Source organism: Myiozetetes cayanensis, unplaced genomic scaffold (genome assembly GCF_022539395.1).
Source record: "Myiozetetes cayanensis isolate MyiCay16 unplaced genomic scaffold, myiCay2020 scf20-37, whole genome shotgun sequence".
NCBI classification, from domain to species: Eukaryota; Metazoa; Chordata; class Aves; order Passeriformes; family Tyrannidae; genus Myiozetetes; species Myiozetetes cayanensis.
This window is the reverse complement of record NW_026087412.1, coordinates 6,150,956-6,222,894: the sequence shown is the minus strand read 5'-3', so window position 1 is coordinate 6,222,894 and position 71,939 is coordinate 6,150,956. Positions and strand designations below refer to the sequence as shown.

Below are 71,939 nucleotides of genomic sequence, written 5' to 3'. Positions count from 1 at the left end.
CAGCTCAGGGTGCATCAGATACCTCGAGTGTAAAGAACACACATCGAGAAAAGCCTCCAACAATAACGAGCTACTGAAGTATCTGCCAACATGGATCTCAGCCAGTAAGCCAAGCAAATTAAAAGCTGCAATCACTTCTCTGACAATTCTCCAGCAAAACTTGTCCTGAGTTTTTCTTCCCTGGTGAAAAAGAGAAAATGATCAGCATGCACCAAAGGTCAATAGGTTCAGAATATCTGAGACCAGCAAAGGGAGGAAATTAAAATACTGTGAGGGCACCACAGAGTGCCTTGCCAGGAGCCCTTTACAAGCTCACTCCAAAGCCTGCTGAAGTCAACCGGACTCTTTTTATAAAGCCACCAGCTTTAGGTCGCATCTCATTGCAGGGCTCCAGTGCCATTCCCTCTACTGATTTCAAAGGCAGCAATGCAGCATTAGAGAAAAGAGGGGCTCTTTCAAATAAGCATTGAGTTAGGGCTACAGAGGTCACATCACAGCCCTGTTCTTATGGAAACTTTGAGCCGAGTGGAGAAAATATAAAGATATTCACTTGAATTCGAAAATTAATTCCAAGGTCACTGTCTGGGCAACCTCTCAGCATTTGTTTCCCATGCTTGTATGTGCAGAGACCCACTTCTAGTCAGGATCCTGATGGAATCAGCAGGCCTAAAACGTGAACAGCCAGATGTTCAGAAAAAGGTGAAATCCAAATTGTATATTTGATTTCTGATGTGATTACATAACCTATCCTGGAGGAGAGGAGCCGATACCCTGAAGCTTACACAAGTGGCCCAGATGGAGCCTTGCTCATAGGGCAATTCCTGTTATTATTAGCAAAGGCACATCTGGCTGGCCAGGCCATCCCAGGCACAGCCAGGCCCTAGCACGTGTAGGGCCCAGACCATCACCAGTGTGGAAATGGGTGAGCTACAGGGTTTGTCTGCCTTTTGTGGCAGATCATGACAGAGATGCCATTGGGCTCCCTCACCACGAGCAGGGCAAGCACTCACCATGTGCCCACTCAGCCATCAGGCAAATGAGAAAGTACAGTTATTTCAGATGTGCACAAAGTTCTCATCTTTAAGGAAAAAGTGATCTCCTCTCACTATGATTTATTCCCCTGGCCTTTATATGCTGGCTGCATATGGTACTAATTTCACAGACATTTTCAGATGATGCAATGAGATTAAATGACATGGTCAAAGTCACACAGGAATGGCAACACTAATGACGACTCCGGGAAAAGCTCCTTGTTTTTGCTCTGAAGATGGGTGTACCATTTCTTTCACATTGTGTTACTTCTCCACGGCTGTCAGACTTGCCAGACTGACAATAGCATCTTATGTTACAAACCCCACTGTTCAATTAAACTTCAGTGTCCTGCAGAGGTTAAACTTCTATGGGAAATTACTGTTGGAGAAATATGGCTTGCATATGTTTGTGCCAAAAAGCCTCTTCTGCTGCTTTTCTTCACTATTGATTCCTGCATATTTTGGGGTTTTTTTGTGAATCATGACTCAGACTAAATAAAAAGTTCAGCTTGGGCTTCAAGAATGCAAATGTGAATATTCAGCACCCAGGGTAAGTTTTCCCACTACTGGCATTAGCCTGACCAAGTTGAAAGAATGGCACTTCTGGAGGACCTGGCTGGCAGCAATCGGAGTCGCTGCCTGCCCTTTGAACGCTGGGGTCTGGAGAGCAAAGAAAAGGGGAAAATAATTTTCCACAGACCTTTCTCTTAAAAGACTTCAAAAGCTATTGCCACTGCTGTGTCTCTCAGCTCTCTAAGGCTCAGTCCTTTTTTCCTCCTCGCTTTCCTTTTCTGCAGTTTGCTCCTCAGCCATTCTGGCTGTCAGGTGCTAGTAAGTGAGGAACAAAATTACTTCAGATGGCACTTACTGTGGGGTACAACCAGGAGCACATTTGCAGTCTTCACCCATTTCCTGCTGCCACAGCAGTGAAGGAGCAGATGAGCTGCTGCTTCAGAACACAGCCTCGATTAATTTCATGGTGGAAAAGAGGCTACAGGGTATACAAACTGCCAATATTTCCTTCTGGGGTAAGGCTGTGTATTCAGTTTGCCTGGCAAGTTTTGGTAAGGGGGGGCTACAGGGGTCGCTTCTCTGAGAAGCTGCCAGAAGCTTCCCCTGGAATGGGGGAATGGAGCCAATGTCAGCTGGCTCCAAGACAGAACCACCACTGAGCCCATCAGCAGTGATGTGTCTCTGGGATGCATATTCAAGAAGGGGGAAAAGCCCACAAAACTTCCCAATTGCAGTCAGGAGAGAGGAGAGGGGAGTGAGACTATGTGAGGGCAACAATCCTGCAGACACCCAGGTTGGTGATGGAAGGATAAGAGGCACTCCAAATGTCAGAGCAGAGATTCCCCTGCAGTCCATGGGGCTGCCCCACTGTAGCCTATGGAGGTGCCACGGTGGAGCAGAGATCCACCAGCATCTGTAGAGAGCCCCATGCTGGAGGCTGTGACCCTCATTCCTTGCCCTCCTGTGCTACTTTGGGGGCAGGAGGTAGAGAAAGCAAGAATGAGGTTGAGCCTGGGAAGAAAGGAAGCAGGGAGAAGGCGTTTTTAAGATTTGGATTTACTTCTCACAATCCTTCTGATTTGATTGGTAAAAAAATTAAACTTATTTACCTAAGTTGAGACTCCTTTTCCTGTGACAGTAACTGTTGAGTGATCTCTCTCTGCCCTTATCCCAACCCTCAATCCTCTCCTCCCCTCTCCAGCTGAGGAGGGCAGTGATAGAGCAGCTTTTGTGGGCACCTGGTATCCACTCAGGGTCAAGTCACCACAGACTATCTGTATTTCAGTACCTTCCAGCATCCTTACCTGCTCCTGAACTGATTTGCAGCAATGCCAATGCCTCCATTCTGAGAACAAACCAAAATGCCAGACTAAGCGTGGCATTTCCCTTACAAGGAAAATGGTTTGGGTTTGCTGGACTCATGAGATCCATTGGCCATTTCACTCCCATTTTGCCACACGTTTGTAATACAAAGCAGGTGGAAAATAGAGTGATTAAGCTCTGTGACTTTTGTGCTGCCTCTGTAATGGGTTCACCCTGGAGTGTGCTTGGGCATCTGCTACACACCACACACGCTCAGCAATCTCGGCCCTCACCCCAGTGCTGTGCCCTGGGCATCAGGGCAGGGGGAGCACATTGGGAGCAGCTGCACAGCAGGACATTTTGACCCTAATTTATATGCTGATTTCCACACCGGAGTTTTCAACCAACAGCTACACGCCAGGAGTCTGGGAAATAGCATCTTAGTGCATAAAGTAACCCTTAAGGACTTCCTTGGCAGTGGTATTTCAGATGTTCCTGTGCACCACTCCACAGGCAGCAGATGGGACAAGTCACACATTGTCAGACCTCCATCAAAGACTCCTTCCCATCCTCCTCCCCATCCTTCACCCTACTGTCATGAACACCCCCAAGTCCTACCCAAACTCCAGCACTTTCCAGTGCTCTGCCCTTTGCCATCTGCAGCCCCCACCCACTTCTGCCAGTGGTACACAGCAAAGCATCCAAGCAGGCCTGGACTACCCACAGTGCTATTTCTGTGATATCCCTACAGGCTAGAGGAAGAAGGCACAGCCTATCTGTAATTATTATTAGAAGGAACATAGAATTATCTTATCTGGATTGAGAAACAATAAAATAAAAGAAAATAGAAACTATAAAGGAAGTGTTCCTATTGGACTATGAGCACCTGTGCAAATGATACTTACAGTTGCATCTTACTATTGGTTATTCCCTTGTTTTATTATTTTTCTGAGTCCTTCATCTTCAGTCCTTCTGTATAAGACATTTTGCTCTCTTGCTTCATAATTTTGTTGTCTAATTTACTTGTCCCTATTTCCTTTTGTTCTTCCTTTGATCTTTATCCTTTTAATGTTGGTGGTTTTCTTACAAAATCCTTTTTTTTTTTTTTTTTTGTAAACCCTGCCAGTTTCAATGTGCTGTCTTTGATGCATTTTTGGATTTGCTGCTACTTTGCTCTTCATGTTAACTCTTATTTTTCTTGCTGGCTTATATGTTATCTGTGTCACAGAAGCAATCAGATGCCAGGAAGCTTTTTGCATCACTACACATCTTAAATATAACTAGTAAATTTAATTTTCGCTTTATTAACCCCTAGCACTTGACTTGCCCACCCTCATCTCCATTTGTAGACTGGAATTCTGAAGTGGACCTTATGGACAACAAGCAAAAAATCTCAGTGGCTTTACATTATGTGAAAGTCTATATTATTGTGAATTTCAGTCTTGCACAACTTAGTCCAAAGTGGTGACCATTAGTGAGTTGAGACCACTACTCATATTTATGGTGTTATGCACAAGGTCTCCACTGAGAGCTGAGCAGGGGCTTCTCCAGCCTTTCACTTCAATCTCTTCAGTCCTTGAATGTCAAACTTCTGCTGACTTCAGTGAGCAAATAAGGAGGCCAGTCAGGTTCTGCTGCCACCTGAAGCTGAGGGGAACAGGTCCAACTGCAAAAACCTCTTCCCATCACTTCAAGGCAAAGGGCTCTGGGGCATGGCATTAACCTTTTCTCAGAGTTTTCTGGCTACATCAGTGCTGAACAGAGTAACACCTATGCAAAAGGCACAGAAAAGTCCCATCCCTGTGCCCTGACCAACCTGACAGAAGGGCATGATCTATACTTGAAGGCAACTGGACAGGAGAGAGGGAGCTGCACACTTTCACACTGCAAAATGTGAGCACAGCAGAGCTTTGCAGCCACTGTTACTACAAAGCCCACATGCTCTTGAAATGATTAGCTCCAGTACAAATAGCAGATATGCCATCTGAAGGAGGATTCATAAATATGAATCAACACATTATCATTTGTATGCACGGCAGTCATGTCTAAAGGGTTCCAGCTGAGATCTGGGCCATACTAGCCCTGCTCTAGGTAACTGTACTTGGGTTTCTGAAATATGTTACAAGACAACAGTTACTGCATTGGCTTGTACCTATTATGCATGTTTTCCTATGAGGAAGGACAGAAATCAGAGCTGACAGCCATGTACAGAACACTAATCCAAAAGATAATAGGAAGAGCTTTGCAAGGAGAGAATTCAATTCACTTTATAACAAGAAAACGTTCATTTCTCACAGTGACACCAGGAATGGGCAACGTTGGGTTCCTGCCAGCTCAGCTCTTTGTGTAAAGGTTGTGATATTTTGTCAGCAAATAAAACAAAGGTGCTGAGATGGGCTGGTCAATAATTGACTGAGCCTTGTTACTCACTGCAATTGCTATCTTGTCACCATGTCTCTGTCTCAAAGTTTCAGTTAAAACTAGTGAATCACCTCACTGAAAAAGACTTCTTACTTCGGAAAAGAAAAAAAAAAGAAATTGCTGTCACTGACAACAACAACAAAGACTTCCTATCTGGCTTTGTCAAAGGTCACTCAGCAGTTAAGTCCATTTACACTGTGACTTCTATCAGCTGTGAAGAACACAGAACAAAGCACACACCAATATTCACTCGTCTGGCTTTAAAAATTTCCATGGAAACCTTTTTTTCCCCCTTCTTTTTAAGTTACCTCAGTCTTCAAAAGACCAGAGAACGAAAAAGCCTGTGCTTGAAACCACTTCCACTTTGCATGTCTGACATTCATGTTTCCAGCCCACCTGAGAGTTATAACCTTGACACATTTCTTTGGCAACTGCCCAAGGTTTTATCTTCCAGCAGTGAAGGTAAGTGAGCAACTACTTTCACCACTGGATTACAGGCCCTGTGTATGTTTATTATCCCCATCCTTCTTCTAACCTGTATTCCACCTGAGGATACAGCTCTCTTGCTGTAGGCACTGTACAAACAGAACACAGGAGATACCCTGCCTCAAAGCACCCCACTCTGAAGAGACAGAGCAGATAAATCAAGTCTTATTACTCCAACCTGTATATGGAGAACTGTGTTGGTCTCTCAACTAGATGACAAACCCAAAGGCATTTAGGTCTGACTTACAAGGGAGTCTATGGCAATTATATCTCCAGCTCAGGCACCTAAACTGTCTCAAGTGTTTGAACCCATATGCCTTGGAGGAGCCCAAGGCCTGGCAAGAAATAATAGATGCAGAAAACAAACTTGCCCACAGCACCGTGACACATTCCCAAACTCATGGATCATCCCTCCCTCATAAGAGCACAGCTGCTTTACCACAAGGGCTACATACACATCCTCCCACCTTCAACAGCAAACACAAAATAGCCGTATCTAATAACTAAAATTTACTATTGTAACATATCAGTAGAACAATCCAGAAAACAAAGCAGTATGAAAAAAAAAAAAACTTAAGGAAACAAATAAATTTAGGACTACTAGAGTAGAAATCACTGACAACAAAGCAGTTCCAGGAAACACCATTCTGCTGATGGGAAAGGGAGGCACCAGAGAGCCTCAAGCACCTCCCTTGGCAACCCAACAACAGTCTCCCCACATCTTCATCAAGACCAGGCCAGTTCTGGGCCCACCTTAATCCAGTCTAGGATGGTTTAATTCTGATCTCAAGGGTGTGCAGCAGGAACTGCACAGGCTGGGACTAAAGCAGCTGCTTAGCAGAGTTACAGCACTGGAATGAGACCCCAGGGCAAGTGCAATTCATTAGAGACGAAGATCACACCAAGCCAATAAATAAGGACAGCATTACATTTAAGGGGTTTCGTGACTCAAGGACTCATTCCAAGTCTAAATGTTTCAGACCTTCCTATAAAGAATATTCTCAAGATTCTGTGTTTCTTGTGAGGCTAAAGTCAGGAGTATAAATTATTCTCCAAAGAAGCAAGACCTAAAATACCAACATTTCTCTCCTGTTGTGGCTTTTATTAATAGATCTCAAAATGCTCCAGGGTATCCTTCCCATCAGACAAGGAAACAGAGCTGAAGCAACGTTTCACAATCACATTGGCAAGAGGCATCCAGGTTGGGGAGAGTCCTGGTGTCTCCTGGAAGCAGAGTAATTTGCAGCCTCTTAGGTTACACTGCCTTGTTTTCAGACTCTCCCATGAGGGTTTCTATTAGTATTTTCATTTCTATTTCAGGCTGTGGCATGCTTAAAATGTCTTGTGGTTTGCTCTCTTACTTCCTCACAGTTTTTTGTTTGTTTGTTTGTTTTGTTGTTGTTTGTTTTTTTAAATTATCTGATTGAAAATTTAGCCAGCCAAGAGGCAAAAAAACTCAAGTTGTCAAAACATCCAAGCAAATCAAAATAAGAGTGCAAAAAAAATAAAAAAAATTCCCAGGAGAGAGTCTTCAATATACAATTAAGCTGTTCAGGTGTGCATGCATTCATGTTTTTGTATGCACTCAAATGGGTCCATGTGTGACTGCACACTGCAGTAGGCAGAGGCTTCCCATGTGCATGTGTAACTACATCTTGTTTTAGCATCAGGACACATTTTCTCCAGGCATAAATCGTGTAGCTCCCTCAATTTCAACAAACAGCAAAATTATTTTATGTGTAATTTAGCAAGCCATGTTTTATACACTTTAAAAAGATTCATGTACTAACTCAGAAAGTCCACAAGGAATACAGTTTATTTTATCACAATTATTTTTGAAGGAGTCAGTTGCTAGAGGAAGATGAAATTATGATAACTCAAGCAGTGCATGCTCTTATGTCATGCACACCAAGATAATTTGTTTTGACTTGGTTTCAATGATAATTTTTAGATAAGAACACAACCTCCTAAGAGCTAATTTTCTTTATGACATCCTACCACTTAGGAAGGTAATTTTTCAGCCCCTCTGTAATGTAGCTATATGCAAGATCACTACTTTTACTTGAATGACTGTAGCAAATGTGATCCCTCCACAGGCCAACACCATTGCTCTAGCAATGACAAGAACGGTTTTTGTTCTTGCATGGCCAGGCAGTTCTTTGTTCCAGAGAGTGGAAGAATCAAGCATTGTGGACCAGATCCTCAGCTGATATAATTAGATGGCATTTCATTGAAATCAGGGCCAGCTGATCCCAGCTGAGGAGCCAACCCTTGATCTGCAGCAGCAACAGCTGAGGAGGAACAAACAGGCAGGGAAAAGCCTCCCATTCCCTCGCCTTAATGTAATAATGAGTTCAGTGCTTTCAACAGGTTTATCAAGAAATCCCTGAGGGTTTAGATAATCCAGAATATTGTATCCCAAATTAAAGAACGGGAACACTCCAAAGCAAAAGGCTGGAGTTAGAAGCTTTCTGAAATCAGCTGAGGCTGGTGATAAATTTCCAGGACAAGCCCCCCCCTCTGCCCAGCTCTGGAGATTTGGCAGTACCAGCCAGCCCTGCTGCTAATGGGCAGCCCATCACATGTCCCTACTTTCAGCACTATTTAGCTCAGGCTTGCAGCTCAGTGTCCCTCCAGTCAACCTTAGCAAAGCCATCATGGGAAGGAGTGGGTGGCCATGCTGCCTCTTTGAATTGGAGAGGGTAGAGAGATTTGGTCAACATTTGTTGAAAAAATATCAAATACCTAACAAAATCCTGGGCCAGAAGGCAACCGAAACAATACTAGTATGCATTATTAAAAAAAAAAATAAGCAAACAAAAAAACCATGAGCACACCACTTCAAACATATATCACTGATTCCTTATACACGAAAAACGTTGACAGTGACATCAAGCTTATGGAATTACTTCCTGTTCAGTATCAAGTGTATTCCTTAGCAATAAAAGTGATTTTGGCAGTGTGGGAGGTTAATATGCAATACCCATTAGATTGCCAGTGTGATCTGCGTTTATAAGGCAAAGCACCAATAAATTAGGTCAGCACATGAATCTTCAGAGGGAGGAAAGAGAGGGAGAGCAGGAAAAGCACCCTAGGCAGCATCACTGCAGGGGCCAGGCAAGGCATGTAATGCCCTCAGGACCTCCAGCATCATAGATAGAGGCTTCCAGAAAGGAAAATCCATTTTTCCATTAGAAGTAACAATAAAAATATTACACTGATTGAAAATGTGCAATCAGGCCTGACTTACAGCTTGCCCTGCTGCATTCAGGCTTTACATCAGAAGGCTGTAAACCGTTATAACAGCAAATAATAGCTGGGTGTGTTTACTCACCCCAAACCATGCTTCATTTATTTACCTGAATACACTATCACGTACACTGACCATTGTTGCTGCTCAGCGAGGCCAGCAGACAAAACCAGGGAAAATAAACATCTACACAGATTTCAGCAGCAGATAAGCTACTAATTCTCGCACAAAACAATGAGGAAATGCCAGGATATACGACAATAACCCCTCCTGCATTCTTGATTGTATTGTTAAATAAAAGCAAAGGTAGGACATGTAAAGAAGTGCTTAGTGTTAATTTGTAATACCACATTAAAAAGCCTGTTAGATCCAAACCAATCTTGGCTTGTGATTGTAGCAATTCAATGTGAAACTCCCTATGACATTCAAATACTTCAGTAAAACAGAGGAAAGATTTTAATTCAATGACCAAAAAGAAAATAAAGAGTTGATGCTAGGGACTTGATTTCATTTAAATTATTGAAATGAGCTGTATGCAGCGATTTATTAATGTAATAATATTCCATTAAGAACTTATTATGTCCTTGTTTACATAATGCCAGCAATTACAGGGGTAATGCTGGTCCATCACACAGCACAGCAGAAATGAAAAGCTCTTTGCCACATACTGGAATTCCATATGAAGACACAGAGTTTAGTTAAGGAAAAATATTTACATTTTTCTTATTGACACCAAGACCTTGGAAAGTAAAATAATAAACAACTAACTTCTTAAATTACCCAAATCAGGCATTATTACGAAGACCCTGTGGCTCTATACACACAAGAAAAGCTTGAACAACATTCAAGTCTTGAAAGCAAATGTTTGAAGCCAGGAGGGGTAACTTGTATGCAAACATTGCACTTGCATTGAAAGTGAAGGGGCCAGGGTGCCCTGGTACATAGACAGGGAGGTAGGGCTGAAATCCAGATGGTTGGACACAAATCCCCATTTCTTCCTTTACAGCAGGAAAGGGGAACCCTTCCCTACCAAGGGTCAGTCATGTAATACCCCAGAACCCAGCACAAACACAAAAGCTCTCTTGCACCAAGCTTGCACTTGCAAAGGGTCAGCAATGAGGTTGTCCTGGGAAGCTGTACTAACCCTGGAATACCTTAGACCTGGTCCCTGAGTCTGCATGCCCCTTCTCTTGCACTTCTTGCCCAATTTCCAGGCTATCCTGACTGCAACCCAGGACAGAAGGTGAGGTGAAAAATGCAGAGATAAGATAGTTCTCCTTTATTCACATCTCTAGGGCATTTTTATTGCAGCAAAACTTGTCCACAAAGGTCAGTTACAGAAGGGAACAGGGTACATCCACCAGTCTCCCATCTTTAGATAAAACTCAAATGTTTAAAAGGCTTAAGGAACAAACAGCTCAGAGAGGAGAGCTAGGGAGATTGAGTTCACAGGCAGACATAGTTTACAGGAAACCATGCTTAACTGAATAGCCAATATGCACCAAAGGTCACACTGATGAGAATGAGAAAATGTAGTTTCAAGGAATCAGTTACTTGTTCACAGTACTGTTATTTCACCTTTTGAAAGTCACGTAATTAATTACATTTAGTTGCTTATATTATATTTCAAAGCTAGTCTCACTTTCATTATATAACTCTTGAACCTGGAGTTACAACACATTTGACACAATGTCCTGTTACTGCAAAGTAATAGATGTATTCAAACAACTTTATCTTAAAGAACTCGCTTAAGTAATTTGCAACTTCATCATTAAGTCTCACCCCAATCTAATACTACACTCCTCAGCTTTAGCAGGGTAAATACTGAGAAAAAAAAACTCCATGTAGCTACAACCTGCAGCCTACAAACCCCACTGTGCCATACTAGAGCAGATAATGTGTCATATTATCTATCCTCACAAACATCTCACTCAGATCTCTTTTAAGAAGTCATAGCAAAGAGTGTAACACAAGCAATACTTACACAACCACATCTCCTTCACTCACATCTTCCAGAGCACTGGCTTTGGCTGCCCTCTGCCATCACTCCACTCCCCAAAGCACAGGCTCAAGCACCCACCTGCCCTCTTTTGTCTCCTTGGGCTTGATTGATAATCCAGCTCAGCTGATTTTCCTAGGACACAGCAGCAGCAGAAAGGCTGCAACCACAGGCAGGCCAAAAAAGAACCCCACAAGGAAACAGATACTCATCCATATGCCATTCATACTGCACCCATCACATATCATATCCCCTCCCAGCAGCTGTGGGTTCCCCAGTTGAACCAAAACTTTAAGGCTCTTCCTGATGGACCTAAAACACCAACTTCCTAAACTAGGTCAAAATAAGATGAATGTTAGCTCACTGCATGGGGAGGTAGTTAACTTATGAACCAAACTCAGTACCCAAGCAGGACCATACAGACCTGCTATTGAGCAGTAGTGGGAGGCAGTGACAACAAGGAACCAGTGCCACTCTCTGCATAGTCAACTGTCTATAAAGCCTTTTTCTAAGCTGATTTTGGTGAAAAAAAAAAAAAAAAGTGGAAAAAATGGAAAGCCTTGCTTCTGGCTCTGTAGCAAAATATTTTGCTGTGATTAAGTACGTTTGTACTTGAAGGATCCAGGGTGACATAATGGCTTCCATGGGAATCAAAGTGCTGCATCCACAGGGAGCTGTACCTCTGGGACTACAAGGTCCCCCTAGGGCAGCAAGTGTTGTTTCTCCTCAAGGTGCAGAGCAGTCCATAGGACCAGGGCCCTGTCAGGTCTTCTTTTTTTCATCAATCTTTTTTTTGTGTCAGAAAAGCAGTGATTTCCCTTGTGCAAAACATGGTGACACTGTAACATTGCATGGATGTGCTTCAGAGGAGCGCAGAGCACAGGGCTTTGCATAAACATCCAGTAAAGGAACAGCATCAGATGAAGCCTGTCAGGTGGGGGGGGATACTTTTTGAGAAAAATAAATACTTTAAGATTGCTTGATGCAGGGAAAAATGGACCAGCACGTTCAGCATGAGATGGTTCTGTGGAAGGGTGGCGGTGGGTTGGAGGAAGAACATTACCTTTCCCATTCCTCCTGCAGCACCACTTGACAATCGTTTGAGCCCTGCTATAGACCCAAATCCAGGGAGCCCTCTGCCCCAAGACATAAATCATCAGCTCTGAGCATCCCTGCCTGATCACCTGAAGATCAGGAGCAGCTTGTTCCTTCCCCCAGAGTGCCGTCCACCTTCGACAACCATCAGCAGCACTCCCTGGGCTGTCCTGGCCCCAAGACCAACACTTCCATGAGCCTTTAGGCCACCAAGGCAGGGAGCCAACTGCGCAGCGAACGCAGCAGGAGAGAGGGCAGCACGCTCCCGGGTTATCACAGCCCGCAGGATCGCGGATTAGAAGGAAAGGCTGTTCCTCGGGAGGGAGCGGAGCACATGGTTTAACGGGCTGACCTTGCCGGGGCTGGGGGCGAGGGGAGCGGGCGATGCGCCACTTCCAGCCCGGGCAATGACGGAGCAGAATCGCTGATCCCAGCAGGGCACGGACCGCGCTCCTGCTTCGCAATGCTGTTAGTGCAGATTCCTCTCTCCTCTACCTCTTTGGTTTTTTTCCTTTATATTTTTTTTCCCCAAACCTTTGTGGAACAGACGCCCTCTCCTTGCCCCAGTTGGAGCTGCAGTAGAATGAAAAGGGGGTGGGAATAAGGGAGGAGAGGAGGGGAAAAAAAACCCGCTTTTGGTTGAGGTTTTCCTGTTACTATCACTGTAGCGTTTATTTAGCCAATCTCCTAACTATGACGTGAGGAAGGCAGGAATCATGGCTCGCTCATAATATTTAACACACCCACTGAAAGCTGGAGCTGCAGAGCTACTAGTCCAACCAGTCTCCAGAATTCAGTGTAGCTGAAAGAGGTTTTCACTCTGCACCTGCCAAAGATCTCTCCCCCCTCTTTCCTTCTCTCCCCCCTTCTCTCTTCCTTTCTCTCTCACTAAAAGGCAGATCTGTAAGACCCAGAAGAGATCAAAGACCTCTTCGCTAAAAAGAACCTCTACTGATTTATATTAGTTTCTTTCCTCTAATCCTTCCTTCTCCCCCCTCTTTTTTTTTTTTTTTTTTCTGTGCCATATTTAACCTTTATGTTGCAGTTGTGCCATCAGACAGTTTTGCAGCCAAAAAAAACCAACCCAAGCCAAAGCAAAAGCCCAGCTCGGATACAGCAGCCACCCAGACTCGATCTCAGTTGAACGTACTAATCTCTCCCAAGCACTGGACGCGATGGACGAAGAAACTGGAACCGCTCTAAGAAAATGATTTTCTAGCCAATGTTCTTAAAGAGTCTGAGAGAAGAGAGGGAGCGAGAGCGAGCGGAGAGCGCTTCTGCTGCATCACTGCTCAAATCCAAGGGAAGGGAGTCAGCGTTTCCAGCACAGCCAAATATTATGGATGATTTTTTTTCTTCTGTCGCCTTTCTGCACAGGTTTTCTTAATATTTTTCTTTCTCCCCTCCTCCTCCCCGTATTTTTTTTTTAATTTTATTTAATCAGCGCCAGTGTCTGATGCCGGTTTCTCTCCAAGAGCCAGTTCTCGCTATTTATTGTGATCTCTGTAATAAAAAGAAGGAGAAATCGTGAACAGATGGCTTTCTATATTGCCATGCCGCTGGCATTGTTTTCCTGTTGATTTTAAAGGCTCGGTCCGGAGCTCCTTTTTTTTATTATTATTATTTTTCTTTTCTTCTTTTTTTTTTTTTTTTTCCCCCTCCCAAGTTCTTGATGATACTGAGACATGAGGACCTATCGGGTTTAGCCTGTTTATTTCTCGGCGCCTATGGAGGTAACTTTATTGACTTGATCGCTCGCTTCCCGACCCGAGAGGAGCAACCCGGAGCCCCGGGGGGGGCCCGGCAGCCCCGCGCCCGCCCGGGCTCTCTCCGCCGCCGCCTCCCCTCCCTCCCCCATCCCCCGGTAATTCATCAGCCGCCCCGGCCATGAAAATGCTCCTGGTCCGCAAGTTCCGGGTGCTGATCCTGATGGTGTTCCTCGTCGCCTGCACCATGCACATCATGATCGACCTGCTGCCGCGGCTGGAGCGCCGCGGGCCCGAGGGCCGCCCGGGCTGCTCCTGCCCGCCGCCCGCCGCCGCCGCGCCGCCCCGCGCCGCCCCGCGCTGGCCCAGCAAGCACACGCTGCGGATCCTGCAGGACTTCAGCGCCGAGCCGGCCTCCAACCTCTCCTCGCAGTCGCGGGAGGCGGCGGCGGAGCGGGCGGCGGGCGGTGGAGGCGCGGGAGGCGGCGCGGGGGCGGCGGCGGCGGCGGGGAGGACGCGGCGGCTGATCGGCCCCGGGGCACCGCGCCCGCCGCCCCCCGCCGCCGCCGCCGCCGCCGCCCCGCTGGCCGCCCTCTTCGAGCACCCGCTGTACCGCGCCGCCCTGCCCCCGCTGGCCGACGGCGACCTGCTCTTCAATGTCAACAGCGACATCAGGTTCAACCCGCGGGCGGCCGAGCAGCCCGAGTGGTGAGTGCCCCGGGGGTGGGAGGGGGGACACACACACGGGTTGTGCCCCGGTGGGAACGTGGCGTGTCCCCGTGTCGCTGCCCGGCGTTGGGTGACGCGGGGTTTAGCCGGGCACTGGCGAGGAGCGGTGTCGTGGCTGGTTTGCAGTGGGGAGAGGGTTAAACTGAGCGGACTCGGGGTCACGGGGAAAAAGGGAAACCATTCACAGGCTCGGCCGGTCGTGTTCCTTCGAAAATTAAATGCCATGATGCACAGAATAAACGCAGGAGCACGGGAAGGCTGGAGCGCTGAGGCCGAAGGGTCCGTCTGCCCCATCTCCAGCTGTAGCCGAGGCAGATGTTGCGAGAACAACGGTGTGAGGATGAGCTCATAGTGAGCTTTATTCTCCAGCACCTTCCCACTTTCCCGGTCTCCCACCCAGAGGTGGAGGGGCTGAGCACTGAGGCCAGGCAGTAACACATTAACTTTTCTCAAAAGCAAGGTCTAGTACCGCAAAGCCATTCATCCTGGCAGGTATTTCCACTCTCGGGATCAGATCTGTGCTACATTTTTCATCCTCAATTAATTCCCAGTGCCCTACACCTCCGCTGCTCTCCAGCCTTCAAAGCAGCCAGTTGCCTCTGTGAATCGTATGCCCTGTTGGCTCCTAAGAAATGCTGAGAAATTTCAATGACTGAAAAATCAAAAGGGTTGTCTAATACAACAGCACCCTCTTCCAAACACACTGACATTGTAATGTTTAAACAGCTGCATTGTACCGTGCAAAGGCTCTGTCAAGCTGCAGAGCAGCCAGCATGATCTAAACCTTTAGAAAGAGAGGATAAATAATTCTGATTTCCGTCCCATGAGCATGTGAATTGTCCAGGCCTCTTCCATCTAATAATCCTAACTGACTGTGAAGGGAAATAGCCTGAAAAAGTTCTGGTCGCTCTGAGAGTAAAAGAGAAAAAAAAAAAAAAAGTCATAAATGCCTGAACATCTGGAGATGACTGTAAACACAGAGAACTCTGGATAGAAAATATGGGATAGTCTGTTTCGTAGGTAAACAGAGAAATCATCATTGATGTTCACAATGCAGCTGCCTGTTGTACTTATTTTCCTTAGTGGCTGCAGCCAAAGTTCACAGAACTAACATGAAATTTAGAAGATAATAGTCATTAAACAATTCTTTGCTGTAGAAATATCCCACTGCTTGGGAAGGGGAAAAACCAGCCAGTTCTTTAGCAGCCAGTTCAGAGCAATCCAGTTTCTTCTTATTCTCTCTATTAAAGAGGAGAGAGAGTGGGAGCATTGGGTACCACAAGTCAGGTTGCTTCTGCACTCTGGGTTCCCAGCTCCATGTCCCTGTTGAGTAAAGATTCAGGATGATGCTCTCCTTGGAGTCAGACCTGTAAAAGCTGTGTGTAACATGATACAAGCTAAACACAAGGTAAAACTTGAGCTCTTGTGTTTCTGCTGTGTTAAGGGCCTCTGCCAACTCTCACTGGTGTCACTCTGAGTTTTGCTCCTGACTTTGATGGCCTTTCAGTCAGGCAGGATGAGTGGAGGTGAGAATCCATCTCCCCAGGTGGGAGCCTGCTCCTGTCATGGAGCTGGTGCAGGGAGAAACCTGGGACCTCTCCCCCCTCTGTAGTGCTTTGCCTTTCCAAGTTGTCACATTTTGAAGCCCCGTTTCTTGATGTGTGTTACAAACTGTAACATTATTTCTTTCTCCTCAATTTTTGGGTTTTGTTGTGTTCTTTTCCTTTTTTTTGGTGGTAGGCAAAATGAAGATCATCATGAAGAATTTTTGCCAACTGGAGAAACCTCCATAGACTCCTACCCAAACTGGTTAAAATTCCACATTGGCATTAATCGGTACGAGTTGTATTCCAGACATAATCCTGCAATTGAGGCTTTACTACAAGACCTCGTCTCCCAAAAGATAACCAGTGTTGGTATGTTTGGATATTTGTTATTTTTTATTATTGTTTGCTCTTTGTTCAGGAGTGTTGTTGTTTGAATGTAAATATTTTGCATGGCTTCTCTCCGGTGTCCCTATAACGTTGCTTCCTGACTTTTCTGCTCATTTTCCCTGTTAAACATAAGGAGATATTGTCAGCTCTCTGATACCTGAATAATTGCCAAGTCTGCCAGCAAGGCAGACCCCATTCATTTCAGAGATCTTTCAGTCACAATCCAGCTGAAATTCGTGCCCTATTCCGTTATTTAAAATAAATACGATAATAATGAAAAAAAAAAAAAGGATGGCAAAAAGCAGATAGCATCTTGCACGAGCTGTATTTGTATTATTAGCTGGTTATTATGGAAGAGGCTGTGTCTGGCACAGCCTCGTGTTCCCGAGGAAGGAGAGGGCGGCTGACCTGCAGCCCTGCGGCGATGGCTGCGGGAGCATCCGGCACCGCCGGGCTCTGCGGCTGCCGGAGCTGCAGCTTCCCTGGGCATCGTGCAGGGAGCTCCAGGCGAGCCAGCCTCCTGCCGAGCAGAGTTCAGCTCTGTTTATTCTGCTTGTAAATCCACAACAGGGATGTGCCCGTGTCAACCTTTGGCTCTGGTTAAACAAGGTGACACAGTTCGGGGCTTTTCTCCAGGGCTGTTTAATGGCAACGTGTGTCTCCTTGAATTTAACTGCGTAGCTGCACGGGGGAAAAAAATGACACAGCCCCAAATGAAAGCCCTGGGATACTAAACAAATGCACACCCCGTGGTTTTCAGAGGTAGGGAGCTGCAGCACAGGCAGTGGTTTCCATCCACCACGCAGAAAATGAAGTTACTTGTGCTGACCACAAAGTTGCAAAGTCCCTTTCAGAGGGATGAAATAGCAGGAGCTCTGTAAAAGTGCTGATGGTGTGTTGGCACTGTGGGATGAGGTCAGCAGGTCTTTAACCCTGCAAGGCAAAAATTCCCCCAGCTTCAGCAGGAAATGGCCTGGGCAAGAATAGCTCAAGCAGCCCTAAGGTTTACATTTTCCATTGTGTGAATCACAGCGGCTGCTGAGCAGGAATAAAGGAGATCCTTGGTCATCAAGAGTGGGCTGATTTAGCTGGTTGGGATGGAGTAGGTATAAAATGCAAGATCCTATAGGAGAGCTTTGCCTCCGTGAATCTTGCTGCCTGGTGGCCATGCTCAGCACACTGCTCTGCTGGGGCAGCATTTTGAATAAAGCAGTTTGTGGTATCCAGGTGCCATCCCACATGCTGGATTCAAGGGTCCAGTGGACACGTAGCTCATGAAAGATGACAAACATGGACTCATTTATTAACCTGTGCTGGCTTTTCTGTCCCCAAAAGTCTGGATTGGAGTGATTCCTTAAGGAGGTCAGGTTTGACAATTAAGCCATGTGTTAACCCTTCCCCAGCTCAGAGGGGACACTGCAGGTAGCAGCAGTCTCTGTATGGACATGGCCTGGGTGGTTTTCTCCTTGATACAACCCTCACCTTTCCTGACCTGGCCCCTCAGTACCAACTGATTTTTGGAATATTAATGATTCGTGCAAATGGGGATTGAGCCAGTGCTTTGTAACATGTGTTGACATTGCTCTTTGGGCACATCCATTGAGGAGGGAAAGATGCAGTCTGTGCCCTTTCCTGTCCCCACAGAGAGCAGCAGAGCCCAGGCAGTGTCCCCAGCGCTGTGCAGAGGTGATGCTCAGCCAAGCCATCTCCTGGCCCCTCTCTTGAGCTTTGCACAAAGTGCACTGGCTGTAGCGGTGTTTTGTACTGCATGGCTGCTGGGTGTATCGATCTCTACTTACCTCCTCAAGACTTCAGAGCTCAGCTGTGTTGTCTGCAGGAGGAGAGCAGTGTTTGCAGCAAACTTGGCAGTGTTTGAACCACAGAGTCTGTCACTTCTTCAGAGCAGTGGGATGGCTAAGGTTGATGTAGGGACATAGAAGCTGGTGGGAGAAAAATGGAGGTAGGAGAGAGAAATAACAGTTTGCTACTCACTCTTCACTTGATCGTCTTCACTTGTGCTTCTGGCCATGTGGCTTCACCTCTCTGTGCTTCAGTTATCCTAGCAGCAAAACATTATCCTCATAAAAAATAGGAGTGAAATCCTGACCCTGGTGACGTAAAGTGGAAGTTTTGCCATTTGCCTCCCTGGGGCCGTGGTTTCACCTAATGTGTCATATAGATGTGTCATGGGGTTTCCATTAATTCTGATTTTGATAGAGCTTTCAGATCAACGAGGAGAAAGGGCTATGGGACAACAGAGGAAGATTTATGATTGCTATTAGTGATACCCTTTGGGATTGTCTCTGTTAATGATTGAACAAGGCTCTTAAGAGCATGGCAGGGCCTCTTAGGCCTCTGACAAAAACACAGAGCCATGGTTGCTAGCAATGAATCAGTATAATTTCCATAAATTAAACCATGAGGTATATTTGGTGTTGGTATTGGCCACTGTGGAAACTGACAGAGAAAGATTCCTACACATAAATCCCAGTTTAAAAACAAGTGTATGGAAATGGAAGGGGACTTTTGCTGACGTAGAGATGCCAGGATCTGATTTTTGGTGGGAGTATTCACTGTCTCTCCCTGTGGGAATTGGGGGCTTTGTCAGGTTGCAACAAAAGAAAGAACATATTGTTAACAGTTTTTAAGATGAGACTGGAGGTTAATAAACTTTCTTTTTTTATTATTTATTACACAATGCAGCACCTCTTATTTTATGTTCCAAATTCTTTTGGATGTTTAAAAATACATGTTTTAATGTAATTCCTGCCAGTTTTCAGCTTTACTGCAGAGCAGCACAGGGATTCAAAAGCATGTAAGCTGATTAATAAAGAGTACTATATTTGACCAAAGGACATTTATAGGTCTGTTACATTCTTTGCAAATTCCTGCATATCTTCTAATTAGTCTTGGTTTTTTTCCTTATGGTCTATTTTTGCTGAGTTTTTTGTTTGGTTTTTTTGTTTGTTTGTTTGTTTTGTTTTTTTGTTTTTCCTCTAAAGCAGCTGGGAATATGTCAGCTTAGGAGTATAAAATAAATTGAAACCTTTACAGTGCCCAGTCTTCAGGCTTCTTTTAGCAAGCAGGACAATTAAATATACAGGGTTGCATGCATTAGATGAAATGGGATATTGCTTTATCCAGTTTCTTCCCAGTATTCAGATTTAGTTTGGCTCTAATAGAATTAGATGCTTTGCTTGATACCCATAGTAATTAGATCCAAACTGCAGCAAAACAGCCTTCTTGGCCACACTGTGATTTCTCTGCTCAGCTTGCATTATTTATGGGGGAGAGTGGTGACCAGATTGATCTCCCACGTCTATTAGAACCACTCACACGACTCTGAAACCTGCAGTGGTATTTTAAAATGAAAACGGTGACAGAAGCAATTCCCAAGAGCAGGGAGCACCAAGGTGACATTTTCTTGATGTTAAAGTTTAAATGGAACAATTCCATGGATGGGAAGGAGCATCACATCCAGCTCCCACAGTGACACCTAGAGCTGGCCTGGAAAAGGACAGGGTTACCCAGGCTCTCGGGCTGAGGATGTATTCTGTGCCCTGCATCAGTATATATATTTCCTATTCATTTTGTTCAGCATAAAGGGATAGCTCTTAATTTGATTTAATTCACTGAAAATTTCCTCTTGCCATAAATAGGAGCCTAGAGAGAATTGCTTTTCCACTGAGCACTGAAGCCTGGTTTTCAGAAGTACATGCACAGGCAATTGCACATTTCCTTTGCCTTTCATAACTGTTTATTGCATGCATAAATAACCATAGTTAGCTATTTTCTTGCATATTTACAAGATGTCTGTGCATAATTGTGGCAGCACTGTCAGCAGCTTATCACCAACTCTGGCATGGTGCATTGTAGGGGCAGCGTGGGCTTGGTCTTGCTTGTATTGCTGTCCAGAGGAGCTGTGCTGTGGGATTGCCTGTAAGCAGAATAGGCCTTTGTGATTCCTCTGTTTAGCTGGGGTTTATTTTTTGATTCTTTAAATCCTCTGGTTGTAAAGGTTTGGAAACATAACCTGAACTGAGGTAATTTCTGAACCTCTGATGCCTTCAGTTTGTTCAGGCAGTAATTAGAAAGCAAGCGTGCAAGATTACTCACGCAGGGAATAAATGCTGCAATTACCTGAGGTGGACTCTGCTTCAAGGCAGGGAAATAAAAAAAATAAAATAAAAAAAAAAAGGAAGAAGAAAAAGACAAGATGCTAAATATTGAACATAAATTCTGGTTCTAAAGGAAATTATAAAAATCTCACCCAAAAGAAAGGAAAAAGTGCTTTTGAGAACTTGTGAAAAACATAATGAAATGTAGCACCATTGATTTACTGTATAAGAAAACAATGAATCTGCCAAGAGTCAGCAGATTGATTTAATGTACAATTCCAGATGAAAGGAGGGGACTTAAAAGGTACAACAAAGCCTAAGAATAATTTCTTCCCCTGATCTCTTCCCCTGCAGAAGTCTTTTACTTTCTTAACTAAACCAAGAAAGTCCTTTAAAAACAAGTTAGCAGAACTGACTGAACAAGGACAAATTAAGAGATGCTGAGGGCTTGAATTTGTTTTGAAATATGTTCTTTACAGCTTGTACAGGGCCATGTCTCTAGCCTGGGGCAGAGCATTACTTGTTAAAGCCAATCAACATGTTTATGTTAGATTTAAGCCTGGTCTATAAATAGCAATCCAAAATGGATCTGAACATCCTCTGTTTCAGATGCTAATTGCATCCCAGGCTGGGACTGGATCTCACTTCTCAGGCATTAGCACTGCATAATTAAATATATTTTAAAACGTTTGTTGGATTCTGACCAAAAGAATCAGAAAAGGTTCAAAGATCCTGTTGGGACTCTCACTCTCCATCAGAAAACCATATGGTCTAGACAGGCTGGTAGGACCAGGGCTATCATGGAGTAAACCAGAGGAGCTGGAAAGCCAAACCAGTTGAAACTCCAAATCCTTCTGGGTCAGATCCCTTGGGGCAGGATTGTATCTCTACTGGGAGTTAGTACCAGATGGTAGCCAGAAACCCTGTGGCATACAGTTTTAAAAAGATGACTGAGAGATGATAGATAGGGTATCTTGTATTGGATGGTGTGTGTGGCTCAGGGAGGGAATTCAGGACTTGTGTTGGTGAGGGGACAAGGTGGGGAAGTAGCAGACATGGAATGTGGCTGTGACAGCAGGCTCTTAGATGTAAATGGAGTGGGGATTTTTGCAGGCTTGATCCAAAATCTAACAGAGAAAACTGAAAGAATCTCACCAATTTCACTAATCTTTGGACAAGACTCTAATCCCAAACATTCAAGCAAAAAGATTTCTCTGGGAATATTTTGAAAAGGCTCCTAAAGTTGGAAGATTTCTGATCACACCTGAGAGCCCTTACAGTGGGTTAACAGGAAAGGTTAATGCTGCTTTCCATTTCCTCCTACTTTGGGGGAAAAGAGAGGCTTTGAATTGCCTGAAGATGAAAAGTAATGATGGTATTGGGATTTGTTTGTAACAGTGTGCCAGTACATCCAGGAGGTGTATGAGACTTGATTTGAAGTGCCTGTTATGAGCTAGCAGGTTTATAAAGCCTTTCACAGAGCTGTTTGTGACCTGTGATGTTACAGTATATTAAAAACCTTGGGGAAAAAAAAAAAAAGGTGAATTTAGAGAGTGACTAGTGGTTCCCTTGGAATCAGTACAGCCTTATGTTGCAAGGCCTTAGTAAAAATCCCTAAGCCTGCTGATCAGATGTGACAGATTGCAATGGTGTAGCATCCTTTTCTTCCTTGGAGAATTGGATATGTTGCTTCTGGGTATTATACATTCCTCAGAAATGTTCCTTTGGGCAATAGATGAAGGTACAAGGATATCTCCAGATGAGCAAGCAATGTTCTTTTGGGATAAACCCCTGGAAGATGACAGGGCTCCTCTTATTTGGCCAAAATGGCCAGAGAGGTGTGTTTAACTGAGGTCTGAGCAGAAAAGGGAGTTCCTGAAGGAATACAGTTCAGAAAATGAGAAGGGAGCCACTACACACATGTGATAATAAGTCAGGACGAGGGAAGTGATCTGACCTAGAGGTCGGAGTGAGTCATCTCCATGAGATCTTCTCTTTTCTGGCATTGCCACCCCAAAATTTGGGCATTCTGGACTTCGCCCAAGCCTGCTTCGTTTGCAGGTACAGCAAGGGTTTTGTTGAGTTTAAAAGAACAGTCTCAGTTTAGGGGTTTCCATCTCTGCAGGGATTACAATATTGGGCTCTAACTAGTCTGCATTTGGAGGATGGTCTTGAGTCACCCCCAGCCTGACCAGCACAGCTGTGGCACTGGCAGAGCAGACAAAGTGAGAATATCCCCACGCCAGTCTGGATGATGGCAGGGAAACCAAGGTGCAGTTCTGGCTGTTTTCCATGATGCATGTGGGTTCCAGCATGCCCTGCCATAAAGCACAAGGGGACACTACTCCCACCCGTGTCACCCTCTGGCTTGGAGAGGTCCAAACTTTGCTCCTCGCGGCAGGGGAGGAACAATGTGCCAGCAAAATTTGTGTTTGGTTGAGGCCACGGGTGCAACCAATTAAGGCAACACAATACGAGGGATCCAAAGAGACGAGGGAGATGCTTTTGTCTTACTTCGGCTCAATTCCTTCTGACAGGAAACCAGGCTTGTGTGTCTCATGGAAGAATTACTCTGAATTGTTAATCTTCTTCATACGTTTCCCTGCCTGGTGATGACATACTCGCTGTGGAGTTTGGCTGCTAACAAAATCATTATCTGTCAAGTGGCTTCAGTTTGCTGGGAAGCCAGTTGCCTTAGTCTGTCCAAAACTTTGTGCTTAGAAGAGGGCGTGATGAATCACCCCTTTTTCTTCTTCTTTGCATTGCTGTGATTGCAGGGGGGTTAGAATAGTTGATATTTAAGGTCCCTTCCGACCCAAGCCGTTGTGTGAATTCCATGTTTGTTTGAAATCCCACACCTTTGGCAGTGGGTGGGCAGGGAAGGTGGTCAGGGCTGTCCCTGTGGACACGAGGCCAGGGCAGCTCCAGCTGCCTGCTTGCTGTCCAGACTCAACAGGGGTGTTTCCAGAGTGCACAGCTGGGTGTGATGGTCCTGGGGCACCACACGGAGGTTTTGGACTAGAGGATTTCTACTTCTCATTGCCCTCAGGCTGTGGGTTGGGTATGAAAAAGCCTGGTGCTCCTTCTCCCCTCAGGTGCAGATCAACCGACCTGTTCTGCACAAGAGAAGGAGTTTAATCCATGAAAGCCACATGCTTCTGCTTTACCTGGTCAGTGCAAATTGCTTAATGCCCTTTAATTTCTAATTATTTATTTGTTCCTTTGGGATAAACTGGAAATGCAAGAGAAGGCTGGGATCAGCAAAACAGCAAGGCAAGAGGGATTTTACTCTAGGAGAAGTATAATTACACTAACCAGATTTGCATAGCATTTTGTTGCAAAAATATAGATTACAAGTGCTGAAAGAGAGATGATGACCCATCAGTGATAAAACACAGAGACGAGTAATTAAAAAGATGTGCAGCCAATGGCATTGGTTAGAGAAAAAAAATACAAGCTATATAGGTGGAAAAAGGGCAGCTGTAAGCCAAAATTTACAGAGCAAGATAACCTGACATTTATGTAGTTCTCCAGTTGACATGGGCTTTGTCAGAGCTCTAAAGAAAGGGATTGATTATCTGATGATTCGTATAAAGCATCTCCAAAGGCCTGACTCATCCACACAGCCCTGACAGCCATGCCCTGCCTCTCCCAACACAGAGGTGCATTAAGGAGTTGGGCTACAGGTCATTTCATTTATTCAGAGAACTTTTGAATGAGGCAGTAGAAAAGCAGCTGTTTGCCATAGTACATATTCTTCTGTTTTAAGTAGCCTTATCATCAAATAAAATGCGTTTTTATGAATTCTTATATATATATAAAATAATCGCTCTAACTTTGGAAACACTTTAATCTGGCTGTTGGTGTGGTATTGTCCAAATCGTTCAGACTGGTATGAATAAATATCCCTCTTAAATTCCCATTACCTCCCAGCTGGGAGGTGAGCATAGCCCTCAGTGTGCAGTGTGGGACACTGTCCTTGCTGCCTCCGTGTGTCCCCTCCTGCCCTCCCAGCCAAGCCAGGGACCTGCTCTGCACAGCTCCACTCTCATGTATGAACCACCCTGGGATCCCTTGAAGTTAATAGCTGGGCTGGGTACATATCCATTGTGCATAGAGGAGCTGAATTTACATATCTCTACTGCTCAGCAACCATTATTAAAATCACAGCAGAGATCAGAGATTGCTGCAGTATCTGCTCATGCTTTTAATTAAGGAGATGTCTGCTGTGCATTGGACTGTACATCCCAGCTGCAGATGTCTTTGAAAGCACTCCATCTCCTTTCCCCACGTGTGTCCCTTGTTAAAAGGAACTCCAAGAACAATTGAAGATGGAGAAAACAAGGCTCCAATGGTCTATTCCTATCCATGCTGTTCAGTTAGGGGGCTTATGGAGCTCACAGCAGCCAGTTGAAGAAGACAAAGATGTGTCAGGAAGTACAATCTGTGTTTAGTCCTGGTCAGCAGCCCAAAGCCCTTCCCTGGACTCTGCTGAATAATCTGTTGTCCTGTTAGGATTACCCTCCTTGGTGCTCTGATACCACAGTGCTGCATCTAATACAGAGCAAAATAGATATGCTTTGGTTTCAAGGAAGCTGAATTAAGTAGATCCACATGTCGCATTCTAAAACAGTTTTGTTTCTTTCCCACAGCGATGAAATCAGGAGGCACCCAGCTGAAGCTGATCATGACATTCCAGAACTATGGACAAGCATTGTTCAAACCAATGAAGTAAGTCAAAAAAGTGTGTGTTGTAAAGTGAAATTGTGGTGGAATAGCCATTTTCTAAGATGTTAAAAGTTTGCTGTAGTGTCTCTCAAGGTTAGTGTGTCTCGTTCCTGAGGCTTGTTGCTGAGTCTGGAGCTTCGGGGTCCGTTGATACCTTGTTCTGCTAGAGTGGTCTTTGGAAGAGATGCTGAGGAGGCTTCAGAGGCATTACAGCCTTCTCAGGAATGTTATTCGCTCTGATCTCTGCGAAATCTCCCCTCATAAATACAGGATGTTTTCAGCATTTCTTTGCTATGTAAACTTACTGCATGGGTCTGAGCTTTATCTAGTGTCAGTGCTCCTCTGGAACATGGCCAGACAAGAGAGATGGTTCAGAACATCTTTGGGAAGAGCTAAATAGTATTTGTTTGCTACATTATAATTTAATCAGTGGATTTATTGTTGTTTGAGTTAAAGGGTTGTATTAGTCATTTGGCTGTGGCTCTGCTGAGTCTGTGAAATTGAGTTTATCCAAGAGTGGCACTGCAAGGTAATGACTCTGGAGAGAAAGGGAAGGACTAGGATTATGTGGCCTTGATTTGTGCCTGCCCAGACCCCACTGAGATGAGAGAAGTTATTCAGATACAAAGCAGATGTAAATGACTCCTGAATTCTGACCTGTATGTTTGTGTTGTGATAAGGAAAATTACTCTGCTTGTTGTAGAGGGTTCATCAAAGATGCTCGGGGTTGCAAAATGTTTAATGAAGCTATTGAGTATCTGTGTCAAGGGTACCACTAGAATAATAAATTCATTTCCTTCTTTGGTTGCCACTATGGGGAAGTTCAGTTAATTTTCTCTAAGATGGTACATAAAAGACTAAAGTAACTGAGAATGAGTGGTTTGGAATATGTGTTGGCATTGTGTTAGAGCTGTAGTGGGGAGCACAGCTCAGAAAGAAGCTGTTGGCTGGAGAACAAGAAATTCACTATTTCACTATAGATTTTGCTATTGATTGACTTCAGAAAAGTACAGATTTGACTTGGTTTTATTTGACTTGCAGAAGGGCCAAAGAATTGGTCCCACTTCCCTTCAACACGAGTTTGTGCAGGAACCCTCCCTATGTGCACCTGTCCTGGGAATCACAAGGAAATCCTATGAACTTTCAGGCAGCACAGGGCATTTGTGCAAATTTGTTATTTCCCGACTGCACACAAATTTTTCCTTGTTTTCAGTGGATCACTGGTTGCCTGGGAGAGGTTGGGTGAAGAACAGACAATACTGACAAGTCAGAGGGAAGGTGGTAGCAGAGAGCATCTGCTCCAGCATCTGCCCTTCCTCTCCCTGCCCTCTCCCCAAATGCTCAAGTCACCAGTACATGAACCCATCCCCTTTATCTGCAAGTTTGATGTAATAGGCACAATTCCTAATTGTGTCTTATCCCACATGCAAAATCAAGAACCAAGCCTTTAAGTATTTGGCAGAGTCGTGGTTGCGCTGTTGGCTTTTTACAGTGTGTGATTTGCTCCTTCTCTGTTTTCTCAGGTGCAGATAATCTCAGTCTTTATCATTGGTATGACATTGTAATTCTGGGAATGCTAATGAGGTCAAATCAAAAGTTTACCTCTGCTACTGTGCTATACACAGCCTCAGCAGGATGATGGATGACAATAGAGGTGTAGCCACATTCCTGTGTAGAAGCAATTACTACCATCCACTAGAACAGTAACAGAAAATGATGATGTCTTAATCATTCCCTTTGCTTGATTTGAGGGGCAGCACTGCCCTGTTTTCTCACTGCTCTTTGCATTACATATGCCCCTGGAAGAAGCACTCAGCAGCTGCTTTTCCAGTCAGCAGACCTTACAGGAGCAATGCTGCTGCAGTTGTGCTGAGCGTCACCGAACACATTAGTGATTTTGAATAAGGGTGTTTGCAAGCATTTGTCTTCATTCTGATAACAGGGAACAGGGAGCCAGATGCTCACCCAGCGTAAATCTTCCTGGCTCCTTGGGCATCTGGTCCCATTGGCCTCTTTCACCACCTTATGGACTGAGATTGATGTTCTTGGAGAGGTTTGCAGGATCATTTCTTTATATAGAAATAAGCAGCCTAGAAAGAAATAAAAGTAATTTAAAAAATAAACCCTAGGCTTTAAATCTGTAAGACTTCTTATAGCACCTTCTTCACTCTCTAGATACATTCCAGGCTGTTCCTTCTTTCCCACAAGGTACCCTTTTGACTGAGGCTTCACAAAGCTGGTTGTTCTTTCCCAGGACAAGAGGCAGTAGGGAGCTCACAGATCAGGGACAGACATCTCTGATCATCAGGACTGATGGTGTAAAGGACAATTTTTTTTTCCAAATACTTTTATTCGAGAGCCATAAAAATGTCATCTTGGTAGTTACTTCTGAGATCAGCTCATTAAAGGAAGCCCTTGGTGGATAGTCAGGTTGTCTCCACCTGGTGCATCCTATGTGTTTCAGTCATTGCTGTGTTATCAGCTCCATGGCTTTTCAAAGCAGCAGAAATTACACTTTTCTTATCAACTTTTCTTATCAACTCTCATGAGTTGATAAGCCTTTTCATACCAGCAGCCTTCTTCATGAACCCCAGGTTATAGGGATATTAAGTAGTGCTGAATGTCCAGCTGCAAATGAAAACTGGGGCTCAGTTTATCTCTTAGAACTGGAGGGGCAATGTGAGTTCCATCTCTGTGTTAAACTAGAATAAGCTACTGTTCTTTAGAGAATAGAGTTGGCTTCAGTAGGATTTCAAGCCTTATCCCAAGGAATATGGATAGTACAGAGTTTCCCATCCTGTCTGAGATCTGAAGTACTGATGTGTACACAGAGGGTAAGGGTAAGCTGAGGCCAGTCTCTGCTTGGATTTGATTAATTTGAACTACCTGGAAAGCTGTTTTTTTTCTACTCATAGCTGTACTCAGTGTCTTCTAAACTGAATAATACCTGTTTTGAGTGGGATTGTAGCAGGTTGGGGAGACCATGCCAACCCTTCCCTGACACAACAGGGTATCTTCTAGAGGAGGGGAGGTCTCCAGACGTTTGGCAGTGACTTCTGAAGGGGAGTCACAGTAAAATGTGCTCCCTGGAAAACTGATGAGACCCTGCAGAACTCATCTGACTGACTATGCCCTTCCCCAGCCTCCTGATTCCACATGGAATTTATCCAGGGAGAAAACTAGCTCCAGAAAGGCCCAGGCAAGATTTGGAAGTGGGTAAACCAGAATCAGCCTTTGGCATCTTTTTTGATCTGTGTTTGACGTTAACTGACAGCTCTTCATGTGGTCATGGATTCAGGCTAGTGGAGCAAAGGAGAGGAGGGAAGCGTAGCAGTCAGGGAAATGTGATAGCAGTAAATAAAGCCTGATCAGCTGCAATTATTTTATTTATTTGTGGCTCTGCATCTTCATTTCTGAAATAATGGCCCATAAAGTATTGCAGAGGAAGCCAAATCTATTTATAAATCCTATGGCCCAGTGTAGATTCCTTTACTGATTCTAAATGCATGATAGAAAAAGCACGTATTTGCTAAAACTCCAGGGAAGATTTAATGTGTTTGCAATGTATCTTACAGTTAATGTGTAGTTTTATTTAGCTCATAACAGTTCAATCATACAAAATTATTACCATATGGGACAGAAGAAAAATAGCAACCTCCCCTTCTCCCATGATTAGTGTGTCTAACTGTACTAGTATTGTACATACAGCATAATAAAATCTATTTTCATGATTGCTGGTATCTGCAGCTGCAGCTTTCTCTATGACTTACCAGGTAGGGATGGTTAGAGCCATAAATTTCAAAGGTTTTTGGCTCATTTCTCCAAAAGGAACATACGCTCTCTAGTTTTATTTGGTTCCCCTTTGTTTCTGTGAGCTTGTGGAGTTAAATAGCTGGCTGAGCCACAAAACCAACATGCTATTTTTTTTCCCTCTCAAGGCTTTATTCTTGAAGAGGGAAATTCTGCTCCAACAGAGCCAGTGTTAGGATTCCTATTGCATACACTGGTGCCAGCATTTTGAGAGAGGTTTTTACAGTTCCTTATGGAAAAGCCAAATAGGATCCAATAGAAAATGATACCTTGTTATTGGAGATGTGAGAAAAGTGTCCTGTGGTCTGTGTTTAAGAATGACATCTCTCATTCCCAGTTTTATTGACTGCTTTGTACAAATGTGCAGAAGGGGTATTCATTATAAAGTCTTTGAGGTTTATTTGTTCCATTCAGAGAAATACTACTGTATCTAGTGAACTTGCTTTTGACTGAAACAGATAAAAGCCAGTTCTGTTCCAACTTTAGATTTTACTGGATATTTTTAACATCTTTTTTCTTTTCTTCTGGTATTATAAGTCACAGTACAGTAATGGTAAGAGCCACGTGGCTGTTTCTTTCAGTAGATGAAGTTCACATTTAAAGTCTTTAGTGAAGGAGAACCAATCAGCATCAGGGTGATACCAGGCCAGAGGAGACTTAGGGGTCAAAAAATCAAGTCTCCTTGAATCACAGTTGGTCATCGCCTTCATTAACTTACCAAACACTGCTGACCACGTTTTTTGTAACTTTTGCCCTTGCTGTCCCTCCTGAAACTTGCTGCTGTCAAAATAATACTGCCCACTGGGAGCATCTCCAGGTTCCTGCAGCTTCAGAGCCCTGACCCATCCCAGTGCCAGCCACAAAACAGGCATTCACAGCCTAGGGTGAAGCTGGTGCTGTGCAGAAATGAAATGAGCACACTCACCTTTCTCTTTCTGTGATGTTCCTGTAGCTCTCTTTTGGCACGAAGACGTAGGTGCTGTTAGCTGGGCTGAAATGTAGCAGCCAAGGTCATAGGGAAGCTAAGAGTGGCACTTGGGGATGTGATATAGTGCTGAACACAGTGTGCTGGGTTAACAGCTGGGCTTGGCAGTGCTGTGCTAGTGGTTGGGCTCAATGATTTTAGGGGTCTTCTCTGACGTAAATGATTCTATGATTTTTGTTCCAGTTGGCAAAGCCCAGGTTTTTACTGGCTTTTAGATGTCATATGTACAGTGACAAAGGATTAGCAATGTTCTTCAAGTTTCTCTTTTATTTCCTTTTAGGATTGTTCAACAAATAATGCATCTTTTGATAGGGATATTAAATAGGCCAAACAATCCCCATAATACAAACAACTGTTAATCGGTTTCATTTCCTACAGTTATATTCCCTTTCGAAGTTGCAGTGTGGCTGTTGTACCTGGGAAGTGCAGCCTCCAGGCCTGATTATCATATCAATTAGGCTGGTGTAATCTTTCTGAATTGGTAGTAGTGCTTCCAAGTCAGAGGAGTTGAAACAAACTCCAGAACCCAGGCAGCTGAAAGATTGCTCTCCTTATTACACCGCATCTCATGCTGTTTTGAGGAAATACATCTTGCCAACCTGTTGCATGTGAGCTGGCAGGCATCCAGTATAAACACAGTGTTATAAGTCAACATAGCAATTAAATCAAATTGCAGTGTTTTCTCTGAGCAGCGAGAGAAGTGAGATCTGCATCCAGTAGCTGCTATGCTAGAAGCCTTCAAGGATTAACACTTCGGCACACTGGAATGTGCTGTGTGAAAACCAACTGAGCAGCCACTGGTCAAAGTGCAGCCCAGCAGCTGAGGTTTGTCCCTTGGCTTAAGCTGTGTTACTGTACCAGTCACTGGAGAACACTGGTTCTGTGCAAGGTGGGTTACTGGAGACCTAAAGTTGAATAAACTGGTTGGAAGGGTTGAAACTGATAATCCCAGCATTCAGTTTATGTAGGTGCATTTTAAAATTGCAAGGAGTACGGTCTTGTTACATCATGAAAAAGAAATGTTTTCTTTGCTGCTGGAAGTAATGATCAGTAATCAGATATTCTGTGGACCTCATCCATGAGATTTAGGGCTTTTTAAGGGCATTCAAATCCTTGCCTACCGAATCCCTGCTGAAATGTTTACCTGAGTGAGACTGATAGGCAGATTTGATTGTACATGTATCAGGAATAAATTTTGAGTTAAGTGGATGAATTATATCTCTTGATATTTAAAGTGCATGAATCTGAATGTGGTCCTGAAGGAGGACAGTGGAGGTTGCTGTGTAGTATTTTAGTTCTTTAGTTTTTGCTATATTATGCATGAGCTGTTTTTTCTCTTTTATAACTAATCCAGTTCATCAGATGAGACTTCTTCAGTATTTCAATGCAAATTGTGTTCTAGGACTCAGCAGTGCCTCTGGTCCAAATCTTATTTATGCAGATTGGAAAATTTGCAGTGACTTCAAGGGGAGCTGGATCAGGATGGAGGCTGACTAATGGCCCTGGACAGCAGTGAAATCCAGTGTCTGTCTGTCACCATGCACTGCATTTTCTTTTGCCACAGCTCAGCAACTGCTGACTGAAATATCGATCAATCCCATCCAGCTTTGGAGCAGTTTATTCTCAATTCTGCAAACATGTTTGTGAAATGACCCCAGTCTGCCAAGTCCAGGTAGCTCAAAGGTTGTCTGTTTAGATAAGGATCTGTAGGGATCTGTGACAGCAGGTTTCACAGTGCCAGCAGCCAGGAAGGGGAAAACAAATCTCCTTCCTTCTCTTTGGGCACCAGCTCTTTTGCGCTGTCCCAAACTGAGCTGGCCTGGATTATCCCATCCTGGAGCCAGACAGGAGCTGCCCTAAGACAGATGGGACAATAAGTAACTCAAAGGTGGGAGGGAGCAGACCTTCCTGCAGCAAACCAGGGCTGTTTTGCTGGATATCATCATGTCTGTGCGCTTCAGCCCCATCCCACTTCCCAGTACTAGGAAGCTGCTGTACACCACTGTTGGTGAGTTCTCCCCAAATCCTTCTCCCCTGACCTTCCCATGGCATCTTCAGCTCTGGACAGGAGAAAACTTCACTTTGCAGCTCCCAGAAATGCCAGTCCTGCTGTCTCTATGGCTTTTTGCACAAATAATTCCAGCCTTCCATTTTTCTACAACTTATTTGTTGGGCTGCTTTTGGCAGATGATAACACGATGCTCGATATCTTTGTTCTTGTCTTACACAGACACAAATGGCCACAGGCCCTGCCCCTTGTCACCATTTTAAGGGAGGCCTGAGTGGGCAGTCACATTTTACAGTGTAGAATTGTCTCTGCTTGATTAGATGCCTTCTAGGTGCTTATGGAATCTTGCTAATTAGTCTTTGAGAACAAAGACATGGTGGTGCTAATTATTTTTTTTAAAGCCAGTTATCACAATAGCCAATTTTTTTTTTTCACATTGCCACAGTGTGTTAGGAAAGAAGCACTTCAGTGTCTGATTTTAATCAAGCCACTTCTTCACTTTAATTCTCTGCATACCATAAAGTGCAGTCCTGTGGCTTTGTCTTTTAATCAGAGATCCACTTTAGTTCCCCTGTTCCTTATTTCACACATTTTGCCGTGTATCAACGGTGCAGAAAAGCAGCAGATGTTATCGAGGGAAGAGGTGGCATGAAATGCATAATCTATAATTTACTGCTGAGTAACAGGGCTTGGCACACAGGGGACTCGTTGGTGGAGCATTGAGGTACGATGTCCTACTAAATCTAAGCAAAAAAAATGTGCCTAAAATGTTTTCAGTGGCGTATGCAGATAGCACTACCCTGAAACATTCCATGGGAATTTGTCTCCGTTTCTCTACAATTTGTAATCCTTGAACTGGGCTCAAGAGACTGAAATTCAGGGAGGGAAAATGATTTGTGCAAGACTTGTGGCATAAACCACAGGCTGAAGTTGTTTTCTCGCTGGAGCAGCACTCACAGCTTTATCCTGGAGATGAGTTGGACTGTGCTCATCTTGCCCCTTGGGAGGAGTTATTTTGGATGTTTTATGGAGCTAAATTGCTCCTTCTCTGCCCCTGCTCTTTCTCTCACACAGGGATAGCTCTGAGGATCCCCACTGCTTTGGAGGATGCAGATTGGGATTTGGCCACTTGTGCCAGGATTTGTTTGAAGATTGTTTGCTATTGAAGCCCTCAACATTTCTACAAGTTTCTTGGGTTAGGGCTGCTGACCATTGGAACGGGCAGGAGATAAGCAGCAGTGAAAAGAATCTGATGAAACAGCATGTTTACGGCTGAGGACCCAAGTCCAACTTCACCAGAGGTCACCAGTACAGGTGACACAGTCCTGTGGTCAGTGATGAGGCAAAAACTGTGTGGCATTTGGGACAGACCCACACCTGAAGCAACAGTGTCTTGCAGGTTGAGACAGGAAGGTTTTGGCAAAGCTTAGGAGAGAGGGCACAGCACACGTCCAAATGACGCCCTTGGCATGGGGCTGTTGGTGACTCACTGTTGTAAACAAACACAAAAAGTGTGTTTAAAATAGCCAAAATAGCTGTTAATAACACAGCTTCAGGGCCCAGTGAACGCTTCTGACTTTTTATTTTTTTCATTTTCAGTGTCTGGTTCAATAGTCTTAGTAGTTTCTTTAACTTACAATTTTCCACCGTGCTGTAATGTTCTGCATGCGGGTAAATAAAAGTGAGAAAGCCTGAAAGATTCATTTGCATGTGAAGAAGTAGCAGAAGCCCAGAGTAAGTAGCATCTGCAAATGTGTGGGAGCTGGAGAGTAGGGGGGGACAGCAAAACTGTTGTAAATAGAAGCAGTTTCAAGTGCTGGATTATGTGCTATAGATAACAAAACACCCCAAGCCAGCACATAAGCCAGATACTGTTCTCAGCAGCAGCAGCAGCCAGCTGATCCTGTTAGCACTTCAAGGCCCTTTTGTAAACCTTGATAATTGGTAGTCCAAGTTCTTCATGCCAGGGCGTTCACCTGGCCAGAGGACACATAATGCGATGGCTGGGCGTGGAGAACCTGTAACAGCAGAAATATTTTACACAGACCTCAGCTACACACAGTCTGTATATGGATTTTAAACTGCTTTGATCAGCTGGCAGCAAGCAGCAAAAGAAATGAAGGTGTTAAATAAATCTGTAGGTTTAATGGGAAATCTAGCAATGACTAGTTTAATTTTCTTTAGTTTCCAGTAGAATTTTGACCCAGCATATTTGTGTTTCGTGCCTATTTGAATCACTGTGCTGTGATAATTCAGCCAAAATTTTCAAGCAAACCTCTTTTGCATCTGATTCTTTAGGGACTTTATTAAGCAGACAATCTGATTCCCAGGACATAAAACCCAGAGATTTTTCAGCCTTTCATGTTGCAAACCCAGGTTTTGTGTCAGCGCCCTGAGTGAGCCCCGGCCAAGAGGAGGGAGAGCAATGCTGTAGTTCCAGTGCCAGCTCTGCCTTCTGGGGCTGACAGTGGCAGACAACTTACAGCAAAATCCTTGTTTTCTCCATGAGATTGAGATGTGGGGCTGAGGGTTGTTGATGGCAGAAGGATGGGGTGCAGCAAGGAGGGCTTGTGCCAGCTCTGAGCAAGGGGCAGCTGTCCCCTTCAGCATGACCCAGTGTCACAAGAAGCCTCCATGCCTCCCCCCAGCCACAGCAGCAGCCAACCTGACATCTCAGGGCTCTGATACCAGCAAAACAGGTTGCCCAAGGAGGGCTAAGCCTGCACTTCTCATTGCCTACCTAATTTTCCTATTCCCAGAGCCAGCTCCAGGTTGAAACCATCTCTTTTTTTTGCAGCCTTGCAGGAGGCCAGGTACAAGAGCTGGATAACTGGGATTTTAGCCCAAAACATGCCCTTTTTTGCTCTGCCTGACCTACTTGTCGCTGCCCGTGGGGAGCTGCAGGGGTTTCTGCTCCACTCGTGGCTTTGCTTCCCAGAGTCAGGCTTTTGTGTTGCTGATGGTATCACAGTGCCTTGAAGTCATCTTGGCGTACACTGGATATTTTGGTACGGAAGCTGCTTTTTATGTGCTTCAGTAGCACTCAGGGCACTAATGCTTCGCCTGCAGCATGGCACAGCCTCTGCTTTCATGCTGAGGCATGGGAGGGGCAGTGCCAGTCCAAAAGGAGCCCACAGCTCCAGGCGGTGTGAGCGCAGCCAGGCCCTGCTCTGTTAGCAATCAGCAAGGCCATGCAGAAGAGATGGATTTTGCAGCGTATCCAGGCCACCTATTCAAACCCAGGTTCTTTTGGCACCCGTGAAATTGTCTGACAACTTGTGAGCGGGCACCGTGCCACGCGAGCAGATGGGCTGAGTGTCCTGGCAGCCAAGAGCCTGGGATGCTCAGCTGGCAGAGGGAGCGAGAGCAGAGCTCCTCGGTGCTCCTGTCCAAATGCCCATTCCTCCTGAAGTTACCACGGGAAGAGCAGGCACAGTGGTGGGGTGTCTGGCTTGGGCACGGGGTGTTTCACAGCAGGGATGACACCCCTCACATTCTACCCCTGACTGCTACTCCATCACCCCTGACCAGGTGGTTTCTGAGATGCTTTCAGCCCGAGCTCCCCGCTGGGGACAGCTGGCACCTGGCACTGTCCTGTGTCCTCCAGAGACTCACCTTGAAGACAACAGCACAGCAATTATTTTTTTAACCACCTCTGCTGGGTGGTTTCCTGTGAGAGGCTGGCTCTCTCCAGAAGTGAATCCTGAGATAAAAGGATTAAAACATCCTCTTCGAGGCTTCACAGGAATTGTCACAAGGGCTTTCTCCAGGGAAGGCCATAATGCTTATCACCCCCAGGGGCAGCTTTCCTCAGACAGGCAGGCACTGCATGATGATTGACACATGTTTAATTAACTGTTATTAATTAACCCCATAATCTGAAGGGATGGGGGAGGAATTCCTTACAGGCCTGGATCCTGTCATTTCTTTGAACACGAGTCCCCTGTTCTGCTGCATTCCCAAACCCATCTGGCTTTGGGAAAGAAGAAGCTCATAAAGAAGGCAGGGCTAATGAACAGCCTTTTACAGCCCCCCCTCAACTGCCTTCATTTCCTGTCAGCCTCAGTTCAAACATCATTTGCAGGAGAGCAACTATTTGTATCTATTACTCTGAGTTTAGGGGAAGAGAAAAACGAAGAAGGAAAAAAAAATTGGTTGTTGCCTTTCAGCCTACCTTGTTCCCTGCTGTGTAGGGTGCAGTGCTGTGAAGACACAGGATCTGTTTGTGATATACTACTCCTTCTCTGTGTGGATGGTCTCCCATCCCTCCCTTTAGACTGGTTGTGCTACAAAAGCCCAACATTAGGACACTGCCTCTCCTGGTTAGCTCCATTGTGATTCCCTGCATTCCAGCAGCATTCCACACCCCAGACTTTGCTGAAGGGCTGAGCTGCACCCCGAACAGCAGCACAAGGGACAATTCTTGTGCTGACTTCAGCTGGGCTTTGCTGGTGTCCATGGAGACTTTGTTTTGCTCTCATCACTTTTGAGCCAGTCCACATCTTCTGCCAGTTCCTCCTGGTGACCTCTAACAATCTCCTATATCAGGCAGCAGTGTGATTATAGCTTTATTTAACTGATTTTGTCTGCATTTCCCTTTCAGGGAGCAACAATGCAGCAATTCTGTAGCCTAAATGTGGCCTAAGGACAGAAATTGCCCTGTTTACCCACAAACACCAGATTCTTGGCATGATGCCAGTCTCAGTATCTCTGGTGCTGATAAGCCAATAGCCATGATCACTGATCAGTGTTTTTCTGATGTTTTGGCAAGGTTATGTATCCAATATTGCTGACCCTATGCTTTTGCCATTATGTGCTGCATGTTTTGGCAGGAGAAAGACCTTTTCAAGGATCAGAATGGTACCTATTTTGCAGGAGGTGCCCAAAACTATGTTTGGCATGACTTGCTCCTTTTATTCAGGGTTGTATATCAGTGATCATCCCTCTGATGCAATTCCAGGCCCAGAAGTATTAATCCTGCCATTTTGTGTCTCTGCAATTGGGAACAGCCTCCTGCTGCTGACATCTGAATTACATTTTTAACAACAGTTTCCTTTGTTATATAAAATGAAGCCAAAACAAACACTGGTATTGGAGGCTCACTTTCTGGTTTAAATAACACAGACCTTTAAATGGATGAGGACTATGAATCATTTTTATGTGGATGCTGGGTTTGGGTTGTTTACTTGCTTGTTTGTGAAGGATTTTGTTCCTTCTTTTTTTTTTTTTTTTAAATTTTCCCTGTCACTCTTTCAGTGTGACAATTTGGAAAAGCTTCCAGGTCCTTCTTTACTGTTATTAGATTATTGGATTCTCTCATCTCTCTCTTCCCCTAAAAGGTGTATTGAATCACCAGATATTGCACCAATTCTTTATTGCAATATCTTCTAGATTTTAAAAGCTACATGTCTATAAAACTATTTTGGTGTTACCAAAGCCATTTAATATATGTGAACTTACAGAAGGTATTTTCTGGCACTCAGCAGTGACTCCAGAGCCCCACGGAATTACACTCAACAGCCCTGAATTTCAAAGCCTGACATCACTGCAAGCAAGGAATACAAATCCATCAAGAGAAGCAGCATTTTAATTGCTTTTGAATGATTCTATAGAAATCTAAAATTGCTTTGTGGGATGAAAAAAAAAATCCCCACTTTTGTCTGCGAAGAGGTTTTAATTCTGGCGAATAAAATAAGTTGTTGCTGTAATAATACAAGATTTTTCCCTCTGACTGTGTAGATGTTCCTACAGCCCCTGCCTGCTGGGTTTTTATCCTTGAGCAATGAGACATCAGAGTTCATCAGATATTAAATGTGGCAATTGTCAGACCAGGAGAGTCTCTTTGGTGGCTGGAAGATTTGTGCTTATATGGCATTTGCTGTTAAGAAATGAGACCACCTGCATTCTTTTGCAATGTGACCTTCTCTAGTTGGTCATATGCTGTGTTTTCTCTGTGATCTGATCTGATTTTAAGGGAAATCATAAGACCAACAGTGCTTTAAAACCCAGTAATACTTTGACTCTTGCTTTACAGTTTTGTTGTTTGGGTTTTTGTTTTTTTTTTTTTTTATGAAAGGAATGAAAACCTCTGCAGACGTTTCTACATCTGGCTTAGCTTCTCGTTAAATGCATCCTCAGGGAGTGCTGGAAAATATTACTTCTCCTGTTTAGAAAAGAAGTAAATGAGTCATAATTTCCAAAATAGTTTTCAAGGAAGGGGAATATCAGAAGATGTTCGTATTTTCCCATTTAATAGATCTAATGAATACTTTAAAAAATGGTCTGCATCACAGGAGGAACAGCACAGGAGTGTGAGTAGTTCCACTGTCTTGGCAAATGGCAAATGCCTGTACAGCTGGCACGTGTACAGGTGTCAAGGCAGAATCCATGGCTGAGCCACTCAGGGATGGTGCACACTGTGAGGGTCCCTTCCCTTCCCCACCCCTTTGTTGTGTGTGGGGTCAAATACTGTGGCCCTCCTGAGGAAATAAAATCTGGTCTCTCATCTTATCTCAGCATTTTAGTGTGTGAATCAGCTGGAGGAATCCCCTAACCCTACCTAAAATATTTAGAATGTCCCAAGGGAGGAATCACAGAAAAGATATTCACAGAGGGGACTGGGAGCCTGTCCCATCTCCTGCCTCTCCATGTGGCTTCTTGACAGAGAAGCTCTTTTTGAAACCCTGAACAAGCCTCAGCCCAGGCCAGGGCACAAAAAAGGCACCCTATACCCCATCTCCATCCAAACCAAGATCACCAATGCAGCTAAACCTTCTCAAAGGCACTCAAGGACATGAACAGACATCTCTCAAGTGGAGCCGTAATAGCATCAAATACTGGTCAGCAATGGCATTTCCTTAACCAAGTATTAAGAGTATTACTGAGCTTGTTTTAGGGGAAAAGGGAAAAAAAAGCAAGACAGTCTATTATTCTAAATTTTAATTAGCATTAAACTTACAAAAAGGTGCCTGATTGCAGCATCTGAAATTCCTGTCATTTGCAGCATGTTGATGCTAACCTGTATTAAAATACACAAAACATTCCTGTTGAGGGCTTTTAGATATTTTTAATTATTTGCAGAAATAAAACTAGAAGTTACTGTATTTTTGAAAGACAGTGATTTTGTCCTCTCTTGCCTAACTACGTATTTTAAAAAACCTTTTTTAAAAACAATATTATTTTTTCCTTCAAATTGACCATAACAAACCAGACAAATGTCTTCAGGATTAATTTTCCACCTAGCTGAAGAAATTAGCTCTTGGCTTCTCCCTCCCACCTTGAAGCCATGCTAGGATGGTTACCTGGATACCCTGCCTGTAAAGGATGTATGTGCCGAAGCAATTTAAATAGCCTGATTTGTCATCTAACTGCAGACATCATTAGCAAAGCATTATTTGGCTGGAACATTGTAGGCTGAACATGGATAACTCCTCTGTGTTGAGGAGAGATTTAATTTAACCACCTTGTGACCAAATATTGTCTGTCTTTAATGTGGAGCTGCAGCAAGTGTGGTGTGAAGAATAAAAGCAGTATCTGGGCAGGAAACTATTTTCCTGTGGTGTAGAGATACTGGAAATTTATTCTGCACAGGGAGGGACACAGGTGCTTTCAAAATATGTTGATTCAGAATCTACTGGTTGGTTTATTTTGGGGCAAGGTAATAATTTTTGTATCAAGGAGAAGAGAGAATGGAAGAAAATATAAGTCTGGCTTTTGCTTTCTCCCATGTAACTTTTCTCCTTGTCTCAGTCCCCATTTCAGTGTCTCATCTCTGTAAAATGGCAATTCCATCAGGCTGGAAGGATCCTTATAAGCAGGTTTTTAAAAACAAGGTGTTGAAATTACAATGATGTTTTGAAATATATGACATGTAAAGCAGAAAATAGTGGCCTCCTCTGATAAATCCTGCATGTCAAAAGGCAGAAATAGGCATTTCTTTGGAATCTGCTTATGAAATGTGGTCAGAGAGGTAGTCTGTGCATGACAGTAAGGACCATGTGAAAACAAATCTGAATTTTAAAAAGAGGGATTTGTTAATTCTCAGATCACTTTTTAGTTCTGGATTCAACATAACCATTATAAGGCCTTAACCAAAATCAGATTATTTATGATTGATTCCAGTATGATCTGTACAACTCATCTGGAGCCTGGTGATTTGTCAGTGGGTTCCATAGATCTGCGCCCTCCCATCGAAGCTAATTCTGCAGCTACAGCTGAACTGCAGAAGCACCACAATTGCATAGCTGCCAATTATATATTCCTGAACATTCTTCTTGGCAAATCAACTCCCAAATCATGTTCAGGAATCGTGGTCTTAAATGAAGCACGGCTGCAAAATATTCTGCTGATCTATGGTGCGAGTCCTTTTCCTTTAGTCATAATTGATGTTACAAAATATTTTATGGCTTCTGTCATTAGTATTCCCAGTTGGCTCAATCTACAATTTATTTCATGCTGTAAAAATGCTAAGAATTTTCTCCTGATTAGCAGCAACAGTAGCGCATGTTTCTACATTTATCGACATGGGATATTTTTGGGTGGGTAAGGAGTCCTTTGTCTTTGAATTAAAATATGTCTAGACATTCTATTTTTGTTACAAATCTAGCAAAATGAAAATGCTTTTTAGGTAGTAATTAAATTCTTTCACTGACATACAGTCTACTGTGCACAAGGTTTCAGGATAATGAATATATTTATTTCCAGGAAATCTACGGTGTTTTCCTTGCCATTTGTAGGACTCAGCATATAAATAATGCAGACCATGCTGTGCTGATTTGCAGTTCATCCCGGGAAATTATGCCATTAAAAATGCCACGGTTCTTTCAGGCACACACAGACACAGCAGGTAAAGAAAATATTCATGTGATGAACAGTGACAGAAGCAGCATTAGCAAATACATAACCTTGCAAAGCACCCCTTAGACTATGAAATTGTTTGCAGTAATTATAGCGTTGAATGAGACTGTTGTTTAACTTAACATCATGGCAGCCGCACTGTGATCCATCAAAGTGGCTCTGAATTTGCAACCCAGGGTTAGGACTTGGAAGTGCAAAATAAGGTGAAGGGAAATTAAGAGCTCTGGAGCCTCCCCTGCCACTCCAAACACCCACAGTTGATAAGCATGATGAAAATCAGACTTCTTCTAAGGAGTTTTGGAAATACAAGGTCCCCACAAATTCCCCACAGACTCGCTTTTGTCTGTGAGCACATGTTGCTCTTTGAAATCTGCAATTCAGGTGTTAAAAGCTCCCCTCTACAAAAATAGCAGTGGCTCTTGCAGTGTTCAGACAGCAGAGATCACACGGTGTGTAAAAGCACCATCGTGTCCCTTTGCTCAGTAAGGTGAGGGTGGTTTCTATGTTTAAGAAGGCGAATTTACCATCTACCACTCGTAGGCATTACTTATGCATAAGCAGAGCTTTAGTACGTGTTGGAAATGGAAATCAAGTACATGATGTGCCTGGAAGGAGTTTATCCAACTATTTATGGGCTGATCACATTTGGAGCTAGAACTGACTTGGTTATTTTTAGTTAAATAACGTTAGAGTAGTAGTTGCATTTATAAAGAAGCAAGAAAATTCTCCTGCAGTTCACAGACCTTGCTTGCTGGATCTCAAACCTCTCCCCACGCTCAGTGTCCCCACGTGTCCCTGGAGGAGAAGCTGAATGCCAAATGCCACAGGGCTGCCTGTCTAATTGTGGGTCAATGAGTCTCAGCTCAGAGACAGACTTTAAGCTCCCAGAAAGCAGCTTTGTAGGTCTTTGTGCCTTTCCTCCTTCCCTCCCATCTGTTTGCAGTGCACTCGGACAAAGTGGGTTTTGCCAACTTGGAGCCACAAACTCTGGTCTGGAAGTGGACCATGTCTGCTCTCTGCCAACCCAGGTTAGGTTTTCCCGTCCCTCAAAGGTGGTACCCACGTGGAGTGCATGTGTTTGCCCAGTGGTGTTGGAAGAAATCGGTTTTCAGGGTTGGAATTAGGTGTAACTGGCACAAAGGGGCTTTGTGCAGGAGGGAATTCAGCTGAGCACGAGGCTCGTGTGTGAAAAGTTCTGGCTGTAGCTCTCAGAATAGCTCAAAAAGAAAAAAATTCCCACTGTCTTTGGAAAAAAAAAGAAAGGCCTCAGTCTTCTTTCTCATCTTTATTGTCATAAAAATAAAAAATTTCAGGCCATTGGTCTTTGATGTGCTTTTAGAAAGAAGTTGCAATAACTTAAAAGATGCAGATGTAAAACATAGGTAAAGCAAATCATTAGCATGGGTGATTATTGTTTCTTACTTATAAACAAAGGAATGGAAAACCATTAAAACTCATGAAATAATAAGGCAAAGGCATATGATTTAATATGGTCATCTGTCTGCAAATTCATATTATGCATAAATAATCAGACATATCAGCAGGGAATCCACAGCCATCTAACAAGTAAGTTGTTTTGCAATTGCCATCTGACCTGTAGATAAGTGGAAACAATGTCTTCATTAGACTTACAGATCTGAATATTAATCATTTGTGAAAACAGCACTGCAAGATGCAGAGGAAGTCTTGCTATTTCCCCAGGAGCTGTTGGCATGTACCTAATGGGAGGATTTAACTATTAAGGTCATATCAAAAATAGATCTATTTGACCAGAGTGCTTACTGGTCTGGTGCAAAGGCAATCGGATTTAGGATGTAGTTTAAAGTCTTACTGTATGTTGTGGAAAGAAAAGGTGTATCTGGAAAAATGTCCTGAAATACTTGACTTCACTTGACTTGTCCTCTTATTTTCTTCTCTGGGTGAAAAAGTTTCAGAACTTTTTTCAGCTGAGTGTTTAATTTCTATAGGACTTTATGGAAGGTTGTGGGTTTGTTGTTGTTGTTTTCAGCATCCCCATTGCTCTGTCCTCTGCTCCCTGCCAGAGCCAGGTGGTGGGAGCTGGAGGTGGTGATGTCCTGACGTTCCTGGGGCAGTCCATCTTGTGCTCTCAGACTGCACAGGAGCTATGGAGGTGAAATCCCTACTTTGGAGAATGGGGTCCATGTGTCGGTGCTACACCAGTGTATGTGATGCTGGAAACCAAAGAGGTGACTGAAAAGATCTGTATATGTGTAGAAAATGGAATGTCAAATTTAATCCTGCTTTGCACCTTTGGGTCATTTTAGACATTTTCCTGGAGACAAGCTGTGAACCCACTTTATTTTGTTTCCTTTGGTTTCCTCTTCTACCATTAAGCCAATTCAGTCAGAAAGTGCTCTGGCTGTCTGTAACTAATCCTGTAATACTTTCTTGACGTTCATATTGCTGTCAAGAAGTTCTGTCAATACAATCATTGCTTGTGAGCTGCATGGAAAACAGTGCTCAGGAAAAAAAAAAAAAAGGCAGGTTTAATTCTTACCAATATTTGGGATAAAATTAAGATCTTCACTCTACTGGAATTTACTCAGGTATTTGATAGTAGCAGCCTACTGGAGATTGCTTAAGGAGGCAACTCAAGGGACCTGTCATAAAACACAGGAAGATGGTTTGTATATTCTTTGTAATTCAAGATCTCAGTCCTGGAAGTGTCAGACACACAGTGTGCTGTGGACAGAGTTGAAATTCCAATATTCATTTAAGATTCTTCTACTCCTCCTCTTGCTTAATCCAACATTTTGCTAATCTTGGTATTAGCAAGAGCTGTGGAAGATATCATGGACATATTTGAACCAAACACTAAAACCAGAGGTTATGTGTTCCGTCCCCCTCATCCACACCTGGACAATGACAGGGTGTTTGCTGTCACAGATGGCTCATTTAGTTGTTTGATTTAGTCTGCATCTGTTCCCCAATCCTCTGGAGTCAGTGGGAGGCTTTTCCCATGACTTCACTGACCTTTAAATTTGAGTATGGGCAGGTGAAGTCCTAGGTTATGAATTGGCTCTGTCTTTCCTGAGCCAGTTCACCTTGAACTCATGGGAGACCTTTCACTGTGTAGAAAGAAAGTTGGATCAGGCCCAGAGGAAAGCAGTAAATTGAAGGAATGGGATAATGAAGTCCAATGATTAAATCACGTGATCGCTTTTGTCCACCATATACTCATCCTTGCAGCTCATATAAAAAGTAGGAAAACTGAAATACAAATGTCCTTGGCTTTAGGAAAAACACAGTTCTCTCCTTGAAACCCAACTCCTCTGGGCTATGCACACACATAGCTATCACACTGTATATACCGTAGATAAGCTTCACATTTTATAGACCTTTAAACACAGTTAAAAATTCAAGGAGAGGTAACCAGACATGCACTGTTGGAGAACAGCAGCTGCATGTCATAAATCAGCTCCTAAAAAAAAAAAAAAAATCAAAAAAAATCTGGCAACAATGTAATTTCACTAAAGCTTTTACTGCACATCTTTTGCAGAATTTTCCTCCCTTCTCTTGTCCTCTACTCTTGTCTCCTTTTTCATGTGTTGTTTATTCTGAGCTCTGCTCTTATTGTGCACACTTTTATTGCACACTATTGAAATCTCCCTTATCTTACCAAGCAACCTCAACATAGGTAGACTTTAAAATTTAAATTAGCTGAAACTAATGTCTGAGTGTGGGGAAGGGGAGAACACCTGTTTTGCATGGAGCACTAACTCAGCACAGCCTCAGCAGACTAAAGTGCTCCCCTCAGTGTGCCTGTACACACACACAGACACACACTGAGACACACACACACACATACACACACAGATCCCCTTCTTTATCTTCACTCCAGCTCTGAGTGGATGCGTTTTTGTGATCCACCAAGCGTGAATATTCCTCTGCACCTCGAGCGTGGGAGTTCACGGAACGCGCTGCACTTGATGGGAGATGTTCATATAAAACAGTGATTGCCCTGAGCAGCCAAGCCAGCCAGAGCCTTCCTTCCCTTGTAGTGCACCAGAGCACTTCCCCTAACATCCTTCTGCTCTTGATTTTTTCATGTGAGATATTTTTCAGAGATTTCAATATGTCTTTTTTTTATATTATTTAAGTGGAGCAGGTTATGCCAATACTAAGCCCTTTTGAAATCCTGCATCCACTGTCGTTTTAAGTGATGCTCCTCAAAACCTGCACCTCCATTCTCTTCCGTGAAATGCTTTGTCTATAACTAGAATTTAAAGAGGAGAGGGATGATGCTCTGTGGTGAGCAGGGACTGTATTTGCAGCCCCCAGCAGCAGGGCCCATGTGGAGGCCGGGAGGTTAAAATTCTCCTTCTCAGTGGAGACAGAGAAGAGGGGAGAGATGCTAATATGGCTTGATTTTTCCCTGGGAGTAACCCAGTGACTTCCTATGGGCTGCAGAGCATTAACCCACCCTTTATTCAGATGGTTGCAAGCTTAAAGGACCGAGATGTGTAACTTCCAATGTAATTTGTTACTCATGTGGTGTCCTTAATATAAAGCACGGATTAGCAATGGGGATTGCCAGCCTGGAAGTTTACAGAGAAAGTAAATTTTTTATAGTTTTGTAAAACAGCACAATTATTTTTGGCTACAAAGACGACCACCCAACCCAGTACGCTCTTCCTCATGGAATAAATGAACAACCAAGGCTGAGGAAGGTACAATTAACTGAGTCAAATTTAGCCAGGGAGTGAAACATTTGGGTTAATACTAAGATGATCCATGGGTTTGTTCTTCTTGAGAAGTTAAGGCAGCCTTTGACTGAGGCTGAGGAATGCAGTTCCCAAGTACTTGAGGAGTTTAGGAGCACTCAGGAGTATTTGGCTTGTAAGTCACCTTGGCAGTCTCTCCAGTAAGTAACTGCATGAGAAATGCTCAGAGTGGCAAAGCGGTGATGTCAGCACATTCCCAAATATGTAACCCTCTGCAGATGGAAATAACCCAGGTGGGAGACTCCTCAGTCAGGGGAAATCAGGCTCAGAGGTTGGTGATCAGCTGCAGGGTTTTGAAGTGGGATAGGGCCAGTGCCAGAGCACAGCCCGGGAATGACGACCAACAAAGTGCTGCTCCATGTTCCTGGTTTAGGCAAAATTCTGGTTGGGAAGAAAACACGTGAAAAAAAATGGAGGGTCACCCACAAACTGTAGAACCAGCTTAGGGCAAAGAATCTCTTCATGGAGATCATGTTTGCTGACAGGAGTAGTAACAAGACAGGAGTTAAAATAAAATAAATAAGGAAAGAGAGAGGTTGCACAGTTTGCTTTATTAGGGCAGTGAAATACCACACCATATCAAAGCAATTCCCATTTCTTTGTGACCATGAAGTAGTCTGAAGCAGGCAATTACACCTCCTTTCCAGCTCAGAGAGGCACATCGCCCTTTGCCACAAGTTAAGGAATGTTAATGGCAGCGGGGAGGAGAGTTCAGGGGTGCATGTGCTTTATTGGGAAAGCACACCTCCGAGGAATTAGAAACACTCAGCCCTGGGGAGCCATTATCTCACAGTAATCACATGCCTGCTGTCCTCAGTGGCATGATTTTGGAAGATTCTCAGGATTTGGGATTGAAACGAGCTTGAAAAGCAAAACTTGCAGTTCTCTGGGCGAATGTCCCCTCTGACCAGCAGAAGGACTGGGCACCAGCACATCCTCTGGCCCCCTCTGCAGGGCACTCTGCTGGAAAGGATGTGTAGGGACTGGAGCTGAGCTCTCTGCTGGCACTCAGAAGCTCTGGGGTTTGCAGGAGGAGGTTGCACAAGATGCTTGGCTGTTCTGATCCCCTGCTTCTCATTTTGTGCTGAGACTTTGAGATCCACAGCTGATAAAGCAGCTCGCTGTACAAATGAGAATTTCATACTCTTTTTTTTATGGGTTGGTCCACACACCATGTAGGCTCTGTCCTGTTAATGATTTTGATGGTGGTTATTTAGCTGCAAAATCTTGGGCACTTAGTGCAGTTCAGTAGCTCTTGAATGGTGAACTGTAAATTAAAAGCCAAAAGTGTTTGAACTTCTTCAAGGTGGGAAGGGGGAAGGGAGCATACCCTAAGTTAGCATGGTTACTCCTTTGGGGTCCTTGATAAAGTGGAGCTCCTCTATACACGTGTAGATATATAGGACACCCATGATACAAAACTGTGAAATCTCAAAGGATTTTTCACTTCCATAGCTGAAGCCTGAGCATCCTTTTATTTATTCTTTCAAGCCATAGGCATTATTCTTATTATATAATCTTAAGAATTGCAAGCACTTCATGAGCGAGAGAGAGAAAGAAAGAGAGAGAGCAGAAATTCAATCTCTGAACTACAAATTGAAAGAGGGAGCCTGGACCAAATGTGCTGAATACAGAGTGCATACACTGTTTCTAGTTGTGTCAATATTAAGTCCAAACAACTTCTACCTCTTGGTCTGGAGATGAGAATGTTTGGTGTGTAGATACTGCTCATACAAGTTGCTCATACATTCTGCCTGTGGCCCCTCAGCCCATTCCCCTACCTGGGACAGCTCAAATGGCATTTCTGAGACACAAGAGCTCATAAAAATTGTCTGAGCTTTTCTAGATCTGTTTGTATTTGCCCGTGTGGGGTAGGAAACACACTGAAAGCCAGGATTTGACTTTTATTTCACGCATCAGGAGTCTTTGGCACACTGAGGCACTGCAGTGTCAACCTGAAGGGTGACATCTGGGACCTACCAAAGCCCGTGGCCAAACTAACTTGTACTTTTGGCAGAGTTGCATGTTATTTTTCCAAAGAAGTTGTTGTAGTTGGAAGGAAGAAGAAGGAAAAACAACACTGAGTGTGGAAAGTGGATGGGGGAGCGGCCAGAGCTGCTGCAGGGATCTGGTGCTGATCACTGGCTTGTTCTTGCAAAGTGCTGAGCACAAAACAGCTCCGAGGAAGTATTAAAGTCTGTGCTTGACTGTCAAGGACACACATAGTTCACTGGCTATATGTGTGCCCAAAGTTAAGCATGTGCTTAATGAGGCTCGAGTGCTTCGCTTAGGGCAGAGCTGAATCCTTAATAGCTCCATGTTTTGCAGCTTTTGCTGGAAAACGGGGCTAATATTTTCCTGCTTCCTGGGAAATTTTGAGGACAAGCTTACTAGCATTCGTGGTTCTCATCATGATAGCAAGGAAACTCATGAATAAAAAGGAATAAATTACATATCAATACATCAGACTTTCAGTAATTACTTTTTCCAACCTATTTTGAGCTGTAACCTATTGTGAACCCTGGAATTTCAATGGCACATACGCCACGTGCAGTGAAAAGAAAAAAATCCAAAAAAAGCTGAAAGAAATTTGAGCTCTGCTATGCTTCTAATATGTTTAATGTTATTGTTCCGTTAAATCCTTACCCTTAATGACCCCAGACATATTAAATGACATCCTCAGGGCTGAAGAAATGCTTCAGACTTCTAATTTTACACATATTTTTTCCTGCTGCACTCTCAGACCTCTAGAAACGTTATATATTGAAAAACCTCTGTAGAAAATACTCTGCAGTCTTTTTCCAGAAGGAGGCTGCAGGTAACTGGGCTCACACAGAGCTCTGCTTGCTCTGACAGTTTTTCAAAAATAGTTTTTGCAGCTGTATCATTTTTCATGTTTGCAATTTGTGGCGAGCAGACAATGTACAGTGGAGCCTCAAAGGGATAAATCAAGGGGAAAGATGACAGATATCATGGGCTTGGCATGGCAGAAGTGCTCACACTGCTTGCTTAAGAGCACAAAAGAATCTAGGCTATACGGGACAGAAAATGTTCACAGTGATATAATTTCTTGATGAAGATATCTTAAAGAAAGGCTCAAAATGTCATTGCAGCACCTCATTAATGATGTCTCCTGCTTATTTAATTGCTGTGAGGCTTTTTTCTCCCTGCTGTGACAACAGCATTGACCATGTTAACATTGGCACTGGGAACTCTTTTGTTGTGCTGTCAAGTACCTTTTAATCTTTCAATTCCTCTATGTCAAGTCAGGTTTCTATCTCAAAGATGAAGCAAACCTTATTTCTGGGTCAAGAATTTTTTTTATCTGCAAAGTAAACTGGTGACAGGAGCTTCCCAGACCTTGCCTTTCTTTTCATACCGTGACTCATTTGTTTTTCTGTACAAGCCCTGCTTGTTCTGGATGGTAGAAAAACGTTTCTAGCCAACAAGCACTGCCACTTAGCCACTGTGGCAGCAGTGTTCATCTGTTCTCTGTTCTACATTCCCTCTTCCCATCAGCACCCCAAAGGAGGGAGACAAAGATGAATTTGCAGCCCGACTTCCACCTTTGCACCCCTGTAATTTCTGCGTGCTGTGCGCTGCCTCTGGCACAATCAGCGTTCCAGTATGGATTGCATACATCCCACCGAGCTCCCTGTGCAGGGGACAGGCTTCTTTAAATCAGGGTATGAAGACCTGAGCTTCTAATTTTGGAAATGCACACTTCAATCCCCACTGCTGGCCAAAAAATCAGCCGTGCGTGTCATTGCCTACAACAGAAGCAGCTCCGTACACAGCTTTCCAAAGCGGCCGTGGAAAGCATCTTTATTTCACTCACCCCAGCAGTCAGTGGTGCTGCTCTTCTGTAATAACTGAGATCAACCTCTACCCCGTGATGTTGGAAAAACTCATTTTACCTCAAGTGTTTTAAACGTGCCTGCTTTCTAACACTACTCCCTGCCTCTTAAATTCGAAGATTCCTTAAAGAAAGGCATAAAATGTCACTGTAGCAGCTCGTTAATGTTTGCGGGGTGCAGGGGAAGTACAGGCATGTGTTATAAAGAAGGATCCTACTTGTCTGGTCACATCATGTCCCTACCACAGCAGGTGGTGATAAATATTGCTCTGTGTGCTGGATTATACATTAGGTGCATCTGTGTACACCCCTCTGGGGTTGGGCAGCACTGGAGCCCATTTCTCTGGTTTTGTAGGGCTTACCTGCTTTGAAACAGCATTTCATTTTCCTTTATCTTCAGCCACCTTCTAAATAATAATAATAATAATAATAATAATAATAATAATACAAATACACAAACAACCTGTGAATCTGAGCTCTGGCCAGGCTGAGAGCTCAGTACTCAGCACCATCTCCTTGCCCACATTCCTGGGGGCAGGAAGGGACTGCTTGGCTGTCACACCGAAAAGCGCGGGTGGGGAAGACATCCTGACAAATGTGCTTACACTAATTTTTGTTTTCCATTTTCTTTTCCCGTGGTGACAGGCAGCTACTTACTGGGCAGAGCTGGAAGTAATATTCTGAATTGCTGAAGGAAATTTTCCCTGGTTGATCAAACTCTTAACGTTTTTGTGCTGATCAAAGATTCTCTTCATGTCTTATACATCTGAAAGCACAAAAGAGTGAATGAAAAAAGAGCTATTCTTCTGTGCTGGTAGACAATGAAATGATGATTGGTGAGATTATGCCTTGACTTTACTGTCAGCACAATGTCAGTGAAGGCAACAGTATAGAGAGGGTGCATTTTGAGATATTAATACCAAATCCAGACCACTGAAAGGAACAGAAAAGCTCCCAGAAAAGAGGAGAATGTCTGGGTTTATAATTATTTTTATAGTTTAGTGGAGAATAAAATTAATTTTTCATATTCTTGGATCATATTATTTGCCCTGATTATTCATCCCTTTATATTATGTCTGCTTGTCTAGACAGGAGTGGTAACTCAGTGTTTTGCTCAGGTGAAAATCTCCTTATATATATAGATATGTATACATGTATATATATATGTATGCATCTAGTGCATGGGATGGCAGGAGCCTTCCAGTGGTCTGCTCCAAGCAAGGGGCTGGTTTTGCACAATGTTTTCACAAATGCCCTGATCTATGTAGAGGAATTAGAGGTTGCTTCTTTGTCTTATAGCAGCAGTGTTGGTTTTAAGGGCAAAGCCCTTATACTTTCAGGGCTCTGGGCTGATTGGGTTTTCAATGAATTAAAAGTAAATTAATTGTGCTTAGCAAAGAAGGGGCTTCTGAACTGAGGAATCTGCAGTCTAAAGGCATTAAGGCTTCATTCCCAGGTCTTGGCTTGGGGATGCTCTTTTCAGGAATGGGAGCCAGTTTCTTTGTGCCTGTGCCTCATGTATTCCCTCAGAAAGACACACGGATCAGCTGCAGCAGGTCTTACTGTGGTGGTTTTGCCAGGAGGAAAAAGCAAGACTGGAAATCAGCAGAAGAGTAAAGCCAGCACATGGGGACTTGGGTGAGAGGGCTGTAGCCATGGGATCATGAGAGGACATTTTGAAGATCACATTAGAACAACGTCTGTCAAGAATGGTTTAGTTCTAGCTGATCTCGCCCTGGGGCTAGGGAATAGGGCTAGGTGACCTCCGGAGCCTCTTTTTTCTTTTCACTCCACACTGGAAATGGAAAGCAAACCCACCCTAATATACTGTTTCCCTGTGGATTTTCTGTCCCTCTCAGCCCCACTGTCTTTCTGTGCCAGGTAACAAGATATTTATATATACAAATGCTCTTTCGAAAGCTTATTGCCATTCTCTGCATAAGAAGTTTATGATTTATATTAAGCTAACTGGTCCTTGAGCATGTGCTGTTGTCAAGCTCTCTCCGTCTGCTCAGGAGAAAAGCGCTCCGGGGCTGGCACGCAATAGCATGATCTCGGTATTTATCCTTTTGGCAGTTTGCTAATTATTCCTATTGCTATCACATCCCTGTGCGAATTTCTGTCTCTCTGCCACAGTAAATATTCGCTCCGGTTTTTTTCTAGCTGCAGAAATGCTACTTAAACTGGAGAAGGCTGAATATCCTGCAGAGGCCCATATTGTCATTTGGTTGATGGCGATGAAACGGGCCAAACATCCTCTCTGTACCACTCAAATTGCATGTCTTTGCATTCCTGCCTTGGCCGCTCGATTTCTGGCCCATATTCTGCTCTTGTAAACAGCTCCTATCGGCCCTGGGAGTGCTCTTTGTAGCACAATGCTTTGATAAAGCCAGAGCCATCAGCTGCCAAGACTCCATAAGGAGGCAGAAACAGGCACCAGATCTCTCCTCTGCTGTAGTTGTAGCTGCATTAACAGTATCATTTCTCTTCCTAAGGACTCGCTAAGCCACTAAAATCTATTATAAAATTAAGTGGCACTTTTTCCACCTGTTCTAAGCGGTGCCAAATGCATTGGAAGCCCTCCCAGATGATACAACTCTGCATGCAAAATCTCAGTACCCTCCTAAGGACTGCAGCTGCCTCAGAGACACCATTTTTTTTGCACAGGCTGCCTCCTTCACTTAGAATAATAAGCTTTAGATGATCTCAGGGCACTGTAGATCCCCCTGCTGCACAATCCAATTTGACATAAGTGTTGCGTGGAGGGGAGGGAGGGAGAAAATCTTGCAAGCAGACACTGGACTTTCAGTCTGAGTTTTCCATTAGTACAAAGAAGAGGTTCATCGGTGAGGGCTGGGGAGATTTCATGCCTGTCTGTGTTGGAAGAAAGGCTCTCTGGACCTGATGGAGCATCTGTGCCTCAGTGGCGTGCCAGAGCAAGGGGCTGCCTACAAAGCCCCACTGTGGAGCTTCCAAATGCAAAAAATGCCCAATTCCATTCCAGGCCATAAAATAATTGAAACAGCAGCTAACTGCTGAGTGGCCACCTTTTGGTCTTGCATTAACTGTATTTTATCATTTAAGTAACACTGTATGTGAACTCTTGAGCCTGCAACTTGGCTTCAGGACAGGTATTTTAAACACCTTAAATGCTCCACAGGAAGAGAGGAAAGCTGCTTTCCAAAGGAGAAGAATAGCAACCTATAGCTGTGGGTAGACCCAGTTAATCTCCTGTTATCTGTTCTGATAGCCAAGTTATGCTCTTATCAGTGTCAGTCATGTCCCTGCCAATGCAATTACAAAGCCTCATTGGCTTATATCTCATAATGATTTTGCTGCTGCTGAATTCCCCTGGCTGGAGAGGGGCAGGGGCTCTGTCTGCAAAATGGTCTGACCCAAGCAAACCTACTCCCTGCTGCAGCAAAGCTCGTTGTTGTGATCCCTAATCATCCCTAATCCTGGTGGTTGATTCCCCTGATTATGTGTCAGAACAGGAGTGTAACCTATTTAAAAGGAGCTGTTTTCAAATCAGCAGCACATCCTCTCATTAGTTAAGGTACGAGGCTCTGACACAAAAGGTGTCTCTGAAATGTCTCTGGACTGCAGCATAGGAATACAGCATGTATCTGTCAGGATAACACTTAGCTCAGATTGGGCTGTTTGCCCTATTTTCTAGCTTTTTGGCTACTGTACAGATAACAGAACCCCCCAGAGCAGAGGAAGTCTGGCAATGAGCAGGATTGTTTCGAGTAATACATGGCCCTGGTGGGTATTAATCCTAGTTTAGGCAGGTGTATGCTAGTGGTCATGGAAACTAAATAGAGATTTCCATGTTAAAGGTTTAGTTTCTATAATGGCATTTTATGAAATGCCAGAGAGTCTGCTGTCTGCAGTTTTCCTGTGGTGATGGGGTTCATGAACAGCAAAAGAAAAGCCACAAGCAATTATTAATGTTGGGTTTTGGGGGATTAAGTAATGGGCAAAAAAAAAGTGTTTACAGAAACATTTAAGAGAAGCTTGTGACTTAGAAAGTATTTCTGAATGAAGATCACTATGTTGATTTATCCAAATACTACTGAACACCAAACCAGGTCCCAACCATAACTAGAATGGAGCTGACTCACCAGATTTATTCATGACTGTTCATTTATCAGAGCAGCTTTATTTCTTTTGTTTGCAAGGATGATTCACTTTTCTAGCCACCAGATCAGATCACAGTTGCACCTTGTCTTGTGTCAACACCAACATGTCCCTGTCCTGTTTAAATTCATTCTTTGCTTCCTGTGTTTTCTCTAAGTTGTGTCATGGTGGGGAAATCTCCATGGGCTTTGATTTCCCCTTAGTTCTTACTTCTCCTCTACACATGTTACCGTGCTGATTTGCCTTTTTACTCATGCTGGAATTGGGCTGGTGCCACTGTGTAATTTTTAACTGTGTGCACTATCAACAGACCTCCATCTGTCTCTCCTCCACAGCTTCCCAGCCTGCCGTTATAAATATCTGCCAAATCCTTCTCCAAAGAGAGGATCACCAGATTCCAACTGTTTGCAAAATAAGAGCTGCCGCCAGAAATCCTCTCCCACCGTCTGCAACCTGTGCAGAACCTGTCCCTGCTCGGTGTGAGGTGTCACTGCTGGCTCTGAGGGGCTCAGACCGCTGCTGTAATTTATCGTCCCTCGGAAGCGTGCACTGCTGCAGAGGGCTCAGCATATTGGTCTGTTTGCTCAGATATCTCACTATGTGTGTCCTTTTATTAGACAATAACCTTCAATGGCCATCAGGTGATAAAACCAAACTAACTTGAGGGATTCTGGGTTTTTTTCCCCTTTTAAAATGCAGTTCTGATTTAAAACATGCTGTGGGGTGGCTTGGTTCCAGTGTTGTTTTATAAGATGCTTTACTTGATCAAGGATTCTTGATCAGTGTGTGCCCCTTTTCAGCTGTCACTTGGGGACTGGGGACCAGTTACTGTGATCTAAATCTGGAGTAACTGATAGGACTTGTTGACTGTTCATCTGTGTTGCTGAGAGCAGTTTGATCTTCCAGCCGTCTATGCTTATATATCAGAATATATCATTGGAAGAATTAGCAACAAACAAGGCAATTTATTGATTAGATTGTACATGAATTTTAACGTGGATAAAATAAAATTATGTATAAACACAGTTGATTAAAGTAAAAAATATAGATTATGATGTAAGTGCACTTTAACACTGCTAAAGCCACTCTCATAACATTCCATGGATGGCACTGATTCAGACCTGTGTTAGGCTCATGTGGCTTCAGTTACCTGCCTTGGGCTACAATCCTCTCACATGTTAGTGTTTGCTGGTGGTATGGCAGCTTACTCTGGCTGGGGAATTACCAAGGAACCTCTTTAGGTGCTGCTGCAGACATCAAATTAACCATAAATGTCTGTTTGAATAAAAGTCTATCTAGCTTAAGTCAGATCCAAGGTACAGGAGTCCTGTTCTGTCCATGGAATATTGTAAGTCAGCAGAAAGGGTTTTTCAAGGTTATTTCAGGGTGCTTGGATCTGCTACGTCTTAGTTCTGCAGAGCTCTGCAAAGGAACATAAGGATTGTAAAGCAGCTTGGGGTTGATAAATCCTCCTTCCAGTCTATGTGCTGAACAACACGGTATTTTCAGGAGGCAGAGAAGTAGGAACCATATGTGTTTGACATGGGCTGGGACCACGTGGACAGTGGCTGGAGAATGGTTTTTTGTAGCCAAGTAGGGGGAAGCACCACAGTAACTTGGGAGTTTGTTTCATGATGTGTTATCAGGTTCAAAAAATACCGGCATTTCCATTGTCTACATTTCACTGTGGATTTGGTGTCCAGTTCTGAAGGTTTTTGGACAATCAATCCCGTGATTTCCTAGGAGGGTCTGCTACCACTTAATAACACATTATGACAGCAGAAAAATATGTACAAACAAGCCTAAGCCTGCAGGACAGCTGTACTTACTCCCAAATGAATAATATCCCCCATATTATATATAATATCCCCAGCCATTGCTGGGGATGGCAGGGAGTAAAAGGGAATTAGAGCAGCTGGACAATCCTGGTGTTGATGTGCTGACTGCAGGGGAGCTGGGCTGAGGGTATGGCTGTGCTTGCAAGATTGAGATCTAGCCCTTACTCAAGTCTGATTTTCTGGAGCAGGATTTTCTTGTAAAGGAACAGCCGTGATATGTTTAAAGTATTTGGGAGATAAAAAGCAGATGGCATTGATTAGCTAATTAGTAATATTTTCTGCAACTTATCAGCTGTGCTGATATGTGTAAAGTTTGCAAAATCTTGGGTTGAATCTTTCTCTCTTTGACTTGTTGAAGAAATCAACTATTTTAAAATCTGGAGGGGAGGGAAAGTTATGTACAAATGTGTAATTTTATGCCTAGCAGAAATCTGTTAATCTTTTTCTTAGAATTTATATTCAGGGCTCATTTCTTCATTTTTTTAGGGGAATATGCACAGTGAGGTTGCAGCTCTCCTAACTCTTGACTGTGCGGTGCATTGTGTGGCGTGCCAGAGGTTCTGCTCTCCTGTATTCCTCTTTGTGGCTGTGCTCATTCCTTCCACTTCTGCATTTGTTATGGAGACAAAGCAAAATACTTCTTTTTATTATATGCCAGGCTCACTTTTGGCTTGTGTCTTTGTGAACCCTTTGGCCACAGCAGTGCCCTAGCAGGACTTCTGCCAAGTGTTGGCCACCTCTGTGGCCACTACTGTCAGTGCTGTTTTGGCCAGAGCATCACTGGGGTGTTTAAGTCCACTCTGACCTTGACTTATATTGGACAACACCTTAATGTTGTCTGTATGATAGCAATTGTTCATCATTTAGGGCAAGTTCGAGTGCCTTGCCAAGATGTTAATGTAAAAAGGAGTGTCTGAGAAAGAATATCACACTTTCAAACCCTGTTGGGGGCATAGCAAAGTCTTCTTACAGCCAAAACCCACAAGACTTTGCCGGTTTCTCCAGCAATGTGGAGAGCCCCAGGAGGGCTTGTGGGCAGATACCATCTCTGGTAGTCACAGTCGTGGGTGGACACAGCTTTGGTTTCCCAACAAACCCCATAATTAAGACTTATTGCAAATTCTCCGGAGGTTTGAGCTGTGCACCAGCACCACCCCAAAGCCTTTGATGTGCCAAGGGCCCCATGCAGAAGCTGTATTTTAATTGCCAGCAGGTAGCAGGAGTGACGCATGAGCTGTCAGCTGGGCCACTTGTGGCAGTGGGGAATGAAAAAGAGCTTTGTTTTCCTCTTCTGGGGAACTGTCCTCCCTTGCAGATGCTCTGCAGACAGCTTTGCTGTGCTTATCTCCCACTGAAGACTTCAAAACAGGGCATAACTCAGGTTGAGGTGGGACCCTGACATTGTACTGGTCAACTGCCTTAGTTGTGTTCCATCCAAAAGCCATCAGGTCTGAAATTGCCTCAAGTGAGACAGAGATTTTCTTCTGTGTTACATGGAGCTTTGTATTTCCCATGGAGTGCAGTGTGGAAGCTTTACCCTTTCTATTTCCATCAGAATGACACTTTTTACTGGTTCTTAAACTGAAGAAACAACAAATTCTGCATCCTCTCTCAAGCACGTTCTTGTTAATGTTCTTTGAAACATGACATGTGTCGTGGCCGTCAAACTGCAATGATCCCATTTCTTCTGAAATGGGAAAAACATGTCACTTTGGGCTCCAAGTAATACAAAAGGAGAGGCATATTCTAGATAGGAGCTGCATGGCTGCCAAAGATGAAAGAAAAATGTTATTACTTTTGGAAATTTCATAATTACAGTTAATGATAATTTAATGAAATGACATTGTCTTCACTGCTATCACTAATGAAATGTTTAAGAGTGATAAACCGGATCTTGTTAAATAGAGCGAGAATCTTGAGTGGAACAGCTTTGTGACAGCAGACTGTGTGCACAAGTCTTGAATTCCCATTTTTTTGTTACAGTAGTTTAAAAAAGAAGATAAAATGAAGGCTGCATGGCAAATAATGCACACATGAGGTATTTAAAGGTCTTCCATTAAGCAAACAATTCTGAACTCCTGAATAGCATGCTGATGACTGAGCACTGCTCCTTAGAAATGCTAACCCTTCATTAAAACACTTTCCTTGTTTTCCTTTGCAGGCAAACCAGAGAACAAGAAACCCCGCCTGACTTTTTTTATTTCTCAGACTATGAGAGACATAATGCAGAAATAGCAGCATTTCATCTGGACAGGCAAGTAGAACGGATTTGCATTAGAAGAAAAGGGGAAATATTGTGATAAGTTGCTGCACTTGGCCAGCCTTGTAACTGAATTACTTTTAAAATGTGGAAAGTCGAACAAAGGTGGGCAAATGCCATGAATAAATGAAATGGCAGATGATGAAAGGGTAGATTAATAATTAGGAAATGCAACTTGCTCTGGGAATGAGAAGCCTGGCAATAAGTAATTCTCAAAAAAGAAAGAGAAGTTATATTGAAGGGAAGCTGAGAAATTAATTTCCCCTGTGATCTCGAAGTACATATGGAGAGGATCCATCTCTGGGGGAATGTGTCACGTAAGTGTGAAGGGAGCCTGGCTCACCCCAATTAGCTCCAGGGCACAGAGATCTGAGTGAGATGTGGGGAGTGGTGTGAGTATTCAGAGGGAGTAATCGGGGTGGGAAGGGAGTTCTGGTTTCACAGCAAAAAGCTGGCACTGTCCCACATCAGGAGCACATTTAGGCCACAAGTTAGTGTGAAGGAGAGGGCATTGGTGGTCATCTCATGGTCCTGTCAGCTGAAAATGTCCCCCCCCCAGGCAGAGTTAGTGCAGGGGATGGTGGATACACCAAGACTGGCAAGGGACTGCAGCCCTCTCAACCTGCCCAGATTAGGGATGGGAATTAATGATTAGTAATTAACAGTGGAGCTAGAAACAATGGCATTTCACAGGCTGAGTCAGAACTGAAGATTCTTTCACACTGTGAAGTGCTGAGAAACATCCTTTCAAAAGCTTGAAGCTTTGGGGCAACAATTTTTTTGGGGGGGTTGTGTAGTACTGGTGCCCTTTGGGGGGGTTGTGTAGTACTGGTGCCCTCTGGGATGACAGTTGGGGTATGGGAACCTGTCAGTGGATGGCACAGGGTAGATTTGCTGTCAGGAGCCATCCTGATGAGATCCTTCAAGGATCTTCTCTATTTTATTGTTGCTGACCTTGGTGTTGATCCCTTCTGATTTGTGTTTTATATTGCCATTTTAAGCAGATGGTGCTGTAGAAAAAAGCATTAGTGGAGTTCCTACGGGGGGTATGTTAGATATTCACACACTAAGCAGGAAAAGCAGTTGCTACCCAATGTAGAAAATCTGAACAGCAGACAGCAGATATAAAAATCCCGCCTATGGGGAGACTTTGTATGGGGCCTTTGCTCTTTTACTGTATCTAATAGTAGTGCTTAGTAGGGAGTTTTTTACGATCTATAAGGCAGGGGAGTTTGGGGTAGAAAGAGCCTCTTCTCCCAGCCTTTGCCTGTGGGAAAATTTTTAGTCTCAAGGAGATTGTTTAGGTTGGTGTAAGGGTATTAAAACAGAGAGGAGCAGAAGGAAATAAATCAAACACATACTAAGACTGTCAGAAAAAGAATTACATGGTGTTTATGGAAGAAAGAGGCTGAAATCCCATTCCCCAAGTCACTTAAAAAACTGGTGAGCAAAATGCATGTCATAACAATCATGAAGTAGCACAAAGTGAAAAAATAAATTTCCACTGTCTCCTGTTTCTGGAATTGTATGTGTCTTCATTTTTATCATGGAACAATGCCCAATGCCCCCCATACCCTTTTGTATTTTGCTCCATACTATGTAGGCAAGTCAGAGCTCATCACATTCAGGACCTATTTTGTAATATATTATATGAAGGATTATCCAGTTTAAAGTTGATGGGCTTTTTGCTCCTTAAAGACCACAGATGAATGTGCCTTCAGAGTGTAATGAAGCTTCCTAAAACCTAAGACTATCATTACATTTTAATCCTTTACATAAACTACCTCTTTTCTTCCTCTTCCAGGATCCTGGATTTCCGTCGTGTGCCACCAGTTGCAGGTAGACTGGTTAACATGACAAGGGAAATACGAGATGTTACTCGTGACAAGAAGCTGTGGAGAACATTTTTCATCTCACCAGGTAGTCTTGGAAATAACACTATATTCTTTCTATCCCGCCGAACGGATACTTAAGGGAACGATGTGTAGATTGCTTAATTGCTCAGATATTTCTAATAAAACTGTCTCCTAGACCTTTTGAATAAAAATAAATGTGGAGACATAGCTTGCAAAGAAGACTGTATTGTTTTGAACTGACTGCCTTTTCCCCTTGACAAATTATCCTCAGAGACAGGCTTTTATGTTCTCCAAAGCAATGTATTCAACAAATGTTTTACGTAGAGCAATTTCTAAAGCAATTTTTTTCTGTTGCTCTCAGTTTACCCTAAACCTTATTACCTGGCCCATTAGTTATTTAGACTCTTTTTCCTACTGCAATGTGATCTGTCACTTCTGTTGGTCAGATGCATTTATTTCTGGTTTTGACTGGAGGACCAAAACCTAATTTTCTCAAAGTCTTTTAGGTTTTATTACAACAGGAATTTGGAAAAAAAATCAAGAAATAGATATATGACATATCCTGCCTCCAGCTTGAAATCTCTGCTGGGCAGAGGGCAGACTAGAAATGACCTGAGTTGTCCCCAGTCCTCACTCTTGCTTAGAGGGCTGACCCAGAAACCAACACCACTCCCTGTTACTCTTCACTCTTTCACAACATCTTGTGGGCCCAGTCAGGGATGGAGCTCCACAGTGTGGGAATTTTACAAACACAGGATAAAACTGTGCCCTGCTCACCAAAAGGTACAACTGGAATTGGGAAGAATGGGCAAAGGGTGGGAAAAAGTATCAGCATCTCTGCGTAGCACCTGAGATGTTGAGATGGAGAAATTAGAGTTAAGACACGAAAATAACGCTTCAGTTTGTTCTTACATATGGAATATGTAGGTTAACATTCAACTTAAAGCATAGTGCTGTGTTCCAGTAGCTCAGCTCACATTGTTTCAGCTGCATGCAAATGTGCTTTGCTGAACCCAGGCTGTGACTTGTGTAAGAGGCAATCTGGAGCAGAAACCTCCAGAGGTCTCTCCCTTGCTCCGTGTGTGATTGGCCAGAAGGTGTTTATCCCAGATCCCTAAAGTCAAGATCCGAAGACTTAATTACAGTTTCTCCCAATGTAACTGCAATTCATTGCCGTCAGTCAGAAACCAGAGCCCTGTCATTGCAGTGCTTTCACTCTTAAAATGTTTATCACACTTTTCTGATCCCAAATAAAGTCATTATTACGGCTGTTATTTTTAGCTTCGTAGTTGTGTTCAGCTCTGCAGGACGCACTTGAGCAGACAGTTATTTGTTAGAGTAACTTCACTCGTAAAATATGTTACATAATTGCAGAAGGTTTCATCTTGCCCCGTGTTATGAGCACTCCAATTTTACCTGCACAGTTACGGTGACAGAAGTGACACTACACGGTGACAGTGCATGGTGACAGTGCATGGTGACAGTGCATGTGACAGTGCATGTTCACCAAACCTAATGGGCAGACATTTTTGTATTTGCATCAGCTGCTTTCCCTCCCTCTCTCTCTCTGTCTCTCTCTCTACTTTTTTTTTTTTTTTTTTTTGACTTGGCTTTTTGTAGGCGAATAATCACACACAAAAGATGGCAAAAAACTTGTGACTGTCTACATGCACAAGGTGCTTTGGCTCATTTAAAACATAAGTCATTTTATTCCCATTTTCGTTAAGTAAGGCGTGGATTAGTAGGTTTGCTTGATTTTTAATCTTCCCACATTATATTTCAAGGCTTAGGGGCAAACTTCAATGATTTCTGAGAATTACAAAACTGTTCTCAAGTACTGAGAAGCTTACAGCAGCCAGAGCAGGGCAACACAGAGTTAAGGCTGCCAGTTTGGATGAAGATCTTTATCTTGTCATTATGAAATTCCAGACATCCAAGGGATGATCCAAGCATAATCCTTTATTCAAATTTATTTAGAGGACTCAGATAAATTCAATTAAAATACTTGATTAACTATGAATCAGGCTTTTCTGGAGAATAAAATGCTGAAGCAATTAATTTTTTCTTTCCCTTTTACATTTCCTAAATCAATATACCTTGCTTAAATCCTGTTGGTTATTTGTCAGAGTTCTTCTCTACAAGTCCCCAGTTTAATTAGTCAGATTCTCATTAACATATGCCCAACCTCTGTCTTGTATTTCATACCGACCTTAGAAGGCAGACATTAATTAATGCTTAATGAAAAAATAATAAAGATCCTAAATTAAGCATTTAGAAACAACTTCACAAGCCTAGCAGGCAGCTCAAGCAGCAGATTGAGGGCAGAGATGGAAGAGTCAGGTGCGGGGTGAGACTCGTGGTCTGGAAAGGTGAGGATGGAGAGGGAAAAGGGAGCCTGGGGAAGATTGGAAGAGGCTGATTTGTCCCCTCTGGCAGATGAAGGGCAGTTGGTTTTGATGGAGACCTGTTCACCAAACTGAGAAGTTGCACAAACCAATCTGATCAGCTCTTGAGGGCCCTCTGGCACTCCCTTTCAGGTGTCTTTGTCACTGCATCTCTATCCCCAGAGGTGCTCAGTGGCAATTAATGGTCATGATGGCAATACATCTCTCTCCATGCACACATATAGCTCTCTAAAATTAAAGGAGCACTAAATTAAATTGATTTTATAGAATACTCTTTCCCTTGGGCTGGGAGCTCATGGTTCTGCAGTGGGAACCCTCAGAGGGTGAACATTGATGATGCTCATCACTGCACTTGTGTTATTCCCCAGACCAGCATGGGGATGTGTTGGAAGAAACTGCATTTCCACGCCTGGGACACCTCCCTTGTCCCATCAGCCATGGAAATCAGGGCCAGGGAGCTGCAGCCAGTTGTAGCTTCAGAGCACAGTGCCGAGCAGGATCCCTTCTTCCACTGGAAAGTGGTGATGGCTCTGAGCAGGCAGGTCAGTTGATGCATTAGGCTGCACTCAGAGAGGAAGCAGATTGCAGAAAAGTGCTCTTCCAGGCAGTTTGGACTTAAACATGAGAAATGGAATTAGGTCAGTAATTATTTAAATTAATTTTACATCCTTTGCAGTAGGGCAGACTGCAGTAGCCCTGCTACTCTCACAAATGAATGGTAATTTGCTAGGAAAAAAGAGACATATTAATGATGTCAGCCTTCGTTTTGGAAGTAATTGAGGCAGCAGCTTAAAGAAATCAATGTTACACAGCTAGTAAGCACTATGTTTTTGTTCATATTAACCAATTCCGAGGGATTATGGATTCTTTTTCCTCTCTCAGCACACAATAGCAATTCTGAATTACCTATTATTTTGAGGAGGTAAAAGAAAGATCTTTTCATGCATTGCTCTAGTAAATATTCGGGATTCTTTCCAGTATTCCAGTTGCACAGGCTTGCTAAATGTCCTCTATTAAAAGTCATGCAAAGCTCAATAAAAGATCTGCTCTGCCAAGCAATTTGCTTTAAGGTATCCTCCCTTGTTCCTTTTCTTCCTGAGAACTATTGTTCAGCTATCAGGATGATGCCCAGACACTCTGGTTCTTAATTGTTGTAATTAGTTGGAGTTTTGATCACCAGACCATGATTTTTGCGTGCATTTCATTATGAATCGTAGCTATTCCTCCTCAGATAATGAAAATCAGACATTGCAACATGGGATTCTCTTGCCTTTCCAGTGCTCTGGGGAAACAATTTTGGTTTGTAATGAAGAAGGAGTTTGCATGTTGCAAATTCGCAGCATTTGAACATTTCAGCAAGTATAAACATCCTTCCCTGCCTGCTTTGCCAGCACTGCTGCTGTTGCCATTTCTACCCACTCTGCAGGGGCACAAACTCCTGGCTGTTTCTTCTTTTGCAGGTGTACTTACACAGAAACACCTTCATCTGGTGAGAGGAACATATGGTTTTGGCAATTTTAATGGAAGGAGAAGGGCCATGCTCCAATAGGGAGCTCATCTCCCCTTTCCCTCTTACTTTGCCTTCAGAAAACCAAACCCTACTCTCAGCATGGGATGGCCATGAAGTGCTAGGCTTGTGTCTCTAGCTGGAATTTCACCTCAGCCTGCTGTGCAGAATGTGGGTCACCTACTTAGGTTTCAAAGAGCCTTGCTGCTGCACCTTGAAGTCTTAAATGAGAACTGTGGGTTTCTATATTTGGTACCTCTTTTTTTTTTTTTCCTACATTTTTAAGAAACCTTAAAAATGAATGTTTCCATTCAGGCTGCTTCATCTTACTGCCAGTATATAAGAATTAGGGTAGACATACTAAGATGTCTATTTTGTATCAATCAAGGCAGGTAATTTCATTAGCAGTAGCTTGAGATACAGCATCCTTTCACCAGCACTATCCCCAGAAAATGGACAGGAGCTGTGGAGAGTAGGTCTGAGCCCACAGGAAGAATAACTGCTGGCAGAAAAAGCTTTGCCATTGAAAATAACTTCTCACTGAGAAATACACTTTTGGTTTTTCTGCAAGTTCACTGTCTTAATGACAGGATGCATCTTGCCATTGCTGGGAGGACTGGACGCCTGGGTGCAGGCAGTGGGGGCTCTGTGGGAAGATCAATAGCTGGAGGATCCCGGCAGGGATGAGAGGGATGAGTGGCTGGCACGGTGCAGGCAGCACATGTGCTCCTTGCATCACTCTGCAGCAGCAAACACCATCAACTGCCACAGCCCCCGAGCCTTCCTCGAGATTTATCTGGATACCAGTGTGTGATTACTGTCAAATGATTAGTCCCAGCTGCTTTCGTTGACAATACAGAGCAGGGTTTCATTGTTCCCAAAGTTAAATTCAGAAGCAAACTATTAAACACAGTATTTATCTTCCCACTGAGCAAAATGCTGTGTTTAATACAATTCCTTTTTTGAAAGGTCAGATTTACATAGCGAGCAGCAGAGGCTGTGATGGCACAGGGTGGGGGGCATTGCTGGGCCTTTTGCTCTTTACAAAACTGTTATGGTGGCAGATAACTGAGCACTGGCTTCCTGCTGCCAGGTGGGAGTCAGGTCACAGTGGAAACACAAACCCTGGCTGCAGCACAGGGAAAACCTGACCTTCCCACCGAGGCAGCTGGTGTCCAGGAAAGAAGGGATCTCTATATTCCCTAACTCTTCTGCTTTAGCCTGCAGCAAGCAGCATCTGCATGTGATTTCTTGTAAATCATCCCTTGTGGCAGCCTGGAACCCCTTGAAATATTTTATCTGCAATAATTTCTTTTAAGGATATAAATCACAGATGTTTGGGTTAGTTGTTTCTGAGCATGGATGGATGGGTGGCCCTTATGAGTCAGTCACAGCAGGGGGATGTGAGAAGGCTTTCTCTAGAGTAAAGTTATCACAACTTCATGGACCAATCTGATGGACATCAATAGAGGCTTGGAAATGAAAAGCTGAGATAAACTGTCAAGTAGTAACACATCAGCCTTACAGTCCACTTATTTGGTGTAATTCCATGCTTAGCAGCCAGTCACAGATCATGCAGCTATTTAATACAACCAAAAACATCATGAGACCTTAATGTTCCCCTACTTCTCCTTCTCCAAACACAGCTCCTTGCTGTGTTCCTCCCTCCCTCCTGTTAACTCCGGTATTGTTCCCTATCCTCTTGACTCACTGTCTCCCACCAGCACTGCACCATCTCCATGGGGCACTTGGCTGGCTGTAGGTTGGGTTTGATCCAAGGGGATGTCACAGAGATGTGCAGGGCCACATGCTACAGGGCATCACTGTGAAGAAAACCCACCAGCTTACCTTTCCGAGCCGCCAGGTCTTCAGTGGCAGGCAGAAAATCACCTCCCTCTGTTTTCAGCCCTTCCTGCCTCATTTATACTGAGCCTGCCCAAAGGGAGAGGAGCTCAGAAATAATATTTGAATGTAGAGGCCTAGTGGGGAATTAGGACACAATGTGACTTCTCAGCTTCATGCATTACCGTGAGGAAAGGGCACACTCTTCCTCTAATGGCATTTTATGTGCATAAAGCAATGTCAAAAGAGTTGTAGCACACTGACAAGAGCAGCAGTGTGCTCCTATTCCTGTTCATAGCCCAGCGTTGGTGGGCTTTGGGGATGAGCTGCTCTCTCTCACCTTCAGTGAATTCCCGTGGGCAGGGTGTTCCTGTAAAGAGGTGGGTGTTCCTGTTGGTACAGAAATAGGTGGTGGCAGTTTTGGGGAGGTTTTGAGGTAACACAAGCTCCAAAACCTGCTGCAGATTCTTTCTCTGCGGTTGTTGGAGTAGTGTGAGGTGTGGAGGAAGAAGTGTGTGTTTGGGATGTGTGCTGACAGAGCTACATCTGTGCTATTTCCACCTTCTACACACCCCCCCACGGGAGCCTGCATGGTAAATAATTCTCCGTACTAAAACTGCCAGTTCTTCTCACACCAACAAGGCAACAAGTAAATGAATGAAATGTTCTCTGTTCTTAAAGAAACGAGCCAAGCTTTTGAAAAATTACTTAATTTTGGGCATGGGCCACTTGTTCAGCTGTGGGATTTGGGGTTCCAGCCTGGGGTAACAGATAGATCCCAAAGAATGTATCGATCTGGGGAAAAAAAAAAGGGAGAAAGAAAAGGATTTTTTTTAAAAAAGTGGTTTTGGAAGATATAAATAGACTGGAAATAGTTGCAGAGAGCTCAGCACAGGGCGTGATCACAGCCACTGAAATTAATGTCTTTCTAGTGGTTTCAGTGGAAGAAAAGTATGTGTGGTAACAGGGTTTTGGATTTATTTCTGCTCTTACATACATCAGTGCTTTTATGAATTCTCAAATACTAATTTAAGGCTAGGTTTTATAACTCTTTTCCTTTATTTGCCAGCCAACAACATCTGCTTCTATGGGGAATGTTCCTACTACTGCTCAACAGAGCACGCCCTGTGTGGAAAACCAGATCAGATTGAAGGGTCCCTGGCTGCTTTCCTACCAGATTTGTCTTTAGCAAAAAGGAAAACCTGGAGAAACCCTTGGAGACGTTCCTACCACAAGCGCAAGAAAGCAGAGTGAGTAGTGGTGAGCAAAGGGAGGGCAATGGGAAAATAATGCTGCAGTCACTGCACTGGCTGTCCTGGCCTTAGGACAACACCTGTATTTCTCCATCTCTTGGGAAGGACAGGGCACTTAACGTGCCAGGAGCTCCAGCTTATGGTCCTGAACCCACAAGGACCTTCAATGGCATAATTCCCTCATGGGACAAATACCTCCAGTGGCATTGACAAGACGCAACGGGACCCGTCTCGAGTCCTATCAGAGGGAGAAAGATTCACTGCTATCAGCAGCCCTAAGCAAGTCTGAGATGTTTTCATCATATGACTGATGGTGCAGCTAGTCTCCTAAATCCTGAAGCTATTAGCCAGATAGTTTTCAATCTTGTGGTTTTCTCCCCTTTTCATCAGTCACAATCTTTCTCGGTTGCCTGCGTTGCTGGAAGCAGCCTGAGGAATTTGCTGCCTCTACCTGACCCTGCCCTCAGTCCAACATGATACAACTAGATCTTTGCAAAATAACATTTTTTTTGTAATTTTCAGTAAGCTTTGTATGTCATGTAAAATATCAAAATATTGCCTTTTCCAGATGGGAAGTTGATCCAGATTATTGTGAAGAGGTTAAACAAACACCCCCGTATGACAGTGGGACCAGAATTCTGGATATAATGGATATGACAGTTTTTGATTTCCTAATGGGTATGTTTCATCTCTTTCAAAAATTAAATGCAACATTTAATTAGAATAAGAACTATTTCTTTCTACACTGCTTGCATAGCTCAGCAGTTTGCTAAAGCGTGGCTGAAGCTGCATTTACTGTATGTGCCGTCCTAGATGATTATGAGAAAATGCAGATTTATGTGGTTATGTATTCCCATCAGTGCAGATTAAAGGAACAAAGATGTTCAGAAATGCAGAGTGATGATGAATGCAGGTCAGGCCAGTCTCCTTCACAACAGTGAAGGGCTTCACCGTTTGCTTTAGTGAGGGCTTTACCACTGTAATGTATGGCTCCTGGAGGCACACACAAAGACTGCTCATTACTGGTGCTTTGTTTTCATCCTGCAGTGGTGTTCTCTACTCCTTGCTCTGTAAAATGTGAGGGAGAGGCAGGGGAAGAGGCATTGCTTTGTTACAGAGGAAGCTGTGGTATATATCAGGAAGGTTTTATCTGCCTATGCAACCAAATCAGAATAAAATAATTATTAACAATTGGGTAATAGTGACCCAATCCAAGCCTAGTCACTGGCTAACACTGAGACATTCTAATATGAAATCTGTTCTGCTGTAGCTAATATACCTGTAAGGTCCCAACCTACACACCTGATCCTTGGGCATGTGCCAGTGTTGACATATCTTCTGCCATTGCCCCCACTGAGATTTCTGCAATAGGCTGCAGCAGGAGAGGCCAAGTCACGGCTCAGGAGCCATATGTGGCATCTATAAGTAGCTCCAGACCCCTGCCATGAAGACAAAACTCATAGCTTGGCACCAGTACTCTGCACACTGACCTTAAAAAGCAGGTCCCACAGCTGCCTGCCTTGGTGCCCAAAGGGGGCTGGGCAGCTCTACCAGTGCAGTGCCATCCTGATCCATATGTTAGAGCCATGACACTGTTTTGGCCTTCCAGGCAGTCAGAAATTTGGACAAAGTTCTTAATAGAGGAAAACCAGGGTGTTTGGTGGGGGTGCAAAAAGTTTAATGCAATATTAAGAAAGCCATGTGGATTAACAGCCCTGCTTGAAGCATTTGCCCTTCCCTAAGCCAAGCCTCACATATGCCGTGGCTGCTGCAGACACTGTGTTGACCCCAGGCTGGAGCAGCAGGGCTTGTTTCCACCATCTTCCAGCATCACACACTTTGGGGCATCCATGGGTAGAAGCCAATGAGCTCAGTAAATCCATTCCTTTCCCTGCCCTTCACAGCCATCGTGTGTGGGGAGCACTGGGCTTCTCACTGAACTGGGGCCTTTGCATCGCCCTGACCTGCAGGCTCAGCAGCAAACCAGAGTGAGAATGACTCTTTTTTTCTCTTTATCCCATAGGTAACATGGATCGACATCACTATGAAACCTTTGAGAAGTTTGGAAATGAAACGTTTATTATCCACTTAGATAATGGAAGAGGGTAAATATCTTTAATAATCTTTCAGGAGGGAAAAAAAAGAAGGAAAAAAGTGTGTCTTAATGACAACTTTTGTCATGTTCTTGCTCTTATCTTTAAATAGGTTTGGAAAATATTCCCATGATGAACTTTCCATATTGGTGCCTTTAAACCAGTGCTGCAGGTATGTTTCGCCTCTGGAGTTGTTTCCTGGTTTATGCAGTTGTTTCCACTGACAGGACTGAAAATGTTCAAATGAATCTGTTGTTGCACACCATGGAGATGAGGACATGGTGTGACCCTGCCCACAGAGCCTGACTTTAGCTATCCCTGAGCGTGGGCACTGACACATTAAATGCTCTGTTGAGATCAGGAACTTGCAGTAGCGTGGTTATGAACTGTCAGAATAGAGGCTTTAAAACAAAATACCCAAGGAAGTCAAGTGGCAAAACTTATCCCAACTGGTTCAGGTGCTTCACCACAGCTTTCCTTGGTGCCCATGGCCAGGGTTTTCAGAGAGGACAGGTGACATTTTGAGTTTCAGCTTTGCACATCTGAGATGCAGCGTGAGCTCTGTGTCTGTGGGGGCTCTTGGGCATCCCTGCAGGGTGAGCCTGAGGAGCCTCCACTGCTGTCACCCACCCCCTGCTCAGTGCCACGTGTGTCATTGCCAAGATGGACATGACTCTGTGAATGCTGCACCAGCTCCAGCTGGTGCTTTTCCCAGCTGAGGAACAGAAGGGCTGCCTGCACTTCAGCACAGAGCTGTGCTCCAAAACCTCTCCACCTCTGAGGGCCCCCAGGGATCACTGGCCAGGTGACAATGCCAGCTGCTCCTTAGGACGGTGACAGTGCCTGTTTCTCATCATTTCAGATCACATAATACACTTTTCACACTATTAATGCAGTGCTGACTGTAAGCCTTTTAGCCCTGTCAAGACCAACGGTGACGAAAATACTGATTTGCATTTTTTCCTCTCCTTTTTTCTCCTAGAATCAGGAAGTCTACCTATCTGCGATTACAGCTGTTAGCCAAGGAGGAATACAAACTCAGTCTCTTGATGAAAGAATCTTTGCTAAAAGATAAAATAGCTCCGATTCTCTACCAGCCTCACTTGGAGGCGATGGACAGGCGGCTACGGATTGTCCTCAAGGCTGTTAGTGACTGTATAGAAAAGGATGGTTATGACAATGTGGTTGAAAATGACTTTAACACTGATGTTAACACTGTTACGACCGAGAGGTAGTGAAATCGCAAGACTACGTTTTTACCAGCCGAGTAAAGAAGATTCAAAGAGGAAAAAGAAAAAGAAAATAAAAAATAAGTCTTGCAAAAGACTGTGTATGCCACTTTGTGAATTCAGTGAATTCAGAAATGAGATATAATTGTTCCCAAAGTAGGTAAAGTGTAGACTCTGCAAAGGATTAGCTCATTAAGAAAAAAATAAGTCTAATGTGATGCTTTTCATTAGTTCCTGAAGAGAGATTATGAAAAGATTCAGAAAATACTCAGATCATTGACAGACAACAGTCTGATAGCAAAACACCTCCTGTCCTTTTTTGTATAGAAAGGAGGCCTTTACTTAATATTTTGTATTTATATATGGTATATCTATGAAACCCCAGACCTACCTACCAAATTTAACTAAGAGGGATGGCATAGTTTTGTGACTCACACTTTATTTGTGGTGACAGTCCACTTAGTATTTTGTGTTAACCCTTTAAGTGCTCTAATCCACTGTATCTTATTTAAATTGAATGCTTTTTTCCCCCCGGCTACTCAGCATTTAAAGGGTTAAGGCATTATGAACCTTTAAAGGCAAAAAATAATAATAATTATAATAATAATAATAAATACAGTGGTTACCAGAAGGGAATTTCACTAATTGTGCATTGACAGGAATACTTGAATGTTGGTTTTACAAAGTGATGTAAAATGACAAGTTGTACTATTTGTCCATAAGGAGGTGGCAGCTCTTATCTTTCTAGACTATCATAGCTGAGCTGCTACTTTTCAATTTTGCTTTTGATAGTTTTGTGTAAATATATACATATATGGGTAAAAAGCTGCTTTCAGCAGCTCTAGGCTTACTTTTGCAGCATTTTTGTGGAATTGTTTGCAACGTGGTAAAAGTGCAATAAAGATATGGCAAAATGTGTAGCCATTGTGTCTAAATGGATTCATTCATCTTGTTCAGAGCAAAGCTGTGTGCACCAGCCAAGTATTCCAGAAGTGGTTGTTTAAATTGTCATCCCCTTTTGTAGCAGCAGCAAATGGAGCTGAAGTGGGGAATGGGTGATTAATATACATTGCAGCTCTGATAAGGACCATGGTGTTGAAATGGCTAATCTTTCATATGAAAGCATTGTTTTGACTGTCATTTCAGCATCCCTTCCTCCTGCAATTATAGCTGTAGAAACAAGCTGTAAAGCAGCACCTCTAAAAGATTATGGCTTGACATGCTGCCCAGAGGATTTAGATACATCAGTACCTCTGACTTGGGTAGCAAAAGCCTCGTGCACAGCCTAGGAAACCTCAGCCTAAATTAGCTAGAAACATGGTATTCTTATATTCTTAACCAAATAGTTTTGAATCATGTTCAGTTGCATTCATAGAAGATATGTGGAGACTTTCAGCCCCAAAGCAAGCTATAAATTGAACACGTGGCTTTGTTTGACTTGTGAAAACATGGTGTGGTACAGCAGGAATCCCTTATTGCTCCTTTGGGTAAGGAGAGAATTTATTATGACAATATTCATCACCACTATAATTCAAAGCTGCCATTTGTTTCTTTTGATGTCTTTCTTCTCAGGGATCCATAAACATATACTTTAAAAGCTTGTAGCCGGATAGACTAAAATGTGGGCCTTTCAGCATATTAAAATTATGAATGAGACAAAGAGCTGCTATTTGGGCTCATTCACTTCTTAGGCTGATATATTATCACTAAAAAAACCCCATGTCTTTTATATTTTATGGCCCATTTCAAGTTCCCACGTCTCTCACACACATAGCATACAAAGACAACAGAATATCTCAAATTGTACAACTGTCCATGAACCTGGAAAATTGCTGTATTATTCCGTGGGTTTTTCTCACTTTAGAAGGCTGACTGATGATGACATGGATGTCATCTGCAACACAGCAGTGGCACTGCAGCACTCTCCCCCCATTAGCCAAAAAA

The 71,939-nt window shown here is 43.6% G+C and overlaps 1 protein-coding gene across 1 annotated transcript; it reads left to right on the top strand.

Moving 5' to 3' along the window:
* The first annotated feature begins 12,837 nt into the window (after positions 1–12,837).
* On the top strand, positions 12,838–70,915 carry FAM20C (FAM20C golgi associated secretory pathway kinase). The gene is made up of 11 exons (XM_050317418.1): positions 12,838–13,474; positions 13,764–14,511; positions 16,273–16,448; positions 25,237–25,315; positions 57,712–57,804; positions 59,615–59,730; positions 66,490–66,670; positions 67,242–67,351; positions 68,697–68,778; positions 68,879–68,938; positions 69,749–70,915. Exons 2-11 carry the CDS (start codon positions 13,985–13,987, stop codon positions 69,999–70,001), a joined length of 1,677 nt encoding a protein of 558 aa, XP_050173375.1. The 5' UTR covers positions 12,838–13,474; positions 13,764–13,984; the 3' UTR covers positions 70,002–70,915.
* Positions 70,916–71,939: the final 1,024 nt, after the last annotated feature.

What these genes read in the sequence shown, in the direction of transcription:
- FAM20C (XM_050317418.1), top strand. Translation starts at nt 13,985, where the DNA reads ATGAAAATGCTCCTGGTCCGCAAGTTCCGGGTGCTGATCCTGATGGTG. An exon ending in CCAAAAGATAACCAGTGTTG is followed by an intron (nt 16,449 to 25,236) that starts GTATGTTTGGAT and finishes TCTTTCCCACAG; the next exon opens with CGATGAAATCAGGAGGCACC. An exon ending in GCATTGTTCAAACCAATGAA is followed by an intron (nt 25,316 to 57,711) that starts GTAAGTCAAAAA and finishes TTTCCTTTGCAG; the next exon opens with GCAAACCAGAGAACAAGAAA.